At 39.3% G+C, this 72,089-nt stretch overlaps 1 long non-coding RNA gene across 1 annotated transcript; it reads right to left on the bottom strand.

Annotated features, from left to right (window-relative positions):
* Window positions 1–45,767: 45,767 nt before the first annotated feature.
* On the bottom strand, window positions 45,768–70,442 carry LOC119530143. The gene is made up of 5 exons (XR_005216040.1): window positions 68,293–70,442; window positions 55,601–55,744; window positions 47,940–48,044; window positions 46,015–46,469; window positions 45,768–45,962 (listed from the first exon to the last, which is right to left on the bottom strand). It is a non-coding gene; the product is annotated as an uncharacterized LOC119530143 (long non-coding RNA).
* Window positions 70,443–72,089: the final 1,647 nt, after the last annotated feature.

Below are 72,089 nucleotides of genomic sequence, written 5' to 3'. Positions count from 1 at the left end.
ATACCTGGAGGTTAAACAACACACTCCTAAACAATCAGTGGGTTAACGAAGAAATAGCAAGAGAAATTGCTAAATATATAGAGATGAATGAAAATGAGAACACAACATACCAAAACCTATGGGATGCAGCAAAAGCAGTGCTAAGGGGGAAATTTATAGCACTAAACGCATATATTAAAAAGGAAGAAAGAGCCAAAATCAAAGAACTAATGGATCAACTGAAGAAGCTAGAAAATGAACAGCAAACCAATCCTAAACCAAGTACAAGAAAAGAAATAACAAGGATTAAAGCAGAAATAAATGACATAGAGAACAAAAAAACAATAGAGAGGATAAATATCACCAAAAGTTGGTTCTTTGAGAAGATCAACAAGATTGACAAGCCCCTAGCTAGACTGACAAAATCAAAAAGAGAGAAGACCCATATAAACAAAATAATGAATGAAAAAGATGACATAACTGCAGATCCTGAAGAAATTAAAAAAATTATAAGAGGATACTATGAACAACTGTATGGCAACAAACTGGAGAATGTAGAGGAAATGGACAATTTCCTGGAAACATATGAACAACCTAGACTGACCAGAGAAGAAATAGAAGACCTCAACCAACCCATCACAAGCAAAGAGATCCAATCAGTCATCAAAAATCTTCCCACAAATAAATGCCCAGGACCAGATGGCTTCACAGGGGAATTCTACCAAACTTTCCAGAAAGAACTGACACCAATCTTACTCAAACTCTTTCAAAACATTGAAGAAAATGGAATACTACCTAACTCATTTTATGAAGCTAACATCAATCTAATACCAAAACCAGGCAAAGATGTTACAAAAAAGGAAAACTACCGGCCAATCTCCCTAATGAATATAGATGCAAAAATCCTCAACAAAATACTTGCAAATCGAATCCAAAGACACATTAAAAAAATCATACACCATGACCAAGTGGGGTTCATTCCAGGCATGCAAGGATGGTTCAACATAAGAAAATCAACCAATGTATTACAACACATTAACAAGTCAAAAGGGAAAAATCAATTGATCATCTCAATAGATGCTGAAAAAGCATTTGACAAAATCCAACATCCCTTTTTGATAAAAACACTTCAAAAGGTAGGAATTGAAGGAAACTTCCTCAACATGATAAAGAGCATATATGAAAAACCCACAGCCAGCATAGTACTCAATGGTGAGAGACTGAAAGCCTTCCCTCTAAGATCAGGAACAAGACAAGGATGCCCGCTATCACAACTGTTATTCAACATTGTGCTGGAAGTGCTAGCCAGGGCAATCCGGCAAGACAAAGAAATAAAAGGCATCCAAATTGGAAAAGAAGAAGTAAAACTGTCATTGTTTGCAGATGATATGATCTTATATCTAGAAAACCCTGAGAAATCGACGATACAGCTACTAGAGCTAATAAACAAATTTAGCAAAGTAGCAGGATACAAGGTTAATGCACGTAAGTCAGTAATGTTTCTATATGCTAGAAATGAACAAACTGAAGAGACACTGAAGAAAAAGATACCATTTTCAATAGCAACTAAAAAAATCAAGTACCTAGGAATAAACTTAACCAAAGATGTAAAAGACCTATACAAAGAAAACTACATAACTCTACTAAAAGAAATAGAAGGGGACCTTAAAAGATGGAAAAATATTCCATGTTCATGGATAGGAAGACTAAATGTCATTAAGATGTCAATTCTACCCAAACTCATTTACAGATTCAATGCAATCCCAATCAAAATTCCAACAACCTACTTTGCAGACTTGGAAAAGCTAGTTATCAAATTTATTTGGAAAGGGAAGATGCCTCGAATTGCTAAAGACACTCTAAAAAAGAAAAACGAAGTGGGAGGACTTACACTCCCTGACTTTGAAGCTTATTATAAAGCCACAGTTGCCAAAACAGCATGGTACTGGCACAAAGATAGACATATAGATCAATGGAATCGAATTGAGAATTCGGAGATAGACCCTCAGATCTATGGCCGACTGATCTTTGATAAGGCCCCCAAAGTCACTGAACTGAGTCATAATGGTCTTTTCAACAAATGGGGCTGGGAGAGTTGGATATCCATATCCAAAAGAATGAAAGAGGACCCCTACCTCACCCCCTACACAAAATTAACTCAAAATGGACCAAAGATCTCAATATAAAAGAAAGTACCATAAAACTCCTAGAAGATAATGTAGGAAAACATCTTCAAGACCTTGTATTAGGCGGCCACTTCCTAGACTTTACACCCAAAGCACAAGCAACAAAAGAGAAAATAGATAAATGGGAACTCCTCAAGCTTAGAAGTTTCTGCACCTCAAAGGAATTTCTCAAAAAGGTAAAGAGGCAGCCAACTCAATGGGAAAAAATTTTAGGAAACCATGTATCTGACAAAAGACTGATATCTTGCATATATAAAGAAATCCTACAACTCAATGACAATAGTACAGTCGGCCCAATTATAAAATGGGCAAAAGATATGAAAAGACAGTTCTCTGAAGAGGAAATACAAATGGCCAAGAAACACATGAAAAAATGTTCAGCTTCACTAGCTATTAGAGAGATGCAAATTAAGACCACAATGAGATACCATCTGACACCGGTTAGAATGGCTGCCATTAAACAAACAGGAAACTACAAATGCTGGAGGGGATGTGGAGAAATTGGAACTCTTATTCATTGTTGGTGGGACTGTATAATGGTTCAGCCACTCTGGAAGTCAGTCTGGCAGTTCCTTAGAAAACTAGATATAGAGCTACCATTTGATCCAGCGATTGCACTTCTCGGTATATACCCGGAAGATCGGAAAGCAGTGACACGAACAGATATCTGCACGCCAATGTTCATAGCAGCATTATTCACAATTGCCAAGAGATGGAAACAACCCAAATGTCCTTCAACAGATGAGTGGATAAATAAAATGTGGTATATACACACGATGGAATAGTACGCGGCAGTAAGAAGGAACGATCTCGTGAAACATATGACAACATGGATGAACCTTGAAGACATAATGCTGAGCGAAATAAGCCAGGCACAAAAAGAGAAAATATTATATGCTACCACTAATGTGAACTTTGAAAAATGTAAAACAAATGGTTTATAATGTAGAATGTAGGGGAACTAGCAATAGAGAGCAATTAAGGAAGGGGGAACAATAATCCAAGAAGAACAGATAAGCTATTTAATGTTCTGGGGATGCCCAGGAATGACTATGGTCTGTTAATTTCTGATGGATATAGTAGGAGCAAGTTCAGAGAAATGTTGCTATATTAGGTAACTTTCTTGGGGTAAAGTAGGAACATGTTGGAAGTTAAGCAGTTATCTTAGGTTAGTTGTCTTTTTCTTACTCCCTTGTTATGGTCTCTTTGAAATGTTCTTTTATTGTATGTTTGTTTTCTTTTTTTTTCATACAGTTGATTTAAAAAAGAAGGGAAAGTTAAAAAAAAAAAAAGAAAAAGAAAAACAAGGAAAAAAAAAGAAGATGTAGTCCCCCCTTGAGGAGCCTGTGGAGAATGCAGGGGTATTCGCCTACCCCACCTCCATGGTTGCTAACATGACCACAGACATAGGGGACTGGTGGTTTGATGGGTTGAGCCCTCTACCACAGGTTTTACCCTTGGGAAGACGGTTGCTGAAAAGGAGAGGCTAGGCCTCCCTATGGTTGTGCCTAAGAGCCTCCTCCCAAATGCCTTTGTTGCTCAGATGTGGCCCTGTCTCTCTAGCTAAGCCAACTTGAAAGGTGAAATCACTGCCCTCCCCCCTACGTGGGATCAGACACCCAGGGGAGTGAAAATTCCTGGCAACGTGGAATATGACTCCTGGGGACGAATGTAGACCTGGCATCGTGGGACGGAGAACATCTTCTTGACCAAAAGGGGGATGTGAAAGGAAATGAAATAAGCTTCAGTGGCAGAGAGATTCCAAAACGAGCCGAGAGGTCACTCTGGTGGGCACTCTTACGCACACTTTAGACAACCCTTTTTAGGTTCTAAAGAATTGGGGTAGCTGGTGGTGGATACCTGAAACTATCAAACTACAACCCAGAACCCATGAATCTCGAAGACAGTTGTATAAAAATGTAGCTTATGAGTGGTGACAATGGGATTGGGAAAGCCATAAGGACCACACTCCACTTTGTCTAGTTTATGGATGGATGAGTAGAAAAATAGGGGAAGGAGACAAACAGACAAAGGTACCCAGTGTTCTTTTTTACTTCAATTGCTCTTTTTCACTCTAATTATTATTCTTGTTATTTTTGTGTGTGTGCTAATGAAGGTGTCAGGGATTGATTTGGGTGATGAATGTACCACCATGTAATGGTACTGTAAACAATCGAAAGTACGATTTGTTTTGTATGACTGCGTGGTATGTGAATATATCTCAATAAAATGAAGATTAAAAAAAAAAAAAAGAATATATCCTAAAAAATAAAAAAAAAGAAAAAAAAAAAAAGAACATATCATCTGCAAATAATGACAGTTACACTTCTTCCATTCCAGTTTGGATGCCTTTTATTTCTTTGTCTTGACAGATTGTCCTGGCTAGCACTTCTACCCCAATGTGTAATAACAGTGGTGACATCAGGTCCTTGTCTCATTCCTGATCTTAGAGGGAAGGCTTTCTGTATCTTGCCATTGAGTACTATGCTGTGTGTCCTTCAGTTCCTAGCTTTTGAAGTGTTTTTGTCAAAAAGGGATGTTGGATTTTGTCAAATGCTTTTTCATCATCTATTGAGATGATCATTTGATTTTTCTCTTTTGATTTGTTAATGTGTTGTAATACATTGATTGATTTTCTCATGTTGAACCATCTTTGCATGCCTGGAATGAACCCCACATGGTCATGGTGTATGATTTTTTTAATGTGTCTTTGGATTCAATTTGCAAATATTTTCTTGAGAAATTTTGCATCTATATTCATGAGGGAGATTGGCCTGTAGTTTCTTTTTTATAGCATCTTTGCCTGGTTTTGGTATTAGGTTGATGTTAGCTTCATAAAATGTGTCAGGTGTTATTCCATTTTCTTTGATGTTCTGAAAGAGTTTAAATAAGATTGCTGTCAGTTCTTTTGGGGAAGTTTGGTGGAATTCCCCTGTGAAGCCATCTGGCCCTGGGCATTTATTCATGAGAAGTTTTTTGATGACTGATTGGACCTCTTTGCTTGTGATTGGTTGGTTGAGGTCTTCTGTTTCTTCTCTGGCCAGTCTAGGTTGTTCATACATTTCCAGGAAATTCTCCATTTCCTGTACATTATCCAGTTTGTTGGCATACAGTTGTTCATAGTATCCTCTTACAATTTTTTCAAGTTCTTTGAGATGCACAGTAATGTCATCTTTCTCTTTCATTATTTTGTTTATATGTGTCTTCTCTCTTTTTGATTTTCAGTCTAGCTAGGGACTTGTCAATCTTGTTGATCTTCTCAAAGAAGTAAGTTTTGGTGTTATTTATTCTATTTTTTTCACTATATCCTTTATGTCTGCTTTAATCCTTGTTATTTCTTTTCTTCTACTTGGTTTATGATTGGTTTGCTGTTCATTTTCTAGCTTCTTCAGTTGCTCCATTAGTTCTTTTATTTTAGCTCTTTCTTCCTTTTAGAGGTATGCATTTAGTGCTATAGACTTCCCCCTCAGTACTGCTTTTGCTGCATCCCATAGGTTTTGATATGCTGTGTTCTCATTTTCATTCATCTCTATATATTTAGCAATTTCTCTTACTACTTCTTCTTTAACCCACTGATTGTTTAGGAGTATGGTGTTTAACCTACAGCTGTTTGTGAATTTTCTAAGTCTCTGATGGTTATTGACTTCTAATTGTATTCCATTGTGGTCAGAGAATGTGATTGAATAATTTCAATTTTTTAAAATATTCTGAGGCTTATTTTATATCCCAGGATTTGATCTATTCTGGAAAAAGTTCCATGAGCATTAGAGAATAATGTGTGTCCTGGTGATTTGGGATGTAATGTTCTATATATGTCTGTTAAATCAAATTCAGTTATCCTATTTAAGTTTTCAGTTTCCTTATTGGTCTTCTGTCTGGTTGATCTATCTATAGGGAAGAGTGATGTGCTGAAATCTCCCACAATTATTGTAGAAGCATCAACTGCTTCCTTTAGTTTTGCCAGTGTTTGTCTCATGTGTTTTGTGGCACCTTGTTTGGGTGCATAGACATTTATGATTGTTATTTCTTCTTGTTGAATTGCCCCTTTTATTAGTATGTAGTGGCCTTCTTTGTCTCTCAAAACATCCCTGCATTTAAAGTCTATTTTATCTGAGATTAATATTGCTACTCCTGTCTTTGGGCTGTAGCTTGCATGAAATATTTTTTCCATCCTTTCACTTTCAATTTCTTTGTGTCCCTGTGTCTAAGGTAAGTCTTGTGAATGCAACATATTGATGGTTCATATTTTTTTATTCATTCTACCAATCTATATCTTTTAATTGGGGAATTGAATCCATTTACATTCAGTGTTATTACTGTGAAGGCATTTCTTGAATCAGCCATCCTATCCTTTGGTTTATGTTGGTCAGATATATTTTTTCCCACTCTCTCTTAATGTTCTTTAACGTACTCATGCTGAATCTCTTTAATACTGAAGCTTTCTCCATATGTCTCTTTCCTTTCTTTGTTTCTCTGTTGGTAGGGCTCCTTTAGTATCTCTAGTAGGGCAGGTCTTTTATTAGCAAAATCTCTCAGCATTTGTTTGTGAAAAATTTAAGTTCTCCCTCAAATTTGAAGGAGAGCTTTTCTGGATAAAGAATTCTTGGCAGTTTTTTCTCTCTCAGAATTTTAAATATTTTAAATACCACTGCCTTCTCGCCTGCATGGTGGCCACTGAGTAGTCACTGCTTAGTCTTATGCTGTTTCCTTTGTAAGTGGTGTATTGCTTTTCTCTTGCTGCTTTCAGGACTTGCCCCTTCTCTTCAGTATTTGACAATTTGATCAGAATATGTCTTTGGGTGGGTTTATTTGGATTTATTCTATTTGGAGTTCACTGGGTATTTATGATTTGTGTATATGTTGTTTAGAAGGTTTGGGAAGTTTTCCCCAACAATTTCTTTGAACACACTTCCTAAACCTTTACCCTTCTGTTCTAGTTTGCTAATGCTGCTGGAATGCACAGCACCAGAGATGGATGGCTTTTATAAAGGGGGGTTTATTTGGTTACACAGTTAACAGTCTTAAGGCCATAGTGTCCAAGGTAACACATCAGAAATCAGGTACCTTCACTGGAGGATGGCCAATGGTGTCCGGAAAGCCTCTGTTAGCTGGGAAGGCACATGGCTGGTGTCTGTTCCAAAGTTCTGGTTTCAAAATGGCTTCCTCCCAGGAAATTCCTCTCTAGGCTGCAGTTCCTCAAAAATGTCACTCTTAGTTGCATTTCAGATATTTGTCTTCTCTCAGCTTCTCTGGAGCAAGAGTCTGCTTTCAATGGCCATCTTCAAACTGTCTCTCATCTGCAGCTCCTGTGCTTTCTTCAAAGTGTCCCTCTTGGCTTTGGCTCCTCTTCAAAACATCACTGACAGCTGCACTGAGTTCCCTCTTCCTGTCAGCTCATTTATATAGCTCCACTGATCAAGGCCCACCCTAAATGAGTGGGGCCACGCCTCCATGGAAATATCTAATCAGTTATCACCTACAGTTGGGTGGGGCACATTCCATGGAAACACTCAAAGAATTCCAATCTAATCACTAAAATGTCTGCCCCACAAGATTGCATCAAAGATAATGGTGTTTGGGGGACATAATACATTCAAACTGGCACACCTTCTCTTCCCCTTCTGGAATGCCAATGACTTTTATATTTGGACGTTTTATATTATCTATCATATCCCTGAGGTCCTTTTCAATTTTTTTTTATTTTTTCCCCATTCTTTCTTTTCTTCCTTCATTTTCCATTCTTTCATCCTTGAGGTTCACTGATTCACTGTTCAGCTTCCTCTAGTCTTGTTCTATGAGTATCCCAAATATTTTAAATTTGGTCCACATTTTCTTGTATTTCCAGAAGATCATCTGTGTTTTTTTATTTACTCTTGCAATTTCTTCTTTATGGTCCTCTAGGGTCTTCTTCGTGTCCTTTATATCCTGTGCCATGCTGTCATTGTTTGTCTTTAGTTCTTTGATTAATTGCTCCAAGTAGTGTGTCTCCTCTGATCTTTTGATTTAGGGGTTTGGGCTTGGGTTATCCATATTGTCTGGTTTTTTCATATGTTTTAAAATTTTCTGTTGTTTTTGGCCTCTTGGCATTTGCTTAACTTGATAGGGTTCTTTTGGGATATGTAGGGTGAGTCAAACACTTATCTCTAATTTGTCAGATCTACATCTTGGTGGTGTACACTTTCTCTAACTAACCGGCAGGTGGTATCTGCGAGCCAACTATTCCCCTCAAGCCAGTTCTCCCCAACTTTGTCTTTGTGGTGAGTGGGGGTGTGAGTCTTGTGGGGGTCCAATTGGTGCACCAAGTTCGTGTGTGTAGTTGGTGATGCCTTCCCTGAATGCTGGACATTTGTCTTAGTGGTTAGGGAGGGAGGGTGGCTTTAATAATCAAATCTCCCAGCTGTTCCTGGAGATTTAAAGCTGTTGCAATAGTGTAATCTATCAGTTCAGTCCTGCCACAGTTTGTCTCTGCCACTGACCCACAAGTCCTTGGTATTGGTGTATGGTCCCTGGGACTTGCAAGTGGGTCCTTCTTCCAAGCCATGCCCTCCTAGGGCCTCTGCTGTGGGAAGCCTATGCTACGTCACAAGTGAGCACCATCCCCCAAGGGAAGTTCTGGGATGCAGCGCCTTGTAGGGGCATTCCCAGCCTGCTGAAAGGATGGGTGAATGGGGCTTGTTAATTTCCCCCTTTTCACACAGCTCTGCCTTCCCAGCTCTGGGACAAGTAGCTGCGTGTGCATGAAAGGCTGTTATTCATGCCAGATATTGTGATGTGTGTGTGTGTTGCTGGAAACACACTGGTTTGTTTGGGCAGCTCTGGGCTGTGGCACTGGTGCCAGGCAGGAGTGTTACCAGCCCGAGAAGATGGCTGTAAGGTGGTGCCCCCCTTTTCTTGGGAAGTTATGGTGTTTAGTGAATTTTCTTAGCCACTAGACTTACTGCTTTGTCCCTCAGAGCTATCTTAGCTCTGCTCCCAGTATCCTTGATTCTTGAAGATGATTGTATAATTATATAGCTTATATGGTATGACTTTATGTTTGTGAAAACATTGTGGCTCACACTCCCTTTATCTAGTGTATGGACAGATGAGTAGTAAAACGAGACATAAAATAAGTGAATAATTGGGGGGAGGATTATGAGATGTTTTGGTTGTTCTTTAGTGCTTTTATTTTTACTCTTTATTTTTATTTCTTAGGGTAATGAAAATGTTTAGAAAAGTGATTTTGGTGATGAATGCACAACTATATGATGATAATGTGAACAGTTGGTTGTTTGCTTTGGGTGATTATGTGGTATGTGAATATATTTCAATAAAATTATATCTTAAAATAAAGTTGTGCTGGCACTCCCTTTGTCTAGTATATGGACAGATAAGTAGAAAAATGGGAACAAAAATTAAATGAGGAATGGGGGGTGGGATGTTTTGGGTACTGTTTTTTTACTTTAATTTTCTTATTTTTATTTTTTGGAGTAATGATAATGTTCAGAAATTGATTATAGTGAACGCACAACTATATGATGATACTGTATACAATTGATTGTAACCTTTGGATGATTGTATGGTATTAAATATATCTCAGTAAAATTGAAGTTAAAAAAATTTAGGCGACGGTGTACTGGTTTAAATCTATTATGTACCCCAGAAAAAGCCATGTTATTTAATTCAATCTTGTAGGGGCAGTCTTATTGTCAGTAGGATCTTTTGATTAGGTTGTTTCCATTGTGATGTGATTCCACCCAACTGCAGGTGAGATCTTTTAATTAGATTATTTCCATGGAGGTGTAACCCTGCCCATTCAAGGTAGGTCTTGATTAGTTTACTGGAGTACTTAAGGGAGCTCAGGGACTGACACACATCCAGACACTTGGAGATGCAGATAGGAAAATGTTTGGAGATGTTCAGCTAAGAGATGAAACCAAGTTTGCCCCTGAGAAGCTAAGAAAGGACCCCCAGACACTTAGATCCTGGGAGGAAAAGCAAAGATGCACAAGATCTGAGAGAGAGAAGCTAAGACAGAAACCCAGAGACATTTTAGAGAAAGCCATTTTGAAACACAGCCTGGTAGCAAAGGACCAGCAAACACCATCCATGTGCCTTCCCATCTCACAAGAGAAGTTCTGGATGTCATAGGCCTTTCTTCAGTGGAGGTATTCTCTTGTTGATGCCTCAGTTTGGACACTTTTTTGGCCTTAGAACTGTAAATTTGTAACCTAATAAATCCCCTTTATAAAAGCCGATCTGGTAGAACCTAAGATGGCGGCTAGGTGAGACAGGGCAAAAAAACACCTACGTGAAAAATACTAGATAAAAACCAGAAAGTGACCCAAAACACCAGTTCCAGAGTAGCAACAGCCAGACAAGGTCTGCTAAATCTACAGGAACCATGCATTTGGTGAAACCAGGAGTCTGCATTCTGAAACAAGCGAGTGAGTCGGCTGAAAGTCCCTCGACCATGCTGCGGATTGGGGAAACGGTGGGTTGGCATTTGGAAATGGACTAGTTCTTTAAAAAAAAAAAAAAGCCTGGAAGCAGCTGCAGATACAGTGGGGAGAGCCCCGCAGTGAAGCACGGTGGGAGCAGGCTGGGCTAACGCCTCAGTGTCTGGCATGGAGGATATCCCTTCCCACACCCGCTGCTGACTGTCTCAGGCCCATGGGAGCAAAGGGTAGCCAAAGGGAGAAAGGACCGCACGACTTGCAGCCATCTCCCCAGCAGGCGGGGGATGCTCCTGCCTGGGGCCGGGCCCACAGCCCAGAGTCGTGCTGGGAAGCCCAGTGTGACGGGGAGTCTTTCCTGCAGCACCGTGCATATGCCACAGTATTGGCCGTGGACAGTGGCCTTTAATACACCCATGGCTGATTGTCCTGGAGCTGGGAGGGTGGTGCTGTACAGAAAGGGGGAAGTTAATGTGCCCTATTCAACCATCTTTGAAGCAGGCTGGGAATGCCCCTGCACGGCCCGGCGTCCCAGGGCTTCCCTGGAGGCTGGCGCATACCTGTGACATGGTGTGGCCATCCCTCAGCAGAAGTCCTGGAAGAGTACAGCAGGGAAGGGGGAACCACTCAGAAATCCCAGGAAACCTACGCCAACACCAAGGACTTGTGGGTCAGCAGCAGAGAACAGCCTTAAATCTCTGGGAAAACCTGGGAGGTTTGATTATTAAAGCTGCCCTACCTCCCTAACCACTCAGACACACGCCCCTCATTTAGGGTGGACAGCACTGACAACACACCCAAATTAAGTGCACCAATTGGACCCCAAAAGAGTCAGATCCCCACACTACAAAGAAAATTGGGGAGAACTGACTTGAGGGGAATAGGTGACTCATGGACACCATCTGCTGGTTAGAGACAGTGTATACCACCAAGCTGCAGTTCTTACATATTAGAGATCAAGTAAAGCAAATGCCAAGAGGCCAAAAACAACAGAAAATCTTAAAGCATATGATAAAACCAGACGATATGGAGAACCCAAACCCAAACACCCAAATCAAAAGATCAGAAGACACACAGTACTTGGTGCAATTAATCAAAGAACTACAAACAGGCATTGAGAGCATGGCACAGGATATAAAGGACATGAAGAAGAGCATGGCACAGGATATAAAAGACATAAAGAAGACCCTAGAAGAGCATAAAGAAGAAATTGCAAGAGTAAAGTAAAAAATAGAAGATCTTATGGAAATTAAAGAAACTGTAGGCCAAATTAAAAATCCAAGATTAGAGGAAGTTGAACAACAACTCAGCCTCCTCGAGGACCACAGAACAGAAAATGAAAGAACAAAAGAAAGAATGGGGAAAATATTGAAAAAACCGAAATGGATCTCAGGGATATGATAGATAATATAAAATGTCCAAATTTGAGACTCATTGGTGTCCCAGAAGGGGAAGAGAAGGGTAAAGGTCTAGAAAGAGTATTCAAAGAAATTGTTGGGGAAAACTTCCCAAACCTTCTACACAATATAAATACACAAAGCATAAATGCCCAGTGAACTCCAAACAGAATAAATCCAAATAAACCCACTCCAAGACATATTCTGATCAGACTGTCAAATACTGAAGAGAAGGAGCAAGTTCTGAAAGCAGCAAGAGAAAAACAATTCACCACATACAAAGGAAACAACATAAGACTAAGTAGTGACTACTCAGCGGCCACCATGGAGGCAAGAAGGCAGTGGCATGACATATTTAAAATTCTGAGAGAGAAAAATTTCCAACCAAGAATACTTTATCCAGCAAAACTCTCCTTCAAATTTGAGGGAGAGCTTAAATTTTTTACAGACAAATACTGAGAGATTTTGCTAATAAAAGACTTGCCCTATTTTGGATACTAAAGGGAGCCCTACCAACAGAGAAACAAAGAAAGGAGAGAGAGAGAGATATAGAAAATTTTAACAGACATATAAAGAATATTACATCCCAGGTCACCAGACACACATTTTTCTCTAGTGATCACGGATCTTTCTCCAGAATGGACCGTATGCTGGGACATAAAAACAAGCCTCAATAAATTAAAAAAAAAATGAATTTGTTCAAAGCACATTCTCTGACCACAATGGAATACAAATAGAAGTCAATAACCATCAGAGACTTGGAGAATTCACAAACACCTGGAGGATAAAAATGAGGGGGAGATAAAAAACATTCCCAGATAATCAAAAGCTGAGGGACTTCATCATGAGTAATCAATCCTATAAGAAATGCTAAAGGGAGTTGAGCAGGCTGAAAGGAAGAACACTAAACAGTTGACTGAAACTACATGAAGAAATAAAGATTTCCAGTAAAGATCACATGGTAAATATAAATACCAATACTTACTGTATTTTTTATTTATAACTCCACTATTTACTTCCTACAGGATCTAAAATACATAAAGTGTAATGATAAATCAGTGGTTATGGACTCAATGTAAAATATGTAATTTTTGACAAGAACTACATGAAGGTGGGGGAATGATGGAGTATAGAAACATAGTTTATGTGTCATATTGAAGTTAAGTTGGTATCAAAGAAAAACAAGATTGTTATAGATTTAAGATGTTAAATTTAAGCCCCACAGTAAACACAAAGAAATTATCATAGTATATGTCCATAGAGATGAAAAGTAGAGTAGGGGTTCTTAGAAGTGGGGGAAGGGGAAATGGGGAGTTAAGAAATGAGGGTAGGGTTTCTGTTTGGGATGAAGGGAAACTTCTAGAAATGGATGGTGAGAAGGTGATAGCATTGCAACATTCTAAATGTGATTAATCCCACTAATGGAATGTTAGGGAGGGGGTGGAATGGGAAGATTTAGGTTATATATATGTTTCCACAATTGAAAAAAAATTAAAAAGACAGTCTAAATAGATGACAGTTAAATGCCAAGGATGATCCTGGATGGGATCTGAGGATGGAGAAGAGGAGGCTCAAAGGGACACAGATGGGACACACACACACACACACACACACACACACACACACAAAAGGAATATAGAATGTAAGCTTTGTATCAATGTTGAATTTCTTGAACTTCTTAGCTGCACTTAATGAGATTGCATAAAAGAATGTTCTTGTCCATGGGAAAGGTATATGTGAATTATATTGTTTGTGCAAAGATATGTGCAGCTTGCTCTCATATGTTCAGAAGACAGAGTAATAGATGATGGATGATAGGGAGGGAGGGAGGGAGAGAGGGAGGGAAAGAAAGAAATGGTGTCACAGGATGTTAAAGGTGGTGGATCGGGGTATTGGGGGAGGGGGGTCAGGGTATGATGGAGTTCGATGTATGGGGTTTGTACTGTTTTTGCAACTATTCCTGTAAGATTGAATTTATTTCAAAATAAAATTTATTAAATTAAAAAAAAAAAAGCCAATCCATTTCTGGTTATTTTGCATAACAGCAGCTTTAGTAAACTGGAACAAAAAGTCAAAAGGTAAGGTGTCAGTATGAATTCATAAATATATATCTACTTTATGATGAAATGCTAAAAGAGTCTAGAAGCAAATGAACACACACAGGCCTCCCAGGTCATGATTTCTTATGCCATTCCTCACTGAAAGAAACCAGGGCTCCTGGGAGATTCCAGAGGCAGAAAAGGTATGGTAAACCTGGAAAATATTTTTTTTTTTTTACCAAAAAAAAGAGAGGAAATGCTTAAAAAAATGATGGAGGCATGTAAAAAGGACAGAGCCACCATAAAGGAGATCCTCCTTGCCAGATATAGGATAATTTGAGTACTGGAGTACCTAGATTCAGTTATGATTTGTAATGTATTGAAAAAATAGGAATCTGTAAGAACATACTGGTTAAATAAATGAGGCACAAAAAACTACCCTTATAGTAGATGGCTAATTGATAAATAAGCAGATGATGATTGAGCAAGAAAGTCATAATTTTGCTGCCATCATAAAGAGGTTTGTTTGGGTAAGACTCATAAATGAATGCTAAATTTGCAGGGAAGAGGGAATTTAGTGATGAGCAAGATATTTTTATAGACTTAAAATATCTCCACCAAATATTAGTTACAAGGGGGAAAACCATACAGTAGAGAAAACCAAGACAACACCTGCGATCAAAATGAATATCACCAGATGTCATCAACATGGCGATGTAAACAGCTACTGAAAACTTCTCTCCAGAGATTCAATGAAAAAAAAAAAAAAAACCTGACAATTCTGAATTGTTTGAAAGTCTGGAGGAGGATATAGACTGGAGAAAGACCCTGCAAATGCAGAATTGAAGAAAAAGAAGAAATATCAGGTAGGAATCTTCCATCCCAGACCAGAGTGTCCTGTCCCTTCCCCCTCACTCAGTCTCTGAGGCACAGAATCAGCATATGGAACCCTTCCAACCAGGGGCACAGATTTTTAAATCTCTCACAGCAGTGAGACATACCCCCATGGTTTGAAGACACAGTGGACAGTGGAGGACATTTCAAGGCTCAGTTCAGTAAGTGACAAAGAGATTAAGAAAACATGGACACAGACTGTTTCCAGCCTGGGGTCTGAAATCCCTTGTCCCACCCTTGAGGGAAGTAATAGCCAGTGGCCATTTTCTTGCCTTGGAGAGCACTGGAGTGCTGGTTCAGTTGAGGGAGTACTTTTTCACAGGTGGAGCCCCACATCAAGCCAGATTTTGGGTGCCAAAGTGAGAGCATAGGAATTCCACAGTTTCAGCCCCACTGGGTTAGACAGAGCCTGTGCTCAGAGGCAAAGCAGCCTCTGAGGCTATTAAGTTATTGAACAATGCCATGTGCTGGACAGTTCAGAAAGTGCAAGGGAAATAAAATACTTTTTAAAAGATGCTTCAGACACTTTCATAGGAGCACAAGAGCTGGTGTAAATACCCTATATGGAAAACAGGCCCTATTTGGCTGAGAAATAAGGAAGACCCAACTATTAAAGCAGTTCTCCAAAACAAACCCAGGTCTTTCTAGATGGTGGAAAATAGAGCACCACTGGAAGCCAGTAGATCTATACTACCACACACACTGAACTTGCTGGGGTGCTCAGTGCCTGCCACCTATCCCTGTGGCAGACCACAGTGGACACCTGATTTTGGGGCTAAGACTTGGGGACAGAGCCAATCTGACAACTGGCCAGGGAGAGAAACAAAGAAAAGATAGAAATCAAAGACAACCAACAAGAAAACCTTTGGCAAAAGAGATAAAGCAACCTCCAGAATAAAGCAATCAAGAAAATCAGATGCCTAGACAGCAAAAAATCATGAGCCACATCAGGAAATGGGAAGATATTGCCCAAAGGAAGAAACTAACAACTCAACTGAGTTTCAGGAGTTGAAATAACTAATTATAGATGTTCAAACAAATCTTTTAAATCAAATCAATGAATTGAGAGAGAATGTGACAAAAGAGATGAAGAATATAAAGAAGATACTAGGTGATCATGAAGAATCTGTAAGCTTGAATAAACAAAAGGCAGAACTTTTTGGAATGAAGACACAATAGAAGAGATGAAAAACAATGGACACATACAACAGCAGACTGGGAGAGGCAGAAGAAAGGATCAGTGAGCTGGAGGACAGGACATCTGAAATCGTACACACAAAGGAACAGATAGGAAAAAAATGGAAAAATATGAGCAGTTGCTCAGGGAACTGAATGACAACATGAACTGCACAAATATACATGTTATACATGTCCCAGAAGGAGAAGAGACAGGAAAAGCAGCAGAAAGAATAATAGAGAAAACAATCAATGAAAATTTCACAACTCTTATGAAAGACATAAAATTACAGGTCCGAGAAACACAGAATACCCCAAACAGAATTGATCCATCAATAAGAATGGCTGCTATTAAGCAAGCATGAAACTACAAATGCTGAAGAGGATGAGAAGAAATTGGAACTCATTAATTGCTGGTGGGACTGTATAGTGGTTCAGCCACTCTGGAAGACAGTTTGGTGGTTCATCAGAAAGCTAGGTATTGAGTTACCCTACAATCCAGCAATTTCACTTCTCAGTATTTACCCAGAGGACTTGAAAGCAGTGACACAAACAGATATTTGCACACTGATGTTCATAGTGGCATTGGTCACAATTGCCAAGAGATGGAAGCAACCTAAATGTCCTACATCAGATGAGTGGATGAATAAATGGTGGTACATACATATGATGGAATACTACGCAGCAGTGAGAATGAATGAGGTCATGAGGCATATGACAACATGGCTGATCCTTGAGGACATAATGTTGAGTGAAATAAGTCAGATACAAAAGGAGGATATTGTATGATACCACTGATGTGAACTCTGAAAAAAATGTAAAACAAGTGTCATATATTGTAGAATATAGGAACTCCCAGACTGTTTTCCAAAGCAGCTACTCCGTTTTACATTCCCCCAGCAATGTATGAAGTTTCTGATTTCTCCACATCCCCACTAACACTTCTCATCTAAATTTTTTGTTCTAGTCATGCTAGTGAGTGTGAAGTGGTAATTCCAGTTATTTCGATTTGCATTTCCCTGATGACTAATGATGCCAAGCATCTTCTTGTAGGTTTATTGGCCATTTGTAGATCTTCCTTGGGAAAATGTCAATCTCCATTGACATTTTTAAAATCAGGTTATTTTTCTTTTTTTTTTAGTGAGTTATAAGAGTTTTTATGCATTCTGGATACAATTCCCTTATCCAAATATTTTCTCCCATTCTTGGTAGTTGTCTTTTCCCTTTTTTTGATGGTATCATTTAAAGCACAAAAGTTTTTAATTCTGGTAAAGTCCAGTTTATCTATACTTTCTTTTGTCGCTCATGCTTTCTGAGTCATAGAATCTTTTGCCAAATCCAAGGTCATGAAAGTTTACCTTATGTTTTCTTCTAAGAATTTTATAGTTTTAGCTCTTAAATTAGGTCTTTCATTTTGAGTTGAATTTTGTGTTTGATGTGAGAGGGGGAGTTCCCCGTTCATTTTTTAAATTGTGGAAACATGTATACAAAAAATTTCCCATTTTAATAACTTTTAACTCTGCAATTCATTGATTTTAATTACATTCACAGTGTTGCACCAACACCACCACCATCCATTTCCAGAATTTTTGATCACCACAAACAAAAAGTCTGAGCCCATTCGACATTAACTACCCACTACCCTTGCCACCACCACCTCTGGTAACCTGTAATCTACATTATCTGTCTCTGTGAACATGTATACTCTAGAATTTCATATAAGTGAAATCATACAATATCTATCCCTTTGTGTCTGACTTATTTCATTGAACATTGATTTCTTCAAGCTTTATTCATTTCTTCATTCATTCCTTTTTATGACTGAATAATATTCCATAATATGTGTATACCACATTTTGTTTATCCATTTATCTGTTGATGGATACTTGGGTTGTTTCACTTTTTGGCTATTCTGAATACTGCTGTTACGAACATTGGTGTACAAATATTTGTTTCAGTCCCTGATTTATATTCTTTTGGGGGTGTACCCAAATGTGGGATTTTTTAGATCAAATAGTATTTATATATTTAATTTTTGAGGAAACACTGAATTGTTTTCCACAGTGAGTGCTCCATTTTACATTCCCACCAACAATATACAAGGGTTCCTATTTCTCTGCATCCTTGTCAGCACTTATTTTCTGTTCTTTGTTTTAATAGGAGCCATTCTAGTGGGTGTGAAATATATCTCATTATGGTTTGTATTTGCATTCCCTAATGGCTAGTGATGTTGAGAATCTTTTCATGAGCTTACTGCCATTTGTATATATACTTTGGAGAAATGTCTATTCAAGTCTTTTGCTATTTTTTATTTGGGTTGTTTGTCTTTTTATTGTTGAGTTGTATGATTTCTTTAGACATTCTGGATATTAAACCTTTATCAAATATGTGCTTTCTAAATATTTTCTTCCATTGTGTAGGTTGTCTTTTTACTTTCTTGATGAATTTCTTTGAGGCACAAAAAATTTTAATTTTGATGAAATTCCACTTATCTATTTTCCTTTTGTTGTTTGTACTACTGGTGTAAAGTCTAAGGATCCTTGGCCTAATATAAGGTCCTGAAGATATTTCCCTATATTTTCTTCTAAAAGTTTTGTAGTATTAGCTCTTAAATTTAGGTCATTGATCCATTTTTTGTTAATTTTTGTGTATGATATGAGGTATGGGGGTCCACCTTCATTCTTTTGCATGTGGATATCCAGTTTTCCAGCAACATTAGTTGAAAAGAATATCCTTTTCCCATTGAGTGGACTTGGGAGCCTTGTCAATAATCAATTGGCCATAGCTTTATGAGGGTTTATTTCTGAACTCTTAATTCTGTTTCATTGGTCTATATGTCTGTCCTTGTGCCAGTACCATGCTGTTTTGATTACTGTATATGCTAGTTCAAAACCCTTATAAACTCCAGAAAAGGCCATGTTCTTTTTTTAATTCAATTTTATTGAGATATATTCACATATCATACAATCATCCAAAGTGTACAATCAATTGTTCACAGTACCACTAGATAGCTGTGCCTTTATCACAATTAATCTTTATACACTTTCATTACCACACACACAAAAAAGAATAAGAATAAAAGTTAACGTAAGAAAGAAAACTCCAAACATCCCTCACCCTCCATCCCTCCCTATCATTCATTTACTTTTTGTCCTCATTTTTCTATTCATCTGTCTGTATTCTGGATAAATGGAATGGGAGCCACAAAGTTTTCACAATCACACAGTCACACAGCTATATAGTTATACAATCGTCATCAAGAATAAAGGCTATTGGGTTGCATTTCAACAGTTTCAGGTATTTCCTTCTAGCTATTCCAGTACACTAAAAACTAAAAAGGGATATCTATATAATGCATAAGAATAACCTCTAGAATGAACTCTCAACTTTTTTTGAGATCTCTCAGCCACTGAAACTTTCTTTTATTTGATTTCTCTTCCCCCTTTTGGTCCAAGAAGGCTTTCTCAATCCCATGATGCCAGGGCCAAGCTACTTCCTGTGAGTAATGTCCCATGTTGCCAGAGAGATTTACATCCCTGGGAGTCATGTCCCACATTGGGGGGAGGGCAGTGAGTTTACCTGCTGAGTTGGCTTAGAGAGAGAGGCCATATCTGAACAAAAAAAGAGGTTCTCTGGGGGTCACTCTTTGGCATAATTTTAAATAGGCTTAGCCTCTCCTTTGCAGTAACAAATTTCATAAGGGCAAGCCCCATGATCGAGGTCTTGGCCTTCTAAATTAGTAGCCCCCAATGCTTGTGAGAATATCATTAATTCTCCAGGTAGGAATTTCCACATTTTCCCCCAGTCCCTCAAAAAAAATACATTTTTATTTTCCGCTCAAATTACTCTGGGATGTATTAGGGCTTCACAATAACCTGTACAAGGCAACCAGATTTCACTCCCTATTCAACATTCCTTGTAATTCTGTTGTTTGAATAAACTGACCATACAAGTTAAATTATATAGTGTGTTCAAAAAATATAGATTTTGCACCTAATAAACATCTCTTCCTTTGGTCTTACAAGAAGTTTGAAGTTTTCAATACACCATCAATATCATCCTTTACCCTTTTGTCTGATTTACCTTAGTCCTAACCAAATCCATTTTTTTCATATCTCTTTTTTCAGACTCTTTACCATTTGCTATATGGGGTAATGCTGACATTCATAGCCACTGGACTCTGGCTCTGAGTTTCAGGTGTCACACAGATACCAAGAGTTCCAGGGACTGACCAGGTTATACACAAAGAACTCACCATCTCGGAATTTAGAAATGGTCATTACAACTCAGGAATAGCTGTAACTGCTGTAAGAGCTTATAATCTAGGAAACTTTACCATAAGCCTTCCCCTGATAACCTATGCTCTCAGACTCAATGCTCAGAGTTTGCACATTACAGTTAGTACATATTAGTGAAGAATTATAATGTTTTTCTTTTCATTCCTGGTTTATTTCACTCAACATACTGTCCTCAACATCCAGTCACCTCACAACTACACTCCTTCTTGTAGCAGCTCAGTATTCCACTGTATGTATACACCACAGTTCACCATCCTGTTCACCAGTCAATGTTCTCTTAGGCCACCTCCATCCACTGCAAATCATGAATACCTGTCACCATGAACTCCACTGTGCAAATGTCCATTCATGGCCCTCTTTTCAATTCCTCCAACTGTATACCAATAACTGAGTTGCAGGACCATACAGCAACTCCAGGCTTAGCAACTCCATGTTCTTCGATGCAAGCTTGTGGGAGCAGATGTATTAGGGGTGATTAGTTTGGAATCCTTTACGTGTTTCCATGGAAATGTGATTCAATCAACTTTGAGTGATATGTTTGACTGGATTATTCCATGGAGATATGGACCCTGCCCATTTAGGGTGGGCCTTGATTTAATTGCTGGAGTCCTATATAGGCACTCAAAAACAGAAGAACCTCACAGCTAAGAATGACATTTTGAAGAGCAACTGAGAGTGACATTTTGGAGCTACAGCCAACAGAGATATTTTGAAGATAGCCATTGAAAGTAGACTTTTGCTACTCCAGAGTTTGCCTGGGAGAAACTAAGAGAATACCCCCAGATGCCTAGAGAGAAATGTCCTGGGAGAAAGCCATTTTGAAACGCAACCTCGGATCAAAAGAAGACACCAGCCATGTGCCTTCCCAGACAACAGAGGTTTTCCAGACACCATTTGTCATTCTTCTGTGAAGGTACCCTGTTGTTGATACCTTAGCTTGGACACTTTTATGGCCTTAAGACTGTAAATTTGTAACCAAATAAAGCCCCTTTATAAAAGCCAATCCATTTCTAGTATTTTGCATAATGGCAGCATTAGCAAACCAGAACACCAAGCTTAAGTTGTTTCTGTTTTCCCCACCACAGGCCCTGGGGTCTGAATTCACTTATGGTGGGCAGCAACTTGAGCTGGGCCCTGCCTTCCTTTCCTTAGGGAAGGTACAGCCCCCATCCAGAGAGTTATCTTCTACACTTTGGATTCCTCTTTTGTCTCTCTGACTCTCATAACTCCACTCTTGCCTGGGTGGGTCAGTGCTGACAATTGAAAATGCTTGAGGCTTTCTCTAATGAGCTACTGAGATTGGGAGAAAAAAAAAGGAAAGAGAACCCCTTTTCTGAGTCAGGCCCCAGCACCCCAGTTTCACCAGTTGACTGGTGTCTGTACCCAGTTCTCTGTTCCCTTTTCCTTGGGACACAGCCATTTTCCACTATTCTGAGCTCAGCCATCCCCAAAAGCCTCTGTTTTTATTTTTTTTTTCCATCAGCCCCACCTCCTCTCTGCCAGGAGAGACCTCAGGGTTCCTTTCCTGCTTTTGCTGAGTTTATCAGTGTTTGTAGCTTGTATTCAGTAGTCAAAATTTGTTATTTCAAACTGCAATTGGAGCTAGGTTGCATTACTTTCCCTTGCACAAGGTAGCCTGCTTCTTTTTTCCACCGGGAAGTGTTGCAGCTCAGCCTGCCATGCCATTGGAGGAGGGGTGCCAGCTCCACAGTTTGGGTTGCTTTACTTACAGTTCTATGCTGTGATCTCAGCCATTCCACCCATTGCAGGCTGGTGTATGATGTGTGTCCAGTCACGGATGTCCCCCAACAGTTGTTCCAGACTATCTACTAGTTGTTCCTGGCTATTGATTAGTTACTCTAGAGGACTAAATTCCATACCTCTCTATGCTGCCATCTTGCCCTAGCCCCTCAGGCCATGTTCTTTTTCTTTTTAGGACAGAAAATTTTAATATCCATATTATATAAATACCTTTTTTAAATAAATTCAGTTTTACTGAGATATATTCACATACCATGCAGTCACCCATGGTGTACAATCAACTGTTCACAGTATCATCATATAATTGTGTATTCATCACCCCAATCTATTTTTGAACATTTTCCTTACACCAGAAAGAATCAGAATAAGAATAAAAAATAAAAGTGAAATAGAAAACCCAAATCACCCTCCATCCCACCCTATTTTTCATTTAGATTTTGTCCCCATTTTTCTACTCATCCATCCATACACTGGATAAAGGGAGTGTGATCCACAAGGTTTTCACAATCACTCTGTCACCCTTGTAAACTACATTGTTATAAAATCATCTTCAGGAGTCCAGGCTACTGTGTTGGAGTTTCATAATTTCAGTTATTTACTTCTAGTTATTCCAATACATTAAAACCTAAAAAGTGTTACCTATACAGTGCATAAGAATGTCCACCAGAGTGACCTCTCGACTCCATTTGAAATCTCTCAACCACTGAAACTTCATTTCATTTTGCATCCCCCTTTTTGTCAAGAAAATGTTCTCAATCCCATGATGCCAAGTCCAGATTCATCTTTAGGAGTCATATCCTGTGTTGCCAGGGAGGTTTATACCCCTGGGAGTCAGGTCCCATATAGGAGGGAGGGCAGTGAGTTCACCTGTCAAGGTGGCATAGCTAGAGAGAGAGGCCATGTTCTTTTAATCTATTCCTGTGGGTTTAGACCTGTTGTGGTTGGGATCTTTTGATTAGGTTATTTCAATTGAGATATGATCTGCCTCATTCAAGGTAGGACTTACTCCTTTATAAGAGGATAAAAGCCCAGAGAGCTAAAAGAAGCCCCAGAGAAGCTATGAGATGAAATCAAGAGAAGCTCACAGAAGACCCATAGAAACTCAGTGAGGAAGCCACTGAAGCCAGAAGCTGAAAGCAACAAAATTCTGAGCGCAGGACCCACAGAAACCATATGTCAGAGATGTTCCAGATACCAGCAGTCTTCAGAGTCAGGTATTGTCCTGTTGATGCTTTGAGTTGGACATTTTACAAAACCTAAGAATTATACATTGTAAGTTAATAAATCCCATTGTTAAATCCAACCCATTTCTGGTATGTTGCATTCCAGCAGCTTTAGCAAACTGAAACACTGTAGATTTGTAATAAGTTTGAAAATCTACAAACTCCAAATTCATTCTTCTTTTTATAGAGTGAATCCTCCAGATTCATTCTTTTTCTAGATGTTTTGTCTATGTGGGGCCCCTTGTCCTTCCATATGAATTTAATGATAGCCTTTTCCATTTATGCAAAGAAGGGTATTGGAATTTTTATTGGAATTATATTGCATCTGTAATTATCTTTGGGTAGTATTGGTGTCTTAATGATATTAATCTTCCAATACACGAATATGAGATGTCTTTCCATTTATTTAGGTGTTTAATTTCTTTCATCAATGTTATGTAGTTTTCCATGTACAAGTTCTTTACATCTGTGATGATTAGGTTCATGTGTCCACTTGGCCGGGTGATGGTGTCCAGGTGTCTGGTCAAACAAGGACTGGCCTGTTACTGCAAGGATATTTGTGGCTGGTTAATAAACCAGAAGGCTGGTTTATTAAATCATCAATTGACAGCACTTGTGATTGATTACATCAAAAAAGGACATGTCTTCCACAATGAAAAAATTCAAACAGCTGGGTTTAATCCAATCAGTTGAAGACTTGTAAGGGAAAGAGAGAGAGGATGCTCACTTCTTTGGATGGCCAGCAAAGCATTTCCTGAGGAGTTCATCAAACACCTTCATCAGAATTGCCAGTTCACTGCCTGCCTTACAGAATTTGGACTCATGCATCCTGCCCTATGGAATTTGGATTTGTGCATCCCCACAGTCGTGTGAGAAAGGTTTATAAAATCTTATGTTCATGGATATTTCTTGTTGGTTCTGTTTCCCTAAAGAACCTAATACAGCTTGGTACTGAGAGTAGTTCTTCAGAAACAGAATCTTAAAATGGGCTTTTAAAATCAGTTTTCTATTTCGATTAGATTCAAAGGAACTAATGACTCCATTTCCAATAATCAAGATGGCACTGACAGCCCATGGTATGAGTTGGCAATGAAGATATGCAAAATATCACCATTTGATTCTCTTAATCATACTGTTGTATGAAGCAAGGCTTTGAGTGACAATGTTTTTGACACCTTAACAGAGTTTTGTGGAGTTAAGATGTATAATGATGTTGACTGGTTGCTCTTAGATACACTGGATAAAGTTAAAAGAGAAAGGGATGAGCTGAAGCCTTCAAATTTGAAACTTAAGTGCTATATGACAGATGTAAATGTTTCTATGTGTGCCCTGAAAGAAAATCTTATTTCCTATGGCTGCAAATTTGAGGTTTCTGAAAACCAGACCCAGAGTTTCATTGTGTGAGTAGCAGATTTACAACATAAACTAAAATCTCAAAATTGTAGGGCGTCTGCTTTTAAAGTAAAGGCATTGACTGGAAAATAATGGGATCCTGAAACTTGGGATGGGGACATATGGATTGATAATGGTGGCAGTGAGGACATCAGAACCCTGGATTCTGCTGAGTCTTTGCTAGACATACCTACAATGGTCTGCCCTGAGAAAACATCCCTCCCATCTCCAGTCTGCTCTGAGGAGACAGCTACCCAATCTCCAGACTGCTCTGAGGAAACAGCTTACTGACCTCCAGTCTGCCCCAAGGAGCCTGCCATCCAACCTTTACCTAAAGAGATTAACCCTTCAGTGCCTGGTAAACCTATATTCACCTCCACTGAGAAAGCAGCCCTCACTCCTCTGTCTGGAGAGATTAATCCTGTTTCATTAGATGAAAGTGTAATGGAATGTCCTGAGGTAAATAGCTTGAGGGATATTTCTAATTCTTTTCATGACCAACCCCACCACCAGTCTTTGCTTCAAGACCTATAACCAGACTAAAGTCCCAGCAGACCCTGAAGGGTGAGGTACAAAGTGTGACCCATGAGGAAATATGCTATACTCCAAAAGAATTGCATGAATTTTCCAATTTATATACACAGAAGTCAGGGTAGTATGTGTGGAAATTGATATTAAGGGTATGGGATAATGGTGGAAGGAATATAAAGTTGGATCAGGCTGAATTTATTGACATGGGCCCACTAAGCAGAGATTCTGCATTAATTGTTGTAGCCCAAGGGGTTAGAAAGGGCATTAACAGTTTGGGTGGCTGGATGAAACATGGATAAAAAGGTGGCTGACATTATCTGAGGTTGAAGTGCCAGAACTGTCCTGGTATAATGTAGAGGAGGGGATTCAATGGCTTAGAGAGATTAGAATGTTAGAGTGGATTTATCATGGAAGACCTACTCACACACCCCTGGAATGTCCAGAGAACACATCTTTTACCAGGACTGTGAGGAATAAATTTGTGAGTCTAGCTCCATCATCCCTGAAGTGTTTTATACCTGCCTTTGTAGATCATATGTTACTCTGGGAACTACTGTCACTGAACTGGAATCCTTAAGCATAATGGGGATAATTGGATGCTGAGTTGGCAGAAGCCACGTGGCAACAGTTAATCACCCAAGACAAGGTGGGTTTGGCTACCATAATGGAAAACAGGCTCAAAGGAGCAGTCAAAATAATCTGACTCACAGGACTTATGGCATTGACTAGTAGGCCATGGAGTACCTAGAAGTAGAACAGATGGGTAGTCTACTAAATTCTTGTTTGATCTGTATAAGCAGAAGAATTCTAGGTCAAGTGAATGACAGTCTACATTGAATTACAAAACAGAGTCATGGCCCCTTAATCAATTCCCAGACTTGAGACAGTTTACAGACCTAGAGCCCCTTGAATGAGAGGAAGGCTTGATACCCTTAGGAAAGGACCCTGTTAAACTGCCAAAAATTTATAATGTTAATCTTCCTCCCAGCCTTCCCCAGGGGGACCTACAGCCTTTTACCAGGGGGGAAAGGAAATGACCAGACATTTTGGGCATTATTAGACACTGGTTCAGAAGTGGCATTAATTCCAGGAGACCCAAAACATAACTCTGGTCCACAAGTCAGAGTTGGGGCTTATGGAGGTTAGGTGATCAATTGGGTTTTAGCTCAGTTTCATCTCCCTGGACCCATTCTGTGGTTATTTCCCTGGTTCCAGAATGCATAATTGGAATAGATATACTCAGCAACTGGCAGAATCCTTACATTGGTTCTCTGACTCATTGAGTGAGGGATATTATGGTAGGAAAGGCCAAGTAGAAGTCACTAGAACTGCCCCTGCCTAGCAAAATTGTAAAGCAGAAGCAATACCAGATTCCTGGAGGGATTTCAGAGATTAATGCCACTCTTAAGGACTTGAAGGATGCGGGGGTGGTGGTTCCCAACACATACCCATTCAACTCTTCTATTTGGCCTGTGCAGAAAACCAATGGGTCTTGGAGGATGACAGTGCATTGTAAGCTTAACCAGGGGGTGATTTCAATTGCAGCTGCTTTTCCAGATGTGGTATCATTGCTTGAGCAAATCAGCACATCCCCTGGTACATGGTATGCAGCTATTGATCTGACAACTGCTTTTTTCTCAATAGCTGTTTGTAAGGACCACCAGAAACAGTTTGCATTTGACCGGCAAGGCCAGCAGTATACCTTCACTGTGCTACCTCAGGGATATATCAATTCTCCAGCCGTATGTTGAAATATTGTCTGTGGGGATCTTGGTTGTTGCTCCCTCCCACAAGACATCACACTGGTCCAGTATATTGATGATATCACATTGATTGGACCTAGTGAGGAAGAAGTGGCAACTACTCTACATTTGTTTCTAAGGTATTTATGTGTCAGAATATGGGAGATAAATCCAACAAAAATACAGGGGGCTTCCACCTCAGTAAAATTTCTAGGTGTCCAGTGTTGTAGGACATGTCAAGATATCCCTTCTAAGTTGAAGGATAAGCTGTTTCATCTGGCTCCTCCTATGACCAAAAAAGAGGCACAATGCCTAGTTGGCCTCTTTGGATTTTGGAGACAACATATTCCTCATTTGGGTGTGCTACTCCGGCCCATTTACCAGGTGACCAGAAAAGCCAGTTTTTAGTGGGGACTGGAACAAGATGAGGCTCTGTGACAGGTCCAGGCTGCTGTGCAAGCTGCTCTGCCACTTGGACTATATGATCCCATTGAACCAATGGTGCTGGAAGTACCAGTGGCAAATAGAGATGCTGTTTGGAACCTTTGGCAGGCTCCTATAGGAGAATCACAATGTAGGCCCTTAGGATTTGGGAGTAAAGCCTTACCATACTCTACAAATAACTATTCTCCATTTGAGAAACAGCTTTTTGCCTGTTACTGGGCCTTAGTAGAGACAGAACACTCAAGCATGGGTCACCAACATACCATGAGACCTGAGTTACCTATCATGAGCTGGGTGTTGGGCATAAGGCATAAAGTTGGGCAAGCACAGCAGCACTCTATCATAAAATGGAAATGGTATATATGAGATAGAGCTCAAGCAGGTCCTGAAGGCACAAGTAAATTACATGAGGAAGTGGCCCAAATGCCCATGGCCCCCACTCCTTCCACCTTATCTTCTCTTTCCCAGCCCACAGCTATGGTGTCTTGCAGAGTTACTTATAATCAGTTGACTGAGAAAGAGAAAAGTCAGGCCTGGTTTACAGATCGTTCTGCACGATATGCAGGTATCACTTGAAAGTGGACAGCTGCAGCACTGCAGCCCCTTTCTGGGATGTCCCTGAAGGACAGTGGTGAGGGAAATCCTCCCAGTGGGTGGAACTTTAAGCAGTGCACCTGGTTGTTCATTTTGCTTGGGAGAAGAACTGGCCAGAGGTGCATTTGTATACTGATTCATGGGCTGTTGCTAATGGTTTGGCTGTATGGTCAGGGACTTGGAAGGAACATGATTGGAAAATTGGTGTGCCATTTTGAATGTATTATGTCCCCCCAAATACCATTATCTTTGATGTAATCTTGTGTGGGCAGATGTTATCAGTGTTGATTAGATTGTAATTGTTTTGAGAGTTTCTTTGGAATGTGCCCCACCCAGCTGTGGGTGATGACTCTGATTGGATAATTTCCATGGAGATGTTGCTCTGCCCATTTGGGGTGGGTCTAAGTTGAGTCTCTGGAGCCAAATAAATGAGCTGACAGAGGGGAACTCAGTGCAGCTGTGAGTGACGTTTTGAAGAGGAGCTACGGCCAAGAGGGACACTTTGAAGAAAGCACAGGAGCTGCAGATGAGAGACATTTTGAAGACGGCTGTTGAAAGCAGAGTCTTGCTCCAGAGAAGCTAAGAGAGGACAAATATCTGAAGTGAAACTAAGAGTGACATTTTTGAGGAACTGCAGCCTAGAGAGGAACGTCCTGGGAGAAAGCCATTTTGAAACCAGAACTTTGGAGCAGACAACCAGCCATGTGCCTTCCCAGCTAACAGAGGTTTTCCAGACAACATTGGCCATCCTCCAGTGAAGGTACTCAATTGCTGATGTGTTTCCCTTGGACACTTTATGGCCTTAAGACTGTAACTGGGTAACCAAATAAACCCCCTTTATAAAAGCCAGTCCATTTCTGGTGTTCTGCATTCTGGCAGCATTAGCAAATGAACAATTGGTGATAAAGAAGTCTGGGGAAGAGGTATGGGGATAGAACTTTCTGAGTAGGCAAAAAACATGAAAATATTTGTGTCCCATGTGAATGCTCACCAGAGGGTGACTTCAGCAGAGGAAGATTTTAATAATCAAATGGATAAGATGACCTGTTTGGTGGATACCAGTCAGCCTCATTCCCCAGCCACACCTGTCATTGCCCAATGGGCTCATGAGCAAAGTGGTCATGGTGGTAGGGATAGAGGTTATGCATGGGCTCAGCAACATGGCTTCCAGTCACCAAGGCCGACCTGCTTCAGTCACTGCTGACTGCCCAATCTGCCAGCAGCAGAGAACCATACTTAGTCCCCAATATGGTGCCATTCCCTGAGGTGATCAGCCCACTGCCTGGTGACAGGTTGATTACCTTGGACCACTTCCCATCATGGAAGGGGCAATAATTTGTTCTCACTGGAATAGGCACATACTCAGGATATGGGTTTGCCTTCCCTGCATGCAATGCTACTGCCAAACCTACCATCCATGGACTTACAGACTGCCTTATCCACCATCATGCTATTCCACACAGCATTGCTTCTGGCCAAGGAACCCACTTCACAGCAAATGAAGTGAGGGAATGGGCATATACTCATGGAATTCTCTGGTCTTACCATGTTCTCCATCATCCACAGGCAGCTGGGTTGATAGAATGGTGGAATGGCCTGTTGAAGACTCAGTTACAGTGTCAACTAGGTGGCAGTACCTTGCAGGGCTGGGGCAGTATTCTCCCGGAGGCTGTGTATGCTCTAAATTAGCATCCATTCTATGGTACTGTTTCTCCCATAGCCAGAATACATGGGTCCAGGAATAAAGGAGTGGAAATAGGAGTGGCACCAATTACCACCACTCCTAGTGATCCACTAGGAAAATTCTTGCTTCCTGTCCCTTCAACCATAAGCTCTGCTGGTCTACAAGTATTAGTTCCAAAAGGAGGAGTGCTTCCACCAGGAGACACAATAATTCAATTGAACTGGAAGTTAAGATTGCCACCTGGCCACTTTGGGCTTCTCATGCCTCTGAATCAACAGGCAAGAAAGGGGATTACTGTACAGGCTGGGATGATTGATCCTGACTATCAAGGGGAAATAGCACTGCAGCTACACAATGGAGGTAAAGAAGAGTTTTCCTGGAATACAGGAGAACTCCTAGGGAGTCTCTTAATACTACCATACCCTGTGATTAAACTTAGTGGAAAATTGCAACAACTCAATCCAGGCAGGACTACCAATGGCCAAGAAACTTCAGGAATGAAGATTTGGGTCACCCCACCAGGCAAAGAACTACAGCCAGCTGAAGTGCTTACTGAGGGTAAAGGGAACATGGAACATGTAGTGGAAGAAGATAATGGTAAATATGAACTATGACCACATGACCAGTAACAGAAATGAGGACTATGATGGCATGAATATATCCTCCTTGTTTTGTTACATTTGCATTTGTCCATAAAACAAATATCTTTGTTTTCTCCTCTATCTTATCCCCTTATCAAATACAATATATACACTGTATTGTTCATTTTGCAGTATATAAGGTAAAGGAAATCAAGTTTAAGAGTCAATGTCAGAGAGAACCTAAGATGGCGGCTAGGTGAGACAGGGCAAAAAAACACCTTCATGAAAAATACTAAATAAAAACCAGAAAGTGACCTAGAATACCTGTTTCAGTGATGCATCAGCTGGACGAGGTCTGCTAGTACCACAGGGGCCGTATACTTGGTGAAACCACGAGTCTGCACTCTGAAATGAGTGAGTAAGCTGGCTGGAAGACCCGGAGCCACGCTGAGGTGTGGGGAAGCCAGGGGTTGGCATTGGGAGACTAGTTTTTTTTTTTTTAAAAAAAAAAAAAAGAGGGAAAAACCCAGGAGCAGCTGCAGTTGTGACAATGGGAACCACGCAGTAAAACACAGCAGTAGAGGGTTGAGCCGGCCTCTCGGTGTCTGGCCTGGAGGATAGCCCACTGCAGATACCCTCAGGGCCAGGGGAATGGAGGGGAGAGCCAGAAGCAGAAAGAAATCCTGCGGCTTGCAGCTGGCTCCCTGGAGGGCTGGATAAACTCCTGTCCGGGGCCATGCCCACAGCCCAGAGCTGCACCAGTTGTCCCGGAGCTGGGAAGGAGGAACTGTGTGTGTGTGTGGGGGGGGGGTTGAGATGCCCCATATGGCCATCTTTGCATTAGACTGAGAGCACCCCTGCACAGCCCAGTGGCCCGGGACTTCCCTTGAGGGATGGCATGCACTTGTGACATAGCACAGCCTTCCCTCAGCATAGGTCCTGGAAGATCACAGCTGAGAAAGGGGGCCCACTCAGAAAACCCAGGGATGCTACGCCAAGTCCAGTGGTTTGTGGGTCAGCGACAGAGAGGATCTGGGGCTGAACTGAAATGAAGGCTTAGACTCTTGCAGCGGCCTTGAATCTCCAGGAACCTGGGGGTTTTGAATATTAAAGCTGCCCTTCCTCCCTGGCCACCCGGACACATGCCCGACATTCAGGGTGGATGGCTCCAGCAACACACCCAAACTGAGTTCACCAACTGAACCCCACAAGAATCATTTCCCCACACACCATGGGGACAAGGTTGAAGAGAACTGACTTGAGTGGTATAGGTGACTCGCAGACACCATCTGCTGGTTAGTTAGAGAAAGTGTACGCTACCAACTTGTGTTTCTGAAAAATTAGATTGGTATCTTTTTTTTTTTACAACTTGAAAGAACCCTATCAAGCAAAGCAAATGCCAAGAGGCCAAAAACAACAGAAAAATCTTAATGCATATGATAAAACCAGAAAATATGGAGAACTCAATTCCAAACACAGAAATCAAAATATCAGAAGAGACACAGTACTTGGCACAATTAATCAAAGAACTACAATTGAGGAATGAAAACATGGCAAAGGATTTAAAGGACATCAAGAAGACCATGGCCCAGGATATAAGTGACATAAAGAAGACCCTAGAAGAGCATAAAGAAGACATTGCAAGAGTAAATAAAAAAATAGAAGGTCTTACAGAAATAAAAGAAACTGTTGGCCAAATTAAAAAGACTCTGGATACTCACAATACAAGATTAGAGGAAGTCAAACAACGTCCCAGTGTCCTAGAAGTCCACAGAACAGAAAATGAAAGAACAACAGAAAGAATGGAGAAAAAAATCGAAAAAATTGAAATGGATCTCAGAGATATGAGAGATAAAATAAAACATCCAAACTTAAGACTCATTGGTGTCCCAGAAGGGAAAGAGAAGGGTAAAGGTCTAGAAAGAGTATTCAAAGAAATTGTTGGGGAAAACGTCCCCAACCTTCTACAGAGTATAAATACACAAAGCATAAATGCCCAGTGAACTCCAAATAGAATAAACCCAAATAAACCCACTCTGAGACATATTCGGATCAGACTGTCAAATACTGAAGAGAAGGAGCAAGTTCTGAAAGCAGTAAGAGAAAAGCAATTCACCACATATAAAGGAAACAACATAAGACTAAGTTGTGACTACTCAGCGGCCACCATGGAGGCGAGAAGGCAGTGGCATGACATATTTAAAATTCTGAGAGAGAAAAATTTCCAACCAAAGAATACTTTAGCCAGCAAAACTCTCCTTCAAATTTGAGGGAGAGCTTAAATTTTTCACAGACAAAAAACTGCTGAGGGAGTTTGCCAATAAAAGACCTGCCCTACTTCAGATACTAAAGGGAACCCTACCAACAGAGAAACAAAGGAAGGAGAGCGATATAGAGAATTTTAACAGACATATATAGAACCTTACATCCCAAATCACCAGGACACTCATTTTTCTCTAGTGATCATGGATCTTTCTCCAGAAGGGACCATAAGCAGGGACATAAAACAAGCCTCAATAAATTAAAACAAAAAATTTGAATATATTCAAAGCACATTCTCCAACCACAATGGAATACAAATAGAAGTCAATAATTTTTGAACTGTAACTCCACTATTTACTTCCTACATGATATAAAATACACAAACTCTAATGACAAATCAGTGGTTTTGAACTCAATGTAAAATATGTAATTTTAGACAACTATATAAAGGTGGGGGATGGAGGAGTATAGGAACATAGTTTATGTGTCCTATTGAAGTGAAGGTGGTATCGAAGAAAAACAAGACTGTTAAGGATTTAAGAGGTTAATTTTAAGCCCCACAGTAAACACAAAGAAATTATCAGAGAATATGACCATAGGGATTAAAAGTAGAGTATGGGTTAAGAGAAATGGGGGAAGGGGCAATGGGGAGTTAAGAAATGAGAGTAGTGTTGCTGTTTGAGGTGAAGGGAAATTCCTAGTAATGGATGGTGGGAAAGAGCATTACAACATTCTAAAAGTGATTAATCCCACTAATGGAATGCTATGGAGGGGGTGGAATGGGAAGATTTAGGCTGTATATATGTTTCCACAATTGAAAAAAAAATAAAAATAAAAAAGACAATCTAAATAGATGACAATTGAATGCCAAGGATGAACCTGGATGGGATCTGAGGATGGAGGACAGGCGCTCAAAGGGACACAGCTGAGACATAAGGAAAAGGAAATATAGAACGTAAGCTTTGTATCATTGTTGAATCTCTTGTACTTCTTAGCTGTGCTTAATGGGATTGCATAAATATGTTCTTGTTCATGGGAAGTGTATATGTGAATTACACTGTTTACTCAAGGACGTGTGCAGCTAGCTCTCATAAGTTCAGAAGACAGAGCAATAGATGATGGATGATAGATAGGGAGGGAGGGAGGGAGGGAAAGAAATAACGATGTGACAGCATGCTAAAGTTGGTGGATTGGGGTATCGGGAGGGGAGTTACGGTATGCTGGAGTTCTGTGTATGGGGTTAGTATTGTTTTTGCAACTGTTCCTATAACTTTGAATTTATTTCAAAGTAAAAAAAAAAAAAGAGTCAGTGTCACCCAAGGACTTCCACCCTATTCTGGAGAGATTTAGTGCATTTCCAGTTGTACACAGGACAGCTGAGTATTGTTGTGAAATATATGCCTGTTATTGTTCTCTACTTAAAGTATGGTTTAAGATGATGTGTATAACTACCAAGTTGAGAAGGGGTGGACTGTGATGGTTAGGTTCATGTGTCAACTTGGCCTGGTGATGGTCAAGAAAGCACTGGCTTAACCATTACTGCAAGGACATTTGTGGCTGTTTAATAAATTAAAAGCTGGTTTATTAAATCATCAGTCAATTGACTGCAACTGTGACTGATAACATCAACAAAGGGCGTGTCTTCCACAATGAGAGTATTCAGTCAGCTGGACTTAATCCAATCAGTTGAAGTCTTTTAAGAGAGAGAGAGAGAGGACCTTCACTTCTTCTCTAGCTAGCCAGTGAAGCATTTCCTGAGATGTTCATTGAACACCTCCATTGCAGTTGCCAATTCACTGCCTACCCTACAGGGTTTGGACTCATGCATTCTGCCCTACAGAATTTGGACTCATGCATCCCCACAGTTGCATGGGACACCTTTATAAAATCTTATGTTTATAGATATCTCTTGTTGGTTCTGTTTCCCTAGACAGCCCTAAATAATACAACATCATTGGCTATATTTATTCTTTTTTTTTTTTAATCATCATTTTATTGAGATATATTCACATAACACGCAGTCATACAAAACAAATCGTACTTTCGATTGTTTACAGTACTATTACATAGTTGTACATTCATCACCTAAATCAAGCCCTGACACCTTCATTAGCACACACACAAAAATAACAAGAATAATAATTAGAGTGAAAAAGAGCAATTGAAGTAAAAAAGAACACTGGGGGGCAGAATGGTGAGCTGTAAGTTTTAGTTACTCCTCCAGGAAAGTAGGTAAAAAGCCAGGAACTGCGTGGACTGGACACCACAGAGCAATCTGACTTTGGGCATACTTCATACAACACTCATGAAAACGTGGAACTGCTGAGATCAGCGAAATCTGTAAGTTTTGCGGCCAGGGGACCCGTGCCCCTCCCTGCCAGGCTCAGTCCCGTGGGAGGAGGGGCTGTCAGCTCCGGGAAGGAGAAGGGAGAACTGCAGTGGCTGCTCTTATGGGAAACTCATTCTACTGATTCAAACTCCAACCATAGATAGACTGAGACCAGACACCAGAGACTCTGAGAGCAGCCAGCCCAGCAGAGAGGAGACAGGCATAGAAAAAAAACAACACGAAAAACTCCAAAATAAAAGCGGAAGATTTTTGGAGTTCTGGTGAACATAGAAGGGGGAAGGGCAGAGCTCAAGCCCGAGCTCAGGCCCGGAGGCGCATATGCAAATCCCGAAGAAAAGCTGATCTCTCTGCCCTGTGGACCTTTCCTTAAGGACCCTGGTTGCTTTGTCTATTAGCATTTCAATAACCCATTAGATCTCTGAGGAGGACCCTTTTTTTTTTTTTTTTTTTTAAATCGTTTTTTCTTTTTCTAAAACAATTACTCTAAGAAGCCCAATACAGAAAGCTTCAAAGAATTGCAATTTGGGCACGTCAAGTCAAGTGCAGAACTAAGAGAGCTCTGAGACAAAACGCAATAATCCAGTGGCTGAGAAAATTCAATAAACAACACAACTTCCCAAGAAAAGGGGGGTGTCCACTCACAGCCACCATCCTGGTGGACATGAAACACTCCTGCCCATCGCCAGCCCCATAGCCCAGAGCTGCCCCAGACAACCCAGTGTGACGGAAGTGCTTCAAATAACAGGCACACACCACAAAACTGGGCGTGGACATTAGCCTTCCCTGCAACCTCAGCTGATTGTCCCAGAGCTGGGAAGGTGGAGCAGTGTGAATTAACAAAGCCCCATTCAGCCATCATTTGAGCAGACTGGGAGCCTCCCTACACAGCCCAGCAGCCCAGAACTGCCCTGGGGGGACGGCACTCACCTGTGACGTAGCACAGTCATCCCTCTACAGAGGACCCGGGGTGCACAGCCTGGAAGAGGGGCCCACTTGCAAGTCTCAGGAGCCATACGCCAATACCAAAGACTTGTGGGTCAGTGGCAGAGACAAACTGTGGCAGGACTGAACTGAAGGATTAGACTATTGCAGCAGCTTTAAAACTCTAGGATCATCAGGGAGATTTGATTGTTAGGGCCACCCCCCCTCCCCGACTGCCCAGAAACACGCCCCACATACGGGGCAGGCAACACCAACTACACACGCAAGCTTGGTACACCAATTGGGCCCCACAAGACTCACTCCCCCACTCACCAAAAAGGCTAAGCAGGGGAGAACTGGCTTGTGGAGAACAGGTGGCTCGTGGACGCCACCTGCTGGTTAGTTAGAGAAAGTGTACTCCACGAAGCTGTAGATCTGATAAATTAGAGATAAGGACTTCAGTAGGTCAACGAACCCTAAAAGAACCCTATCAAATTCAGCAAATGCCACGAGGCCAAAAACAACAGAAAATTATAAAGCATATGAAAAAACCAGACGATATGGATAACCCAAGCCTAAGCACCCAAATCAAAAGAACAGAAGAGACACAGTACCTAGAGCAGCTACTCAAAGAACTAAAGATGAACAATGAGACCATAGTACGGGAGACAAAGGAAATCAAGAAGACCCTAGAAGAGCATAAAGAAGACATTGCAAGACTAAATAAAAAAATGGATGATCTTATGGAAATTAAAGAAACTGTTGACCAAATTAAAAAGATTCTGGACACTCATAGTACAAGACTAGAGGAAGTTGAACAACGAATCAGTGACCTGGAACATGACAGAATGGAAAATGAAAGCATAAAAGAAAGAATGGGGAAAAAATTGAAAAAATCGAAATGGACCTCAGGGACATGATAGATAATATGAAATGTCCAAATTTAAGACTCATTGGTGTCGCAGAAGGGGAAGAAAAGGGTAAAGGTCTAGGAAGAGTATTCAAAGAAATTGTTGGGGGAAACTTCCCAAATCTTCTAAACAACATAAATACACAAATCATAAATGCTCAGCGAACTCCAAATAGAATAAATCCAAAAAAACCCACTCCGAGACATATACTGATCACACTGTCAAACATAGAAGAGAAGGAGCAAGTTCTGAAAGCAGCAAGAGAAAAGCAATTCACCACATACAAAGGAAACAGCATAAGACTAAGTAGTGACTACTCAGCAGCCACCATGGAGGCAAGAAGGCAGTGGCACGATATATTTAAAATTCTGAGTGAGAGGAATTTCCAGCCAAGAATACTTTATCCAGCAAAGCTCTCCTTCAAATTTGAGGGAGAGCTTAAATTGTTCACAGACAAAGAAATGCTGAGAGAATTTGCTAACAAGAGACCTGCCCTACTGGAGATACTAAAGGGAGCCCTACAGACAGAGAAACAAAGACAGGACAGAGAGACTTGGAGAAAGGTTCAGTACTAAAGAGATTCGGTATGGATACAATAAAGGATATTAATAGAGAGAGGGAAAAATATGGCAAACATAAACCAAAGGATAAGATGGCCGATTCAAGAAATGCCTTCACGGTTTTAACGTTGAATGTAAATGGATTAAACTCCCCAATTAAAAGATATAGATTCGCAGAATGGATCAAAAAAAAAATGAACCATCAATATGTTGCATACAAGAGACTCATCTTAGACACAGGGACACAAAGAAACTGAAAGTGAAAGGATGGAAAAAAATATTTCATGCAAGCTACAGCCAAAAGAAAGCAGGTATAGCAATATTAATCTCAGATAAAATAGACTTCAAATGCAGGGATGTTCTGAGAGACAAAGAAGGCCACTACATACTAATAAAAGGGGCAATTCAGCAAGAAGAAATAACAATCGTAAATGTCTATGCACCCAATCAAGGTGCCACAAAATACATGAGAGAAACACTGGCAAAACTAAAGGAAGCAATTGATGTTTCCACGATAATTGTGGGAGACTTCAACACATCACTCTCTCCTATAGATAGATCAACCAGACAGAAGACCAATAAGGAAATTGAAAACCTAAACAATCTGATAAATGAATTAGATTTAACAGACATCTATAGGACATTACATCCCAAATCACCAGGATACACATACTTTTCTAGTGCTCACGGAACTTTCTCCAGAATAGATCATATGCTGGGACATAAAACAAGCCTCAATAAATTTAAAAAGATTGAAATTATTCAAAGCACATTCTCTGACCACAATGGAATACAATTAGAAGTCAATAACCATGAGAGACTTAGAAAATTCACAAATACCTGGAGGTTAAACAACACACTCCTAAACAATCAGTGGGTTAAAGAAGAAATAGCAAGAGAAATTGCTAAATATATAGAGACGAATGAAAATGAGAACACAACATACCAAAACCTATGGGATGCAGCAAAAGCAGTGCTAAGGGGGAAATTTATAGCACTAAACGCATATATTAAAAAGGAAGAAAGAGCCAAAATCAAAGAACTAATGGATCAACTGAAGAAGCTAGAAAATGAACAGCAAACCAATCCCAAACCAAGTACAAGAAAAGAAATAACAAGGATTAAAGCAGAAATAAATGACATAGAGAACAAAAAAACAACAGGGAGGATAAATATCACCAAAAGTTGGTTCTTTGAGAAGATCAACAAGATTGACAAGCCCCTAGCTAGACTGACAAAATCAAAAAGAGAGAAGACCAATATAAACAAAATAATGAATGAAAAAGGTGACATAACTGCAGATCCTGAAGAAATTAAAAAAATTATAACAGGATATTATGAACAACTGTATGGCAACAAACTGGGTAACGTAGAAGAAATGAACAATTTCCTGGAAACATATGAACAACCTAGACTGACCAGAGAAGAAATAGAAGACCTCAACCAACTCATCACAAGCAAAGAGATCCAATCAGTCATCAAAAATCTTCCCACAAATAAATGCCCAGGGCCAGATGGCTTCACAGGGGAATTCTACCAAACTTTCCAGAAAGAACTGACACCAATCTTACTCAAACTCTTTCAAAACATTGAAAAAAATGGAACACTACCTAACTCATTTTATGAAGCTAACATCAATCTAATACCAAAACCAGGCAAAGATGCTACAAAAAAGGAAAACTACCGGCCAATCTCCCTAATGAATATAGATGCAAAAATCCTCAACAAAATACTTGCAAATCGAATCCAAAGACACATTAAAAAAATCATACACCATGACCAAGTGGGGTTCATTCCAGGCATGCAAGGATGGTTCAACATAAGAAAAACAATCAATGTATTACAACCCATTAACAAGTCAAAAGGGAAAAATCAATTGATCATCTCAATAGATGCTGAAAAAGCATTTGACAAAATCCAACATCCCTTTTTGATAAAAACACTTCAAAAGGTAGGAATTGAAGGAAACTTCCTCAACATGATAAAGAGCATATATGAAAAACCCACAGCCAGCATAGTACTCAATGGTGAGAGACTGAAAGCCTTCCCTCTAAGATCAGGAACAAGACAAGGATGCCCGCTGTCACCACTGTTATTCAACATTGTGCTGGAAGTGCTAGCCAGGGCAATCCGGCAAGACAAAGAAATAAAAGGCATCCAAATTGGAAAAGAAGAAGTAAAACTGTCATTGTTTGCAGATGATATGATCTTATATCTAGAAAACCCTGAGAAATCAACGATACACCTACTAGAGCTAATAAACAAATTTAGCAAAGTAGCGGGATACAAGATTAATGCACATAAGTCAGTAATGTTTCTATATGCTAGAAATGAACAAACGGAAGTGACACTCAAGAAAAAGATACCATTTTCAATAGCAACTAAAAAAATCAAGTACCTAGGAATAAACTTAACCAAAGATGTAAAAGACCTATACAAAGAAAACTACATGACTCTACTAAAAGAAATTGAAGGGGACCTTAAAAGATGGAAAAATATTCCATGTTCATGGATAGGAAGGCTAAATGTCATTAAGATGTCAATTGTACCCAAACTGATCTACAGATTCAATGCAATCCCAATCAAAATTCCAACAACCTACTTTGCAGACTTGGAAAAGCTAGTTATCAAATTTATTTGGAAAGGGAAGATGCCTCGAATTGCTAAAGACACTCTAAAAAAGAAAAACGAAGTGGGAGGACTTACACTCCCTGAGTTTGAAGCTTATTATAAAGCCACAGTTGCCAAAACAGCATGGTACTGGCACAAAGATAGACATATAGATCAATGGAATCGAATTGAGAATTCAGAGATAGACCCTCAGATCTATGGCCGACTGATCTTTGATAAGGCCCCCAAAGTCACCGAACTGAGCCATAATGGTCTTTTCAACAAATGGGGCTGGGAGAGTTGGATATCCATATCCAAAAGAATGAAAGAGGACCCCTACCTCACCCCCTACACAAAAATTAACTCAAAATGGACCAAAGATCTCAATATAAAAGAAAGTACCATAAAACTCCTAGAAGATAATGTAGGAAAACATCTTCAAGACCTTGTATTAGGCGGCCACTTCCTAGACTTTACACCCAAAGCACAAGCAACAAAAGAGAAAATAGATAAATGGGAACTCCTCAAGCTTAGAAGTTTCTGCACCTCAAAGGAATTTCTCAAAAAGGTAAAGAGGCAGCCAACTCAATGGGAAAAAATTTTTGGAAACCATGTATCTGACAAAAGGCTGATATCTTGCATATACAAAGAAATCCTACAACTCAATGACAATAGTACAGACAGCCCAATTATAAAATGGGCAAAAGATATGAAAAGACAGTTCTCTGAAGAGGAAATACAAATGGCCAAGAAACACATGAAAAAATGTTCAGCTTCAGTAGCTATTAGAGAGATGCAAATTAAGACCACAATGAGATACCATCTAACACCGGTTAGAATGGCTGCCATTAAACAAACAGGAAACTACAAATGCTGGAGGGGATGTGGAGAAATTGGAACACTTATTCATTGTTGGTGGGACTGTATAATGGTTCAGCCACTCTGGAAGTCAGTCTGGCAGTTCCTTAGAAAACTAGATATAGAGCTACCATTCGATCCAGCGATTGCAATTCTCGGTATATACCCGGAAGATCGGAAAGCAGTGACACGAACAGATATCTGCACGCCAATGTTCATAGCAGCATTATTCACAATTGCCAAGAGATGGAAACAACCCAAATGTCCTTCAACAGATGAGTGGATAAATAAAATGTGGTATATACACACGGTGGAATACTACGCGGCAGTAAGAAGGAACGATCTGGTGAAACATATGACAACATGGATGAACCTTGAAGACATAATGCTGAGCGAAATAAGCCAGGCACAAAAAGAGAAATATTATATGCTACCACTAATGTGAACTTTGAAAAATGTAAAACAAATGGGTAATAATGTAGAATGTAGGGGAACTAGCAGTAGAGAGCAATTAAGGAAGGGGGAACAATAATCCAAGAAGAACAGATAAGCTATTTAACGTTCTGGGGATGCCCAGAAATGACTATGGTCTGTTAATTTCTGATGGATGTGGTAGGAACAAGTTCACTGAAATGTTGCTATATTATGTAACTTTCCTGGGGTAAAGTAGGAACATGTTGGAAGTTAAGCAGTTATCGTAGGTTAGTTGTCTTTTTCTTACTCCCTTGTTATGGTCTCTTTGAAATGTTCTTTTATTGTATGTTTGTTTTCTTTTTAACTTTTTTTTTCATACAGTTGATTTAAAAAAGAAGGGAAAGTTAAAAAAAAAAAAACAAAAAACAAAAAAGACAAACAAGGGAAAAAAAAAAAAAAGATGTAGTGCCCCCTTGAGGAGCCTGTGGAGAATGCAGGGGTATTCGCCTACCCCACCTCCATGGTTGCTAACATGACCACAGACATAGGGGACTGGTGGTTTGATGGGTTGAGCCCTCTACCATAAGTTTTACCCTTGGGAAGACGGTTGCTGCAAAGGAGAGGCTAGGCCTCCCTATATTTGTGCCTAAGAGTCTCCTCCTGAATGCCTCTTTGTTGCTCAGATGTGGCCCTCTCTCTCTGGCTAAGCCAACTTGAAAGGTGAAATCACTGCCCTCCCCCCTACGTGGGACCAGACACCCAGGGAAGTGAATCTCCCTGGCAACGTGGAATATGACTCCCGGAGAGGAATGTAGACCCAGCATCGTGGGATGGAGAACATCTTCTTGACCAAAAGGGGGATGTGAAAGGAAATGAAATAAGCTTCAGTGGCAGAGAGATTCCAAAACGAGCCGAGAGGTCACTCTGGTGGGCACTCTTACGCACACTTTAGACAACCTTTTTTAGGTTCTAAAGAATTGGGGTAGCTGGTGGTGGATACCTGAAACTATTAAACTACAACCCAGAACCCATGAATCTCGAAGACAGTTGTATAAAAATGTAGCTTATGAGGGGTGACAATGGGATTGGGAATGCCATAAGGACCACACTCCACTTTGTCTAGTTTATGGATGGATGTGTAGAAAAGTAGGGGAAGGAAACAAACAGACAAAGGTACCCAGTGTTCTTTTTTACTTCAATTGCTCTTTTTCACTCTAATTATTATTCTTGTTATCTTTGTGTGTGTGCTAATGAAGGTGTCAGGGATTGATTTAGGTGATGAATGTACAACTATGTAATGGTACTGTAAACAATCGAAAGTACAATTTGTTTTGTATGACTGCGTGGTATGTGAATATATCTCAATAAAATGATGATTAAAAAAATTACATAATAAAAATTAAAACTGACTATGCATATTAAAAAAAAAAAAAAAAACAACACTGGGTACCTTTGTCTGTTTGTTTCCTTCCCCTATTTTTCTACTCATCCATCCATAAACTAGACAAAGTGGAGTGTGGTCCTTATGGCTTTCCCAATCCCATTGTCACCCCTCATAAGCTACATTTTTATACAACTCTCTTCGAGATTCATGGGTTCTGGGTTGTAGTTTGATAGTTTCAGGTATCCACCACCAGCTACCCCAATTCTTTAGAACCTAAAAAGGGTTGTCTAAAGTGTGCGTAAGAGTGCCCACCAGAGTGACCTCTCGGCTCGTTTTGGAATCTCTCTGCCACTGAAGCTTATTTCATTTCCTTTCACATCCCCCTTTTGGTCAAGAAGATGTTCTCCGTCCCACGATCCCGAGTCTACATTCCTCCCCGGGAGTCATATTCCACGTTGCCAGGGAGATTCACTCCCCTGGGTGTCTGATCCCACGTAGTGGGGAGGGTAGTGATTTCACCTTTCAAGTTGGCTTAGCCAGAGAGAGAGGGCCACATCTGAGCAACAAAGAGGCATTCAGGAGGAGACTCTTAGGCACAAATATAGGGAGGCCTAGCCTCTCCTTTGCAGCAACCGTCTTCCCAAGGGTAAAACTTATGGTAGAGGGCTCAACCCATCAAACCACCAGTCCCCTATGTCTGTGGTCATGTTAGCAACCATGGAGGTGGGGTAGGCGAATACCCCTGCATTCTCCACAGGCTCCTCAAGGGGGCACTACATCTTTTTTTTTTCCTTGTTTTTCTTTCTTTTTTTTTTTTTAACTTTCCCTTCTTTTTTAAATCAACTATATGAAAAAAAAAGTTAAAGAGAAAACATACAATAAAAGAACATTTCAAAGAGACCATAACAAGGGAGTAAGAAAAAGACAACTAACCTAAGATAACTGCTTAACTTACAACATGTTCCTACTTTACCCCAAGAAAGTTACATAATATAGCAACATTTCTGTGAACTTGTTCCTACTATATCCATCAGAAATTAACAGACCATAGTCATTTCTGGGCATCCCCAGAACGTTAAATAGCTTATCTGTTCTTCTTGGATTATTGTTCCCCCTTCCTTAATTGCTCTCTACCTCTAGTTCCCCTACATTCTACATTATAAACCATTTGTTTTACATTTTTCAAAGTTCACATTAGTGGTAGCATATAATATTTCTCTTTTTGTGCCTGGCTTATTTCGCTCAGCATTATGTCTTCAAGGTTCATCCATGTTGTCATATGTTTCACCAGATCGTTCCTTCTTACTGCCGCGTAGTATTCCATCGTGTGTATATACCACATTTTATTTATCCACTCATCTGTGGAAGGACATTTGGGTTGTTTCCATCTCTTGGCAATTGTGAATAATGCTGCTATGAACATTGGCGTGCAGATATCTGTTCGTGTCACTGCTTTCCGATCTTCCGGGTATATACCGAGAAGTGCAATCGCTGGATCGAATGGTAGCTCTATATCTAGTTTTCTAAGGAACTGCCAGACTGACTTCCAGAGTGGCTGAACCATTATACAGTCCCACCAACAATGAATAAGAGTTCCAATTTCTCCTCATCCCCTCCAGCATTTGTAGTTTCCTGTTTGTTTAATGGCAGCCATTCTAACCGGTGTTAGATGGTATCTCATTGTGGTTTTAATTTGCATCTCTCTAATAGCTAGTGTAGCTGAACATTTTTTCATGTGTTTCTTGGCCATTTGTATTTCCTCTTCAGAGAACTGTCTTTTCATATCTTTTGCCCATTTTATAATTGGGCTGTCTGTACTATTGTCATTGAGTTGTAGGATTTCTTTGTATATGCAAGATATCAGTCTTTTGTCAGATACATGGTTTCCAAAATTTTTTTCCCATTGAGTTGGCTGCCTCTTTACCTTTTTGAGAAATTCCTTTGAGGTGCAGAAACTTCTAAGCTTGAGGAGTTCCCATTTATCTATTTTCTCTTTTGTTGCTTGTGCTTTGGGTGTAAAGTCTAGGAAGTGGCCGCCTAATACAAGGTCTTGAAGATGTTTTCCTACATTATCTTCTAGGAGTTTTATGGTACTTTCTTTTATATTGAGATCTTTGGTCCATTTTGAGTTAATTTTTGTGTAGGGGGTGAGGTAGGGGTCCTCTTTCATTCTTTTGGATATGGATATCCAAGTCTCCCAGCCCCATTTGTTGAAAAGACCATTATGGCTCAGTTCAGTGACTTTGGGGGCCTTATCAAAGATCAGTCGGCCATAGATCTGAGGGTCTATCTCTGAATTCTCAATTCGATTCCATTGATCTATATGTCTATCTTTGTGCCAGTACCATGCTGTTTTGGCAACTGTGGCTTTATAATAAGCTTCAAAGTCAGGGAGTGTAAGTCCTCCCACTTCGTTTTTCTTTTTTAGAGTGTCTTTAGCAATTTGAGGCATCTTCCCTTTCCAAATAAATTTGATAACTAGCTTTTCCAAGTCTGCAAAGTAGGTTGTTGGAATTTTGATTGGGATTGCATTGAATCTGTAGATGAGTTTGGGTAGGATTGACATCTTAATGACATTTAGCCTTCCTATCCATGAACATGGAATATTTTTCCATCTTTTAAGGTCCCCTTCTATATCTTTTAGTAGAGTTATGTAGTTTTCTTTGTATAGGTCTTTTACATCTTTGGTTAAGTTTATTCCTAGGTACTTGATTTTTTTAGTTGCTATTGAAAATGGTATCTTTTTCTTGAGTGTCTCTTCAGTTTGTTCATTTCTAGCATATAGAAACATTACTGACTTATGTGCATTAACCTTGTATGCCGCTACTTTGCTAAATTTGTTGATTAGCTCTAGTAGCTGTATCGTCGATTTCTCAGGGTTTTCTAGATATAAGATCATATCATCTGCAAACAATGACAGTTTTACTTCTTCTTTTCCAATTTGGATGCCTGTTATTTCTTTGTCTTGCCGGATTGCCCTGGCTAGCACTTCCAGCACAATGTTGAATAATACCAACATTTGACAGTCACAGAATTAGGGATAGTAGTTGTCTCATGATAGGAAAATGATCCAGTGAGACAGAGGCTCTCAGATTTTAACTGGACTTTAATAAACACTCTCTAATTTCAAATTAAAATAGTAATTTTTCTTAAATTACACCTAGTTCCCAATTTTTCAATAGTTTTCACTTCTTTAACACTGCAGGAAAAACAGCCTATTAAAACTTAACAAGAGCATGTAAAAGGAGGCACCCATGACCCCTTTCTCCTCAGGTTTCAAGAGGTCTCCTCCTGCACTGATGTGTCCCCACGTTTCACAACTGGAAGGTCCCAACACTTTCTACATTTGTTCCATGGTTTCTACATTTCTACATTTCTACATTTCTACATTTCTACATTTGTTCCATGGTTGCATATGTTTCCCATTCTGTCTGGATCTACCAGAACTTCTAACCCAGAGACGATGCTGAATTGGGAAAACATACTGCGGCAGGCCACGATGTCCAGCCTTTAAGGCCCTCAATGCATGAAAACGTGGATGAGCCTTGCTGAACTATTCCAGGAGAAAGTAAAGAATAAACACCATGGGAACAGTGCAGAAAAACAAAGGGGCTGTGTTCCCCATTTAAGAAAAATCACCTTAGAAAAACCACAACAAAGCCCCTCCTCAACATCAGCTGTAGGAACAGGAAGCTTTTCACTCACTGTGGACACGGCCCGAGTCGTCCCAGAGCCGCAGGGGCCTCTCCCAACAGCCCACGGAGGAGGCGCTGGAGTCCTCGGGGCCAACACGTAGGTGTCCTGGAACGGGATGTGGACTAGAAAAGCGTAAACTAAGAAGATCTGGAGAAAGATCGGGCTGTAATTAACAATAATGCACCTCTTTTGGCTTATCAATTGTAACAAATGTACCATGCTGATGTAAAATGATGTAACTAACTGCATCTTAGTTACATGATACACCTCTGGGCTATTTATATAAATTATTTAAAGCTGAAACTATTCTCAGGTAAACATTTATTACAAAACACTTATATTTCTTAAAACATTTTTAAAACCATTCCTGCAATTAATTACTATTAATTCCCTCTGTTATCTCTCATATTGTTTTTATTTAATAGTATTAATGACAAAAATTTAAAAAATGGGGAAATAGAGAATATCAAATAAAAACCTTCTGCACATATTTTATGTTTAAGTATCAATGGATAGCTTTTGATGCTGTTCTGCTTTACTTGGGTTGTGTACACTCTCTAAACAGCTGGTCTTCACAGACCAGAGACAAAAGTTTCAGATATAAGAGAATATATTTCATATCACATTTGAACATATTCAAACAACTGGTTCATCAAAAAAAATTAAAAGTCTAATGACAAGTTGATTCATCGTGACTGCCTCACTTCTTCCGAAAAAATCTTCATTTTGTTTCCATGTTCACTTTTTACGATAATTGATCAGAATGAAATTAATTGCAATCAAATACTCAAAGATTGAAAGAATGGCACCAGACTTTGTGGATGTGAAGATTCAATGTTTCATCATGACACTGTCTCAATAGAAGTGTTTAAAACACATCAAAATTTACAATTTCCTGGATGATGCTTTGCAGAAAGCTACAAACTAAGAAAACCAAAAGTGTCAGAATACTTTAAAAGTGATTTTAAATGTTGCTAGGTTTTTTCCTAAAAACCATTTACCACTTTTATGATCACAAGGACTTACTGCAAAGACAAACCAGGAAATGTTTTGAATTTATGTGAACATAGCAAATCATGTAGCTATTGATACAAAGGATCTGTGTCTTATTTATGGAGCACAATTCAAAAGTAACACACAGTACTATTAAGAAAATTGTGTTAGAGCTGAAATATGAATGAGGATGTAAGCAGCAATACACTTTCATCACCTTTTGATTTTACAACAGTAGTCCACAGTGAACAAATACATCAGAATATAAAGGATACCCATATTAAGAATAATGCCACCAAATAGGAGAAAGATTTACTAACCTTATTGAAATCAAAGAGGAAAAAGGATATATTCTAGCTTAGGAAATTATTAATGAATTTCAAGAAGATAACATTGGCCTAAAAAATGCTCATAGACAGACATATTATCAGGGAGCATCTTTGGCAGGTATATAAAAATTTAGAAGCCATTATTTTCCCCAAATAAGAGTATGCCCCATCTGTTCCCTGCTCAGCTCAAAATCTCTATTTTATATGCAGAACTTCCATTTCTAAAACTTTATATATGACTGTGGTGGTTTGGAACTGTATGGACCCCAGAAATTCAGCCAATTTTAAGGAGTACCTTGTGATGAGGTTATTTCAGTTAAGGCATGACCCAATGTGAGTATTAATCCTCATACTGGAATCCTTTACAAACAAATGTAATTCAGGCCATGGAAACAAGAATCTGAAAGCAATGAAACACAGAAGGGACAGGAGAGAACATCAGACACTGCCATGCGCCTTGCCATGTGACAGAGGAAGAAGGATCAGCAGCAGCCGATCTTCAGGAAGAAAGCATCACCTGGAGGATGCCTTGATTTGGAAATTTTCACAGCCAACAGTTAATTTTATTTATTTTTTTTGATTCTTCAGCTAAGACAGCAGAAGAGATGATTTATTGTACATGTTACATTGGACCACAACTGAGAACAGAACTGGTCCAGAATGTCACAGGTCCAGGGAAAAGTACCAAAAGGGAATGCTTTGATACAATCAAGGTGGGTCTCTCAGAGGTCTCTGTGGAAGTTGGACAATGTTGGAAGTTCTAGGTCTATTGAGAGAGCAGTTTGAGAAAGCAACCTGCAGTCAACACCCTGTATCAGCAAACCCAGCCTCTGGCATTCCATATTTCTGCTCCCCAGGTCTCCACGGGGGCACACACTAATGGTTTAATTGGATCTCTGCCTCATCTTTTTTTTTTTTAATATTCATTTTATCGAGATATATTCACATACCACGCAGTCATACAAAACAAATCGTACATTCGATTGTTCACAGTACCATTACATAGTTGGACATTCATCACCAAAATCAATCCCTGACACCTTCATTACCACACACACAAAAATAACAATAATAATAATCAAAGTGAAAAAGAGCAATTAAAGTAAAAAAGAACACTGGGTGCCATTGTCTGTCTGTTTTGTTTGCTTCCTTCCCCTATTTTTCTACTAATCCATCCATAAACCAGGGGAGTGTGGTCCTTATGACTCTCCCAATCCCACTGTCACCCCTCATAAGCTACATTTTTATACAATTGTCTTCAAGATTCATGGGTTCTGGGTTGTAGTTTGATAGTTTCAGGTATCTATCACCAGCTAACCCCATTCATTAGAACCTAAAAAGGGTTGTCTATATTGCATGTAAGAGTGCCCACCAGAGTGACCTCTAGGCTGGTTTTGGAATCTCTCTGCCATGGAAGTTTATTTCATTTCCATTCACATCCCCCTTTTGCTCAAGATGTTCTCCATCCCACGATGCCAGGTCTACATTCCTCCCCGGGAGTCATATTCCACGTTGCCAGGGAGATTCACTCCCCTGGGTGTCAGATCCCACATAGGGGGGAGAGCAGCGATTTCACCTGCCAAGTTGGCTTAGCGAGAGAGAGAGGGCCACATCTGAGCAACAAAGAGGCATTCGGGAGGAGGCTCTTAGGCACAAATATAGGGAGGCCTAGCCTTTCCCGCAGCAACAGTCTTCCCAAGGGCAAGTCCTGTGGTAGAGGGCTCAGCCCATCAAACCACCAGTCCCCTATGTCTGTGGGCATGTTAGCAACCATTGCGGCAGGGCAGGCCAATACCACTGCATTCTCCAACAGCTCCTCAAGGGGGCTCTGCATTTTTTCCTTGTTTTTTTTTTTTTTTAACTTTATTTTTGTTGAAATCAACTGCATGAAAAATAAAAAAAATAAAAAAATTTTAAAAAAACACTATAAAAGAACATTTCAAAGAGACCATAACAAGGGAGTAAGAAAAAGACAACTAACCTAAGCTAACTGCTTACTTCCAACATGTTCCTACTCTACTCCAAGAAAGTAACCTAATATAGCAACATTTCTGTGAACTTGTTCCTACTATACCCATCAGAAATTAACAGACCATAGTCATTCCTGGGCATTCCCAGAATGTTAAATTTACCCACGATAGCTTATTTGTTCTTATTGGATTATTGTTCCCCCTTCCTTCATTACTCTCTATCACTAGTTCCCCTACATTCTACATTATAAACCATTTGTTTTACATTTTTCAAAGTTCACATTAGTGGTAGCATATAATATTTGTCTTTTTGTGCCTGGCTTATTTCACCCAGCATTATGTCTTCAAGGTTCATCCATGTTGTCATATGTTTCACAATATCATTCATTCTTACCGCTGTGTAGTATTCCATCGTGTGTATATACCACATTTCATTTATCCACTCATCTCTTGAAGGACATTTGGGTTGTTTCCATCTCTTGGCAATTGTGAATAATGCTGCTATGAACACTGGTGTGCAGACATCTGTTCATGTCACTGGCTTTCCGATCTTCCGGGTATGTGCCGAGAAGTGCAATTGCTGGATCGAAGGGTAACTCTGTATCTAGTTTTCTAAGGAACTGCCAGACTGACTTCCAGAGTGGCTGAACCATTATACAGTCCCATCAACAATGAATAAGAGTCCCAATTTTTCCACACCCCCTCCAGCATTTGTAGTTTCCTGTTTGTTTATTGGCAGCCATTCTAATTGGTGTGAGATGGTATCTCATTGTGGTCTTAATTTGCATCTCTCTAATAGCTAGTGAAGCTGAACATTTTTTCATGTGTTTCTTGGCCATTTGTATTTCCTCTTCAGAGAAGTGTCTTTTCATACCTTTTGCCCATTTTACAATTGGGCTGTCTGAACTATCATCATTGAGTTGCAGGATTTCTTTATATATGCAAGATAGCAGTCTTTTGTCACATACATGGTTTCCAAAAATATTTTCCCATTGAGTTGGCTGCCTCTTTACCTTGTTGAGAAATTCCTTTGAGGTGCAGAAACTTCTAAGCTTGAGGAGTTCCCATTTACCTATTTTTTCTTTTGTTGCTTGTGCTTTGGGTGTAAAGTCTAGGAAGTGGCCGCCTAATACAAGGTCTTGAAGATGTTTCCCTACATTATCTTCTAGGAGTTTTATGGTACTTTCTTTTATATTGAGATCTTTGGCCCATTTTGAGTTAATTTTTGTGTAGGGTGTGAGGTAGGGGTCCTCTTTCATTCTTTTGGATATGGATATCCAACTCTCCCAGCCCCATTTGTTGAAAAGACCATTGTGACCCAGTTCAGTGACTTTGGGGGCCTTATCAAAGATCAGTCGGCCATAGATCTGGGGGTCTATCTCCAAATTCTCCATTTGATTCCATTGATCTATATGTCTATCTTTGTGCCAGTACCATGCTGTTTTGACAACTGTGGCTTTATAATAAGCTTCAAAGTCAGTGAGTGTAAGTCCTCCGACTTCGTTTTTCTTTTTTAGAGTGTCTTTAGCAATTCAAGGCATCTTCCCTTTCCAAATAAATTTGATAAGTAGCTTTTTCAAGTCTGCAAAGTAGGTTGTTGGAATTTTGATTGGGATTGCATTGAATCTCTAGATGAGTTTGGGTAGAAGTGACATCTTAATGACAGTTAGCCTTCCTATCCATGAACATGGAATATTTTTCCATTTTTTAAGGTCCCCTTCTATTTCTTTTAGTAGAGTTATATAGTTTCCTTTGTATAGGTCTTTTACATCTGTGGTTAAGTTTATTCTTAGGTATTTGATTTTTTTCAGTTGCTATTGAAAATGGTATCTTTTTCTTGAGTGTCTCTTCAGTTTGTTCATTTCTAGCATATAGAAACATTACTGACTTATGTGCAATAATCTTGTATCCCGCTAATTTGCTAAATTTCTTTATTAGCTCTAGTAGCTGTATCATCGATTTCTCGGGGTTTTCCAGATATAAGATCATATCATCTGCAAACAATGACAGTTTTACTTCTTCCTTTCCAATTTGGATGCATTTTATTTCTTTGTCTTGCTGGACTGACCTGGCTAGCACTTCCAGCACAATGTTGAATAACAGTGGTGATAGTGGGCATCCTTGTCTTGTTCCTGATCTTAGAAGGAAGGCTTTCAGTCTCTCACCATTGAGTACTATGCTGGCTGTGGGTTTTTCATATATGCTCTTTATCATATTGAGGAAGTTACCTTCAATTCCTAGCTTTTGAAGTGTTTTTATCAAAAAGGGATGTTGGATTTTGTCGAATGCTTTTTCAGCATCTATTGAGATGATCATTTGATTTTTTCTCTTTTGATTTTTTAACGTGTTGTAATACATTGATTGATTTTCTTACGTTGAACCATCCTTGCATGTCTGGAATGAACCGCACTTGGTCATGGTGCATGATTTTTTTAATGTGTCTTTGGATTTGATTTGCAAGTACTTTGTTGAGGATTTCTGCATCTATATTCATTAGGGAGATTGGCCGGTAGTTTTCCTTTTTTGTAGCATCTTTGCCTGGTTTTGGTATTAGATTGATGTTAGCTTCATAAAATGAGTTAGGTAGTGTTCCATTTTCTTCAATGTTTTGAAAGAGTTTAAGTAAGATTGGTGTCAGTTCTTTTTGGAAAGTTTTGTAGAATTCCCCTGTGAAGCCATCTGGCCCTGGGCATTTATTTGTAGGAAGCTTTCTGATGACTAATTAGATCTCTGCTTACTGATTGGTTGGTTGACGTCTTCTGTTTCTTCCCTGATCAGTCTAGGTTGTTAATATGTTTCCAAGAAATTGTCCATTTCCTCTACATTATCCAGTTTGTTGCCATACAGTTGTTCATAGTATCCTCTTATAATTTTTTAAATTTCTTTGGGATCTGCAGTAATGTCACCTTTCTTATTCATTATTTTGTTTATACAGTTCTTTTCTTTTTGATTCTGTCAGTCTAGCTAGGGGCTTGTCAATCTTATTGATCTTCTCAAAGAACCAACTTTTGGTGTTATTTATCCTCTCCATTTTTTTTTTTTTTTGTTTGTTCTCTATGTCATTTATTTCTGCTTTAATCCTTCTTATTTCTTTCCTTCTTCTTGGTTTTAGGATTGGTTTGCTGTTCATTTTCTAGCTTCTTCAGTTGATCCATTAGTTCTTTGATTTTGGCTCTTTTTTCCTTTTTAATATGTGCATTTAGTGCTATAAATTCCCCCCTCAGTACCACTTTTGCTGCTTCCCATAGGTTTTGGTATGTTGTGTTTTCATTTTCATTCGTTTCTATATATTTAGCAATTTCTCTTGCTATTTCTTCTTTAACCCACTGATTGTTTAGGAGTGTGTTGTTTCATCTGCAGGTATTTGTGAATTTTCTAAGTCTCTGACTGTTATTGACTTCTAATTGTATTCCATTGTGGTCAGAGAATGGGCTTTGAATAATTTCAATCTTTTTAAATTTATTGAGGCTTGTTGTATGTCTCAGCATATGATCTATTCTGGAGGAAGTTCCATGAGCACTAGAGAAGAATGTGTATCCTGGTGATTTGGGATGTAATATTCTATATATGTCTGTTAAATCCAATTCATTTATCAGATTGTTCAGGTTTTCAATTTCCTTATTGGTCTTCTGCCTGGTTGATCTATCTATAGGAGAGAGTGATGTGTTGAAATCTCCCACAATTATTGTGGAAACATCAACTGCTTCCTTTAGTTTTGCCAGTGTTTTTCTCACGTATTTTGTGCCACCTCTCTCATATATGTTTTTTCCCTCTCAAGAGAGAGGGAAAAAATATATATGACAAACATAAACCAAAGGATAAGATGGCTGATTCAAGAAATGCCTTCACGTTTACAACACGGAATGTAAATGGATTAAACTCCCCAATTTAAAGATATAGATTCACAGAATGGATCAAAAAAAAAATGAACCATCAATATGTTGCATAAAGTGACTCATCTTAGACACAGGGACACAAAGAAATTGAAAGTGAAAGGCTGGAAAAAAATATTTCATGCCAGCTACAGCCAAAGAAAGCAGGTGTAGCAATATTAATCTCAGATAAAATAGACTTTAAATGCAGGGATATTTTGGGAGACAAAGAAGGCCACTACATACTAATAAAAGGGGCAATTCAACAAGAAGAAATAACAATGATAAATGTTTATGCACCCTGAATATTTTGAGTTTATGAAAGAAAGGAATGTCCATTTGTTTACAATGTCTCTGGTTGCTCTTACTGTTTTTGGAAGAAGTGGAGATGCCAAATTTATGCTACCATCTTCAAACACTAATACCCTGTGTAACTTTTAAAAGTCTAGATTCATCCATTGAATCGCAGGTCTCTTACATTGGAATTTTCAAATATGGCTCCCAAACTTACATACATACATACATACATATATATATATATATATATAATTTTTTTTTTCCTCCCAATTCCTCCAATTGATTCTGATATGCAGTTAAGTTAAACTACCACTATACTACAATGGCTGTTTAATACCTAAATCCAGTCTCCTGGCTATTTTTAACTATGAATTGATCCTTTGATAATTAGAAAATGTTATGCTATTCTTAAGTGCTCTTGAGTTCAAAAGTTTATTTACATTCACAATTTATATTTCACAGTTTTTCTATTTATGTGAATCTTATTTGATTAATAATTCCTTAGACTTTTACATCTCATTCTGTACTTGAATCCTCTGATTTATCATTTATTTTCACCTATTCAAAAAAATTGTGCTTTTATATTACACTAAACCAGTATAAAATTAATTAATTTTCTTAAATTATATATTGAGTGATGTGACAGTTAATTTCATATGTCAGCCTGGCTAGGTACAGAACCCAGCGGTTCGGTCAAGCAAACCCTAATTGTTTACTCTGAGTGTATTTTGTAGATAGATTTTCATCTATGTACTGTTGATGGCATTTTTTTTCTTATTACATCTACAATCAAAAAAGGAGAATGCCATCAGTAATGAGGGCAAGAAATCAACAACAAAAAATCACAAACCATATGAATAGGAAAGAAGATATGGCCAAGCCAAATGATCAAAATAAAAAGCCATAGGAGACAGAATTTGGAACAGCTAATCAAAGATGTTTATGCAAATCTCTGATATAATTTCAATGAGCTCGCTAAAGACAGAAAGTATATCAAGAAAATACTACATGAGCGTAAAGAAGAATTTGAAAGAATAAATAGAAAAACTGCAGATCTTAAGAAATGAAAGATACTGTAGATCAAATTAAAAGTATACTAGAGACACACAGCAGCATTTGAGGAGGTAGAAGAATCAATCAACAAACTAGAAAATAGAGCAACTGAATTCAAATGCACAAAAGAACAGATGGTGAAAAAGATGGAAAAAAGTGAATTGGATCTCAGGAAATGATGGCCTACACAAAGCACATATATATAAGAATCATTGGTGTCGCAGAAGCAGACTTATTTCTATCAAAGTTGTAAAATTAAAATAATGTTTTATTTTAAATTACACCTAGTTCTCAATTTTTCAACAGTCTTCACCTACATAAGCTTGGCAGGAAAAACTGCCCATTAAAATTAATAAAAGCATGTAAAGATTTTCCCTTTCTCCTTGGCTTCAGTGTGGCTCATCTGGCACTGGTCTTCCCCAAACTACCCAACTGAACGGTTCCCACATTTTGCATATTTGTATCATGACTGCATATATTTCCCCACTCTCTCTGAATCATTCAGAATTTTCAACCATATCAATCCTGAATTGGTAAAACATATTACAGCATGTCATAATTCCCAGCCATCAAAGCCCTCAATGAATGCCAACTTGCCTAAGTCTTGCTAAAATATTCCATGAGAATGTAAAGTAGAAACTAAACTGGAGAATCAAGATAATGAAAGGTTCTGTGTTCCCTGTGTAACAAAAAATCACCTCAGAAAAATGGTGGCAAATCCCTAGCTCAGCATCAGGGACAAGAATGGGAAGCTTTTTACTCACTGTGTACACTGCCTGAGTTTTCCAGACCCAGGAGCGCCACCATGTCAGCCCCAAAGGAGGAAGACCTTGGCTTCAATGCGGACACAGTGCCACAGTCCCCAGAGCCCAACAGAGAAGGCTTTGCGACTTGGCCAGAGGTTTGTTCTGTCAAAAAAAAGAAGAAGAAATGGTTGTGAGTCACCATCTCCTGATGCAGCAGTGTACCACAGGAAGCTTGGTGCCCACGGTTTAGCTCTGGACTTCTTGCCCCCTGCAGGCCCCTCCCTGAATCTTTGAAATTAAGTTTTTACAATACAAGTGTCACCAGTTTGAAAGTTAAAGAAAACAGTGGTAAGTCTCAAGAGCATTGATAACAATGCATGGAGACAATAAGAAGCAAAGCACTAAGTCAACATACAAAAGTCAAATGAGTTCCCCTTCCCAGCAATGAACAATGAAGTAGGAAACACACAAATGCATTTAGGATACTAAACACATGCAATGGATTCTCTTGGATTAAGCCTAACAAAATTTGTAAATATCTTAATCTTGTAAACTATGAAAACCTTGAAAGAAACAAAACAAAATCAAAATAAAGGGAGAAATATTCCTTTCCCATAGTGGTTTCACACAATAATTTTAAGATATCGGTTGGTTCCAACTTGATCTCTGGAGGCAATGCAAGCTCAATAAGAATCCAAGTAAGATATTTGATAGATATAGACAAACTGCTTTTAATCCTAGATACGAGTACAAATTGCTCATGAAGAACAATGTTAAAGAACGCAGATTTCATGATGCCAAATATTTTAATAAACATTTTATAACTAAACCAGCGTAAATAAAGAGAGTATGACCTTGGCACACAGAAAAACGGAAAACAATTCACTCTGCATGTAGACCCCTGCAAATACAGTCAGGCGGACACAGCCCTTTCCAAAAACGGTGATGGAACAACCGATGACCACATAGGAAAAAAACATAAACTTTACATCTTATACAAAGATGGACTCAAAATAGTTTTTTGTGTGTGTAAAATGCAAAATTCTAAAAATTTAGAAGACAACAGAAGGTAAAATCTATGTGGCCTTAGGTTGCTGATGAGTTTTTATGTGCAACACCTAAAAAGAGTCATGAACAGGAAAAGTAACTGAACGTCATTAAAATATTTAAATTCTACTCTATGGAAGACATTGTTAAGAGAATGTTAAAGACCTCAGCCTTGCACTGGGAGAAAGTTTTGCCACCCACATGTATCTAAACAGGACTTGTACCAAAATATACAAAAGACAATCAACTATACAGTAAGAAAGAAATTACCCAGTTGAAAAATGGGTCAAGGACTGAACAGACATCTCACCAAGTTAGGTGTACAGCTGGAAAATAAACACATATAAAGATGCTCAATGGTATCTTACGTTACAGGAAATCAACCTAAAACAACAACAAGAGACACGACATACCCACTGGAATGGCTACATCCAAAACACAGACAAACCGATTGCTAGAGATGATGTGGAACCACAGGGACGTGTATTCATTGCTGGAGGGGATGCACAATGGCACAGCCATTTGGGGAAACATTTTGGCCTTTCTTACAAAGTCAAAGATATCTCAGCATGTGACTCATAAGCCACATTTGTAAAATATTTACTCCAACTGGAAGGGAAAATGTGGGGACCTACATAACTCTGAAATAAGTGAAATCTGTAAGACTATCGGCAAAAGTTAGTATAAACAAGCAATGAACACGGGTAAAGTTCTTGGCAATGGGGGCTTTGGTTAACAAATGTGAAGCTACTGTAAATGCATATTAGAACTGAACAATCTATTCAACAGAAAGGAGACACTGGGACATAGGTTTCTCACTGCTGGAGTGGAAGGTTACAGAAAAATCATGTAAGAAAGCTAGAGCTTTTACATTGACATCATCAATATGTTGATGTAAACAGCTACTGAAAACTTCTCTGCAGAGATTCAATGAAAAAAAAGGATAATTCTAAATTATCTGAAACTTGGAAAGAGGATACAGACTGGAGAAATTCACTACAGATGCTGAATTGAAGAAAGAATATCAGCAGGACTTTTCCATCCAAGGCCAGCTGGACTTTCTCCTCTCCCCCCATACTTGGTCTCTGTATAGGAAAGGCAAAGGAACAGCAGAACAGAACCCTCCTACCAGGGACCCATATTTTAAAATCTCACAGCAGAGAAAAATACCACACTATTTGAAGACCCAGCAGACAGGGAAGACATTTCAAGGCCCAGATCAGTGAGAGACAAAGAGACTGAGAAAACACAGAGACATGTCTCCAGCCCTGGGTCTGAAAGCCTTTCCCCCACCCTTCAGGGAAGCATCAGCCTGTGGCTATTTCCTTGCTCTGGAAACAGCTGGAGTGCTGGGTCAGTGCAGGAGCACCTTGCCACAGGTGGAGACCCACGTCCAGCCTGATTTTGGCTGGCAGAGTCAAGGCACAGGAATCCTGCAGTTTCAGCCTGTTCAGGTCACACACAACCAGTGCTTGCAGGCAAAGCAGCCTCTGAGGACAAATTCCTGAAAAGCATCATCTGCTGAACAGTCAAGAAAGTGCAAGGGAAGAAAATATTTTTTAAAAGATGCTTCAGATGCTTTCTTAGGAGTATAGGAGCTCATCTACACACCCTCTACAGAAACCCAGCCCTGTTTTGGCTCAGAAATAGGGGAAGACCTGACTGTTAAAGCAGGGCTCTGAAACAAACCTAGGTCTTGCAAGCCAGTAGAAAGTAGAGCAACACTGGAAGCCAGCAGATTAGTGTTATCACACACAGTGAACTTGCTGGGGTGCCCAGTGCCAACCTCCCACACCTGTGGCAGACCACAGTGGGTGCCTGATTTTAGGGGAAAGACTGGGGAGCAGAGGCAACCTCACAACTGGCCAAGGAGAGAAACAAGAGATAGAGATCAACATCAACCAATAAGAAAACATTAGGCAAAAGAAAGGAAACAAACTCCAGAATAAACCAATCAAGAAAATCAATACCTAGACAACAGAAAATCACAAGCTACATCAGGAAATGGGAACATATGGCCCAAAGGAAGAAACTAATATCTCACCTGAGATATGAGACAGAATGTGACAAAAGAGATGAAGGATATAAAGGCGACACTGGGGGATCATAAGGAAGAACTCGTAAGCTAGAAAAACAAAAGGCAGAATATATGGGAATGAAAGGCACAATGGAAGAGATGAAAAATACAGTGGAGGCAGACAACAGCAGACTTTCTGAGGCAGATGAAAGGATCAGTGATCTTGAGGACATGACATCTGAAATCCTGCACACAAAGGAAGATAGGGAAAAGAATGGAAAAATATCAGCAGGGTCTCAGGGAACTTAATGACAACATGAATCACACAAATATGTGTTATAGGTGTCCCAGAAGTAGAAGCAAAGGGAAAAGTGGCAGAAAGGATAAAAAAGGAAATAAATAATGAAAATGTCCCAAATCTTATGAAAGACATAAAACTATGGGTGCAAGAAGCACAGCTTACCCAAAACAGAACTGATCCAAACAGACCTGAAAGCAGCAAGAGAAGAGCAATCCATCACAAACAACATGGATAACACTAAGTGCAGATCTCTCAGCAGACAACATGGAGGTGAGAAGGCAGTGGTATGATATGTTTAACATCCTGAAAGAGAAAAACTGCCAACCAAGAATCCTATATCTGGCAAAACTGCCCTTCAGAAATGAGGGAGAATTTAACATATTTACAGATAAATGGACACGCAAGAGTTCATGAAGAGGAGACCTCCTCTACAGGAAATACTAAAGGGAGTGCCACAGGCAGACAAGAAAAGCAGGAGAGGGCAGTTTGTAGAAGACTGTAGAAATGAAGATATCAGGAGGTGGAAAAAGGGCAGAGATTGGGCGTTTGATGTTGAAGGAGTATAGAATGTTCTAGAGGACTGATTGTGTAGATCTAGAAATGGATTGCACAATATTTTGTGATGGTAGCACAATATTGTAAGTACTCTGAGAAAAGGTGACTGAATACCATTGAAAGAAGGAGGTTAAGGGTATGTGTGACACCACAGGGAAAGACAGAAGATAAAAAGTGGGACTGTGTAACTTAGTGAAACCTAGAGTGGACAATGAGTGTGATTAAATATTCAAATGTAAGAAAGTATTTGCATGAGAGAGCAGCAACAAGGAAGGAAGTTTTGAGATATGCAATGAAGTGAATGGACCATGAGGACAGTAGGTTGAGTGAAATAAACCAGAAATGAAAACACAGACATTATAATGCCTCACTGATATCGATGAATAACAATGTCTGAACTCTGAGAATTGGATCTTGGAGCATGGGCTATAAGGGGAAGGTTCCTAGATTGCAATCTCTTACAGCACTCACATACATTCATGAGTTGTAACAGTTATTTCTAAATTTTGAGATTCTAAGCTGTTTGTGTGTGACACGGTCAGTCCCTGGAGCTTCTGGTGTCTGTATGGTGCGTGGTATTCAGAGCAGAACTCAGCAGCCGTGAGTGTCGGCATTGCCCCATGAATCAACTGCTAAAAAAGGCTGAAAAAGGAGATCAGACTTTGGAAATATAAATGAAATTGACTTGGCTGAGACTGGGATAGATCAGACTAAAGGGTAGAGGCTGATATTAACTATGTCTCGAAACTTTGGCTTCCATGTGGGACCAAAGAAAGAGATGTCTCCATGGTGCAAAATCTATATTTTCTGTAGCATGCTGTATAATTTAACTTCTATGGTCAGTTTATTCAAATACCATAATTACATGGAACCTGGACTAGGGAATGAGAACTTGTTGGTTTGTACAGGTTAGCATGAAGCCCAGATACAACCCAGGGTAATCTGGGCAGAGAATAAAAAGTTTCTGCAAAGCCCTCTTGAGGGACTGGGGAAAAACATGGAAATAATCAACTGCCCCAGCTGGGGAATTCCTGATATTCTTGCAAGCACTGGGGACTACCAGCTTAGTAGGCTGAGAGCTCAATCTTGGGTCTTGCCCTTGTGAAATGTTTTACTGTAAAGGAAAGGCTAAGCCTACTCATAATTGCACCTAAGCGACACCCCAGAGGACCAACTTTGTTTCTCAGATGTGGCCTGCCTCTCTATGCCAACTTGGCCGGTAAACTCACTGCCCTCTCCCCTATCTGGGACATGATCTCCACTGGTATAAATCTCCCTGGCAATGTTGGAAGTGATTCCTGGTGATGAGCCTGGACCCTGCATCGCATGACTGAGAAAGCCTTTTGGACCAAAAGGTGGAAGAGAAATTAAACAAAATGAAGTTTCAGTGGCTGAGAGATTTTAAATGGAATCGAGTGGTCATTCTGGAAGTAACTCTTATGCGTGACATATAGACATAACTTTTTAGTTTTTAGTTTATAGAATAGTTAGAAAGAAACATCTGAAACTGTTCAACTGCAATCCAGTATCCTTGATTCTTGAAGGGGATCATATAACAATGTAGCTTATATGGTACAACTGCGTGATAGTGAAAACCTTATGGCTCACAGTCCCTTAACTCAGTGTATGGAAAAATGAGTAGAAAATGGTGACAGAAAGTAAATCAATAATATGGCGGAGAAGGGTATGGGACATTTTGGGTGTTCTTTTTGCTTTTATTTTTATTTTTTGCAGTCATGAAAACGTTCAAAAATTGATTGTGGTGCTGATTGCAAAAACTATATGATAATACTGTGACCAATTATTTTACACTTTAGATGATTGTATGGTATGTAAATATATTTCAATTAAAAATTAAAAAAATAATAAAAGAAAGCTGGAGTGATCCATGTGGTAATGTATTATGGTTGGAGATGTGTTTAAATTCATGAAAGAGCAAAGATGCAAGGACACCCCTGGTGAACCCAACATCTAGGTTTTTTCAAAAAGCAATCTTATTGAGATATATTCAAATACTATAAAACTCATCCAAAGTGTACAAATCAATGGCTTTTAGTATAATCACAGAGCTGTGTATTCAACACCACAATTAACTTTAGAACATTTTCTATACTCCAAAAGAAAAACCACATGCCCCTTAGCAGTCACCTCTCAATCCTTCTATCCTTCCCCAGCCCTACATAGCCATTAATTTAATACAGTTTCTATGGATTTATTTATATACAAAGAATATTAAATATTACTAACTACAGCTCACAGTTTGCAATAGCTGTCTTTTCCCCACGAACCACCCTATTTTTACCTTGTACAGATGTACATTTGTTATAGTTCATGAAAGAACATTCTTCTACCTGTACTATTCACCAAAGGCATCATCCATCACAGAGTTCAACATTATACAGTCCCACATTTTATCCTCTAACTTTTCTTCTAGCAACATATACTAACTAAATCTATCCCTTTCTTCCACATTCACACACATAATTCAGTGCTCTTAATTATACTCACAGTATTTTCCTGCCATCTCCACTGGAAGTGGACACAGATCTAGGTTTATAATGCTCCTCTTCAATAAAAGGGGGGCAGTTCTCCCTCCAGAAAAGTTTAATTCTAGTTCTGATGTAGGAAGTATACAAGATAGTCCTAGACAATCTTCTAGAGCCAGAAAGTAAGGAATTAAGCAAGCAATGAAAACGAGACACACACATACACTCACACACACACATTCACAAGTAAATTTAAAAGAGGAGCTCACTGAAAGGCCTCCTGGTGGACAAAGTTTGAACAATTTTAGCAACAATATAAATCATGAGAAACTGCATTATAATCAAAAGTAAAATATTGATATGAAGCAACCAGACTAATTTAAAAGATTATATTGATGAACACATGGGGAAGAAATATCCTGCTTGAGTTTCCTAGACTTATTGAGCAGATTCCATGAAATGAGTTGGTTTAAACAATGGGAATTTATAAGCTTCTGGCTTTGATACTAAAAGAAAGTCCTCATGAAGGTGAAATCAAAGCTATGCTTTCTTCCCAGGGACCAGATGCCAACAATCCTTGGCTCCTCTGGCACATGACAAGGCACATGGAAGCATCTGCTGGTCTCACGCTTTTCTTCTGGCTTTTGATGATTTCAGCTTCTGGCTTCCATGGCTTTCTTTATCTCTATATTTTTTTTCATTCTGTTTATAAAGACTCCAGTAGGAGGATTCAGACCGATTGAGAATGAGGTGGTTCATAATGTAAATGAAGTAGCCTCATCAAAAGGAAATACTTACAATAGGTCCACAATAGCAGGAATGGATTAAATTTAAGAATATGTTTTTCTTGGGTACATACAGCTTTGAACCACAACATCCAAACAATTTTCAACTTATTGATGTAGACAGAGCAAGGAGGTGGGATGCTAACTCCCCACTCCTTAAGGGTAGCTATCCGTGGTGACTGCCTTCCAAAAACCACACACAAGTTGTCAGGGGAAAAGAGTAATTTTACATAGGAGAAACCTGATAAATAAAACCAAAGCCAGGTTATGAAGGTAAACGTCAACAGTGATAAATCATCTTGAGGGTGTGAATCCTTCACACGGAGTGATGGAAAAGGCACTTCACTGTGATCTTCCTCACAAAACACATCACAGCATTAACATGACAAAAACATCAGGGAAAGCTCAAATGGAGGACATTCCATAACATTCCAGACCAGTACTCCTGAATACTATCAAGGTCATCATAAATGAGGAAGTTTCAGAAACTCTCACGGTAAGCCTAAGCAGATGTGTGGACTAAATGCAAGGAGGAATCCTGGAATGGGATGTGGAATAGAAAAAGATAAAACTAAGGAAATCTGGAAAAAAAACAGCCTGTAGACAATTATAATGTATCTATATGAGCTTATTAACTGTAACAAATGGAGCCCAATGAAGACAAAACAAGACAGAAAACTAGACCTTAGTTAAAAGATAAATCTCTGCACTGTCTGCAAAATTTTCTTGAACTCAAACTATCCCAAGGTAAAAATTTATTAAACAACATTGTTATATTTTTCCTAATGCATGACTTTTGTATAATCATTCCTCCTATTACTATTAACTCACTCTGTTAACTAGTCCTATTGTCTTATAAATAGTATTCATAACAAAAAATCTAGGATAATATATATCATCCAATAAAAGTCTATTATACAAAATTTATGTCTAATATCAATACACATGTGTATAATTATTACTATACAAGTATATTATAATTGGGTCCTATTCATGTTCTACTTGTTCTACTGTGTCATTTGGAACTCTCTAAAAATCTCATCATTATAGACCAGGTACAAGATTTAGATATCCAGGAGTATATTTCACATCATTGTTCAACACACTCAAACAACTAGTTTGTTGGAAAAGTCCTAGTACGTAAGGGTGGGAGAGAGGATGCAATAAGGAACTACCCATTCTGGAGCCTCTCATATGCCTGGATAGCCCAGGACACCACGTCACGCCAAAGGAGAGAATCCCCCCCCCCAGGAAGACATGATGGCAGGGGAAACAAGTGAGTCCAAAAGATACATGAAAATTTGAGACTTGGCCAGTTCCAGTGGATTTCACCTGAAATTTTATGACTGAGCTCCAGGTTCATAACTTGATACTTTTGCCCCTGCTTGCCTTGTATAAACTCCAAGGAAAAGAGAACCTTCAGGGGAGGGAGACCCCTGCAACCTTTGTAGGCAGGATCATGCTTCCCAAGTGCAGAAGGAAACTCAAGTCATGAGACTAAGCACACCCAGGGATGAGGGCACAGGGGTCCCACCATGAAGCCCTAACATGCTCCTGTGCAGGGGAGGGGTGAGGGCACGGCACTGTCTAACCTCTAGGTTTGCTGTAGGCCAAGGTGGGGAACACAAAGGCCAGAGCTCCTGGGCTGCTCTCCCCTGGCTTCCATGGGCCATTTCCCCCTTCATTAATGCACAGTCTAATTGACACCACATTCCATTTCTATACAGGGAGGAACAAAGTCAGAGAGCCCTGTTTTAAAGAACCTTGCTGGCCCAGCCCTCCCCGGGTCCAGCTGACAGTGTGCCCTGGTTGCCAGGAGCTTGTTTGTGTTGGAGACGGCACCCTCCACAGCATTCGGGAGAGTCAGTTGTGGCCAACAGGATACCAGCACTCAGAGGCAGAGCCGTGAAGGAGAGCTCCGGAGCCACGGGGGGCCTGCTGATGGCCACCAAAGGGTCTCTCCCAGTGATCCTTAAGCAGATTTTTGGTGCTCTGTAGTTGATGTCTAAATCCATGAGACAACTCTCAGGTGTCTTTGGGCTTCCCTAAGAGATCCTGAAATATACTACTATGCTGGTTTTTACAGTGTAAATTGCAGACATAATGTAAAGAGGCAAAAACTCCGAGCCAAAATTATTTCTGCCTGTGTTGAAGAACATCAGAAAAAACCGAGAGAAGACTGGACTGATGACACGTGCATACGAAGCCCCCGAGTCCTCTGCAGTGGAGGCTGGTGCTCTGACACACAGACTCTGTGTCTGGAAGCTCTCAATACAAATCTCAACAGTCCTTCACTCGATGATTCAGGAGACCATGGGGACAACCTGGAAAAAGAATAGAAAAGCTGGACCCTAAATTTTCATCTCATGGAATGATGATGGCTTGCTTTCAAGAACAGTCTCAGCTACACCACAAGGCCGAAGACTTCCTCCAATCTCACAAGACTATTGTAAGAAATATTGTAACAGCATCACAGATGATTACAGAAAAACTTCAAAATGGAATAAAGGGAGAGGGGCAAGACAGGGGCATAGAGAGGAGTGGAATTTAGTCATTTCCCTGGAACAACTAATAAACAATCTGGAATTAGTGCTGGGGGACAACTGTGACTGTCTGCACTTTGTACACCAACCTGGACCGGGAGGAATGCCTGAGATCACAGCCCAAAATCTGTAAGTAAAAACTGCGACCTGTAACTAAAAACTGTGACCTGAGCCTAGAGCCGCCTTGCCCTTACTATGTGGCAAACATAGTAACGTGAGCTAAAGTAATACACCTCATTAATAAAATGAAGTAAAAAGAAAACAAAATAAAAACACAACCATCTAAATTGATGCAGAAAACTAATTTGCAAAAATCCAGCAGTCTTCTTGTAAAAATACCAATACATCAATGCATAGTAGGGAATTAAACTGATAAAGATCATTTATGAAAAGGCCATAGCTAACATCATATTCAAGGTGAAGACAAGAATGTCCTCTGGCACCAATATCATTCAATGTTATAGCAGAAGTTCCAGCCTAAGTAGGCAAGAAAAAGAAACAAAAGAATACAAAGTGGAAATTGAAATGGTAGTTCAAAAATAAACCATACCTACAGCCCACCGGTTTGTGACAAGGGCACCAAATCCACTCAATGGTCTCTTCAACTTACAGTGTTGGGAAAACTGGAAGCTATATACAAAAGAATGAGAAGTGGATCCCTGTCTCTCACCATATATAAAAATTAATTCAAAATGGGTTAAATAACAAAATATAAGAAACAAAATGATAAAGTCTTTCAGAGATTTAATTATGCACATCTTAAAACATACAGTTAATTTTAATCCATTTCTGCAGTGAATCCATTTTAAACAGGACTTTTTTTTTTTTACATTTGTATTCCACAGGTTTTTTTTAAATTAAATTCACTTTTATTGTGATATATTCGCATATCATACCATCATCCATGGTGTGCAATCAACTGTTCACAGTAACATCATATAATTATGCATTCATCACCCCAATCTATTTTTGAACATTTTCTTTACATCAGAAAAAATCAGAGTAACAATAAAAAATAAAAATAAAAAAGAACACCCAAATCATCCCCCCATCCCACCCTATTTTTCATTTAGTTTTTGTCCCCATTCTTCTACTCATCTGTCCATACACTAGATAAAGGGAGTGTCAATCACAAGGTTTTCACAATCACAGTCACCCCTCATAAGCTACATTGTTATACAATCATCTTCAGGAGTCCAGACTACTGGGTTGGAGTTTGATAGTTTGAGGTATTTACTTCTAGCTATTCCAATACATTAAAACCTAAAGGTGTTATCTATATAGTGCATAAGAATGTCCACCAGAGTGACCTCTTGACTCCATTTGAAATCTCTCAGTAACTGAAACTTTTTGGTCAAGAAGATACTCTCAATCCCACAATGCTGGGTCCACATCCATCCCTGGGAGTCATATCCTGCACTGCCACATAGCGGGGAAGACAGTGAGTTCACCTTCCGAGGTGGCTTAGTTAGAGAGAGAGGGCCACATCTGAGCAACAGAGAGGCACTCAGGGGGAGACACTTAGGCACAATTATAAGCAAGTTTAGCCTCTCTTTTGCAGTAACCAGCTTCATAAGGGCAAGTCTCAAGATAGAGAGCTCAGCACATCAAACCACCAGTCCTCACATTTGCGAGAAAAATCAGTCCAGGTGAGGAAGTCCAACACTTCTGCATTTTCCCCCAGCTCCTCAGAGGTTCCCTGCAAATATATTTTTATGCTCTGCCCTAATTACTTTGGGATGTGTCACTATTTCACTCTAACCTATACAGACCTACCATATCTCACTTCCTATTCAAAGTTCTAGGTAATTGTGGTTAAACAGGACTTTTTGAAGATATTTTTAGTTAAGACGTGGCCAGCTGAATAAGTTTTGGTTGTAATTCAATTACTCCAACTCTTTTATAAGCAGAGTGAAATTCAGACAAGAAACACCACAAAAAAAGCTGGAGATCAATGGGACCGACAGTAGAAAGCAGCATGTAGAATGCCAAGTGGCCAAACAGCCAAGGATGAAGGATCACTGGCACCCAGACCCAGAACACTGCAGTAACTGGGTAAATTGACCTTCTGATCATTCATGTGGGAATGCAGTCACTCAAACCTGTGAGCCAATAAATTTGAGCCAATAAATTCCCATTGTTTAAGCCTGGCTGTTTCATGCTACTTGCTTTAGCAGCCAGGAAACTAAGGGAAACTGCCAGAGGGAAAACCTGCTAGGCAATGCTTCCTTAGCATTTACACCAAAGACAGGAACAAGAAAAAACAGATAGATGGGACTTCATAAAAATTAAGTACTCTGATGCACAAAACGCTTTATGAATAAAGTGTAAAAAAATTACCAAATGGTAGAAAATATTTAGAAATCATGTTATTTTTAAGGTGGTTTATAAACAGTAATTTTTTCCACCGTAAAAAAGAATGAGGTTTCATACATACAACAGCATGCAAGAAACTGAAGCCATCATCTTGAGTGAAACAAAACCCAAAAGGACACGTATTGTATGATTTCACTGATAAATAATCAGATATGCTAATTCATAGAGTCAAACTAAAATGTATACTTTCATGGTAAGGGTTCAGGGTAGGGAGTGTCTAATTGCTACAGGGTTCCTGTTTAGGGTGATGGAAAAGTTTTGCCAAGGGATTGTGGTACAAAATGATGAATACTGACACCACTGAATGCTACATTTGCAAGTACATAAAATGCAAAATTGGAGGTAATATACGCTACAGAATGCAAGTTTTTAAAAACCATAGAAATGTACACCACCACTGTGTACCTACTCTAATGTAATCTGAGGACTGCTGATAGTCTGTAATAGTGTTTCAACAATTGTCACAAAAACCTCACACTGAAACAAAATGTGAATAAGGAAAACTGTGCTTACGGGGGAGTTCATAGGCTCTCTCCATTTTCTGCGTGACTTTACTATAAATCTACAGTTTTTACGAGGAAGAAGCAAACATTACTGTACCTTGCTGTTTCCGGCTTACTGGCTGAAGCTGGGCTCCACCAGAGCCGAAAGGAATTCACAGAAACAGTCCAGCGGCAACATAACGAAGCTTTATTTGAATTGCCGCAAGGACACCGAAAGGCTCCAGCCTTCCGGACCGCTCCCAGCGGGCTGCAGCTACACCCTGGTGTTTCACTCACGGAGACTCCTCCACGGCAGCAAAAGCGAAACTAAACGGCAGTTAACCGCCGTAAATTGCTTTTGACCTTCCCTTGGTTACAGGGGGCGGGCTTAAACCCTTGCTGTTTTAGGATTGGCTGATTTTTTTGCGAATAAGGGATTGCACTCTGTGCTATCTTGATTGGTCCATCTGATCCAATCCTGAACCACCCTTGATGGACCAATCAAGATGTCCCAGAGGCAACCGTAATTTACATATCCACAAGCACCAATCAAAATGGCCCTCAAATGAACCAATCACAAATCGCAGTCGACAGTACATCCCTTATTTATGGTCGTGGACAGTACAATCCCTTATTTGCATAAAAATCAGCCAATCCAAAAAACACCACAAGTTTAAGCGCTCCCCTCTAACTACTACAAAGCCAAGAGCGAGTTCCTTTGGGTTGCTGCGTTGCGGGATCGGTGGCTGTGACACGTTTCTGTCTGCGGAGAAGATTGCCTGCGCCGTATCTCTGAGTCGTGGAGTTGCCTGAGCAAGTGGCCGTCGGGAGCGGTTGGGAAGGTCGGAGCTTTTTCGGTGAATTCCTTCGGACTCCCGTGGGAGCTCAGCCTCATCCAGTAGCCGGTAACAAAAAGGTACAGCAATGTTTGGTTCTTTTTATTTAAAAAAGCTGTAGATTTACAGGAAAGCCATGCAGAAAATGGAGAGGTCCTGTGTACTCCTTCGTAAACGTGGTTTTCCTTCTTCACATTTTGTTTCAGTGTGAAGTTTTTGTTAAAATTGTTGAAACGACGTTATTATAACTGTTAACGGTTCTCCGTAGATTACCTTGGAATAGGTATGAGCCGATAAATGAATGTTTGGAAACGCTGGCATGGAACTTTTATGCTTATTCGGGAATTTTTTAATGTTATTTTATGTCATTTAGCTTTTCCTTTTACTTCCTTTGGAAGAATCTTACAGTAGGGCTCAGGGTTTTTAGCTTTGCAGATTATGTGACCCTATTGTAATTGTTTGTTTGCTTTACCTGTTGATTTATTTCATAGAGTCTTGTGGTTCTGCTTATGCAGCTAATTTACTTGCGTCACTTACTGATATTTACCACAAAGTAATAGATGATGAGTCCTTACAAAGATGGCCAGAGTTTACTAACCAAAGCCTTCATTATGTTCAAAAATCCTAAAACATGGTGTGTCAGTTTTACAGTTATGTTTAGGCACCCATGTGGGCCTAAACTGCAGAAAGTATAATTTGGTGATAGCTGTATTTATAATGTGATCATAAAGGAAATGCTCTAAATTAGGTATTCACGATATTTTTATCATGAATTTTATAGCTTTGGTAATCATTGCAGAACACTGTGTATTGAGTAGATGGGAAAATGGGAAGAAAACATTTATAAAGCTGAGTAATTACGGTGGCATTTTTAATAACATAGGAGATAATGGTAGTCATAAAGATAATGGTCATTTATTTTCTAAGAGCAGCAGCATTTCGAGAATTGCTTTTGCTGTTGTGTATCTTTCTAAATCATGCTGTTGACTTAGTGGCATTTTCCAACAAAGGGCACTGTAGAATGTTAATTTTTGATGGAATTTTAATAAAATGTCAGCTGGCCAGTTAAACAGATTTTTCACATTTTGTTTTCAAAATTAGTACAGTACTAAGATTTGGCATAAATTACAGGCTCCTTTACCACCTCTGGCGAGAACTCTGTAGATGGAAAACCCTAATCATACACCACCCAAAATTTAGCCAATTGACTTTGAGTTTATTTTTTAAAACCACATTTTTGTTTATTCCATAGAGCTAGTAACTTAAAACTTTTTGGTTCATAGCTTGTAAGTGTTAAGTAGAGATGTTTTAAAATTAATAGTTTTTAAAAGGATGCTTTTTAGGATGGTCTTTGTGTCTACCAGAACTTTAAAAGTGTTATATAATATTTTAAAGTTTATAATAGAATTCATGATTTTTAAAAGGCAGCTAAATACATTACATTTGTTCTCTCTTCAGTACAGAAATAGTGGTTCATCTTCACTCAGCACCTCCCAACCAAGAACCTGGTCCATTCCAAAGAAGTAAGAATTCCTATATCAAACTCTCCTTCAAAGAACTTGGCCAGACTGAAGTAAGTTTCTTTATGAATCAAATTGAACTTGGAAAAGCATGTGTGTTTTTTTTGTTTGTTTGTTAATATGATGGACGACAATATTGCACGTTATACCAGGTTTCACTATATATATTTTTTAAATTAGAGACTTGTAGGTTTACAGAACAATCGTGCATACAGTATGGGTTTCCCACATACCACCCTACCATAAACACCTGGCATTGGTATGTTCCATTTGTTAAAACTGATAATAGCACATTTTTATAATCGTACTATTAATTAAAGTACATGGTTTAATTTTGGGTTCACTCTTTCTGTAGAGTAATTCCATAGAGCTTTTTGTATTTTTTTCCTGTTACCAACTCTAACCTTTCCCCTTTTAATCATATTCATATATGAATGTTGTTAATTGTATTCACAGTGTTGTGCTACCATCCCCACTGTCCATTACCAAAACATTTCCATCATTCCATAAAGGAACTCTTTACACTTTTAAAATATATTGTTTTATTTTATTTTTTCTGTTAGTGAGACCATCCAGCTACCGTTTCCTCACAGTCGTTTTTATTTATTTATTTATCTTAATGGAATTTTATCCATGTAATACAGAGTATACAAGCAGAGGCACATAGTATCAAGGTATAGTTGTGCATTCATTAACACAGTCAATTTCCAAATATTCATAACTCCAAAATGAAGAAAAAACATTAAAGAAAAAGAAATTAAGATCACTAAAACCACCACATACCCCCATCCTTCCTATTATTTATACATTTTTATCATTATTTTATTATTCATCAGCCATACACTGGTTAAGGGGAATGTCAGTCAGCAGGTTTTCACTATCACATGGTCACATGATATAAGCTATATAGTTACCAATTACCATCTAGAATCAAGGCTTCTGGATTACTATTCAACAGATGCAGGTTATTTACTTCTAACTGTTTCAATACATTAGAAAGTAAAAACGAGTATCTATATAATGCATCTCAGAATATAGAAATAGCTAAAACTGAAGAATAGATGTCAGTGCTGAAAGAGCTCACAATTTAGGAACCTTTACAGTGAGCCTTATTGGACATTTTGTACTCCATAAACACCAGTTGCCCTATCACTGCCCATTTTGTATCCCCTGAAAAGCTATGCTCTCATATCTAATTCTCAGTGTTTGCTCATTATAATTAGTTGATGTTAGTGAGACCACACAATGTATGTCCTTTTGTTTCTGGCTTATTGCATTCAATATAATGCCTTCAGGGTTCATTCACATAGTTGCATGCCTCACCACTTCATTGTTTCTTGCAGCCACTCTATTCCATCGTATGTACACACACCAGTTCACCCTTCCGTTCATCAGTTGATGTATCCTTAGCCCACCTCCACCTATTCCAAACTGTGAATAATGTGCCATAAACACCAGTGTGAAAATGTCTCTTCATGTCCCTGCTTTGAGTTCTTCCAAGTGTATACCTAATAACAGGGTTGCAGGATCACCTGGCAAATATATATTTAGCCTTCTGT

Source organism: Choloepus didactylus, chromosome 3 (genome assembly GCF_015220235.1).
Source record: "Choloepus didactylus isolate mChoDid1 chromosome 3, mChoDid1.pri, whole genome shotgun sequence".
NCBI lineage: Eukaryota > Metazoa > Chordata > Mammalia > Pilosa > Megalonychidae > Choloepus > Choloepus didactylus.
Note: the sequence above shows the minus strand (reverse complement) of the source record. Positions and strands in the feature narration are given on the sequence as shown.